The following is a 72,089-nucleotide window of genomic DNA, read 5'->3' as shown; positions in this document are numbered from 1 at the left end:
TCCTGATTTGGGGTTTTTGTTCGAGTTCAGTTTTGTTTTGAACGCCTCCAATAGCTTCTTCCCACATCTTGATCACCCAAGAAGAAAACTATAGTTTTCTTATCATCCAGCTGCCACATTTAGCCACTTTTCAACCCACACTTAAGGCATCAAAAAATTTGTTTGTAGGACGCAGTGGGGAGAAGAAGGTTAAGGGCTCTGGTTGCATCTGGGTTTGATCAGTCCCAATCTTCCAGTGGACACTTGAAAGAAGGAGACTTTTAAGGCTCACAATACTAAGAAGAAATCCTGAAGCTTCAGAAGTGAGGCAGTGGGAACCTTCCCTCAGCATATTTTCTAGTTTCTCTGTGATCTGTCTTCCCAACTAAAGCTCTGAGGAGGAACCTGACATCTACAGATTTCCTGTCTCAAGCTGACCCATGGAACACACAGCCTGGGTTCTTTCCATGGGAGAAGTTGATTCTTTGCTACTTGTTCCAGACTTTTGTCTGGTTACCTTATGTCTTTTTTGAAACTACAAACATCTTTGGGTGAAGAATTTCTACATATTTTCTAAACCAAGTTTTAAGATCACCTATTATCTATGGGGCTTTCTCCATAGCTCAGCGGGTAAAGAATCCATCTGCCATGCAGGAAACATAGGAGACCTGGGTTCAATCCCTGGGTTGGGAAGATCTCCTGGAGGAGAAAATAGCAAACCACTCCTGTATTTGTCCCTGAAAAATCTCATGGGCAAAGGAGCCTGGTGGGTTATAGTCCATGGGGTCACAAAAGAGTGGGACACAACTGAGTGACTAAGCAGGCTTTATCTAAGGGCACATTCTCCAGCTGAGGTTGTCACACAAGACATAGTGTTGCTTTCAAACATTTGTTTTCAAATTCAACAACATAGTTCTCAAACACCATTCTGTCTATTATCTTGTATTATGCATTTCAGCTAAAATCCTGTTTAGTCATTATTCATCATGATAATATTTCTTGTGTAAACTTGTGTCATGAAAAATACTATCAAAATAGTAAAATACTATTGAAAATACTATTGAATACCTTATAAATATTAAATAATATATGTGGAAAGAAAAAATTATTCATCATTTTCTCGGAAAACTTGAATGATTTCAACATGTTTAACCTGAAATGCTTATATCTTATGCAGTTCAGACAAAATAAGGACTAGTGTTGGTTCAAACTTTTATGACCAATTATTTAGAATTGAGTGAATTTTTTCATGGAGACTGTATATATGGTGCTTAAACAATGGTACCAATCTTCACTAGCATATTTGATTTCATTTGACACTAACTGTACCACTTCCATTGCAACAAACCTTCAAGTACTCTAGAATCCAGAATACATTACCTACTTCACCATGCTTCTCCTCACAATACCCCTCCTTATCTTACCTCCTCCATGCATGAATGCTCAGTCACTTTAGCCATGTCTGACTCTTTGCAACTGTGTGGACTGTAGCCCGCCAGCCTTCATCTGTCCATGGAATACTGGAGTGGGTTGCCATGCCCCCCCTCCAGGGGATCTTCCCCACCCAGGGATCAAACCCAAGTCTCTTACATGTCCTGCATTGGCAGGCGGGTTCTTTACCACTAGCACCACCTGGGAAGCCTCCACTTAAGGTCTATTTAGCAACTATTAAGCTCTGAGATAGGACAGTATGTTAAGTCCTACTTAATTTCCTATCAATACATTTGAATATCCAGCCTTTGAAAGTCTGATAGGGCCTATAACTAGGTCACACATATTAAAGTTACAATCTTTCCAATTATCACAGACCTAGAACAGTCCTCTATGTACCAAGGGACACTGTTTGGTGATAGGTGTAAAGATGAGGAAGACAGCATTTCTACTCTCAGTGGAGCTCATAGAAAAGTGGGCAAAGCAAACACCTAAACACATAACACCCTTTGGCTTTATTGCCTCTGACCCCATAACACGTTTGGAGTCAGAACCAGCTGCTCAAGACAGTTTTGCTAAGTATCAACCCTACAACTTTAGCACATTGTGAAACCTAACTTCTACCACTGTCATGCAGTTTCACCACTTCATGACAATGATGGAAGTTAGGTTTCATCGGACAGCACATGAAAACCACAGTTTGCAGTGCCTTATGTGAAATAAGAACATTTAAAAATGTTTCTCTCTTTCCTCCCCCCTGCCCCCCAATATTTCACATCATATGTGAAATTTTAAAACACTTTTTAAAAAGATGAAATTCCACTTTTCTGAACCACAGAGGAAAAGGAAAGCTAGGAACATAATTGCTACTCCATTGGGCAGCCTACAGAGGAACCATTTCTTACTAGTACCTTACTTCTTCCACAGTGAACAGCTTTTCTGATCCAAACAGTGGTGGGAACATGGATCATCTAGACAGGATGGACCTTTCAGTATCACTTAATGCAGACCGCAACTTGCCATAGAGTGGGATCCTACATACAACTACAGAGGTTTCATTGCTGCAAAACAACTACAACAACAGAAAACCAACATATTTCCAAGCTGATTCAATATCATTACTTAGAAATAATCTTCTAAAATTTTAAGAAAGAAAAAGAAGAAATAACTTCCTATTATTATCCTTTATTTTCTTATTTCATAAGAGTCCCTTTGTCCAGAGTGACCTGACAAAGCATAGTTAACAGGAACTTGCAGCAAATTTTAAAAATTCCATTCAGAAGGCTCAATTGAGGGAGGGAAAAGCCAAGAGCCCAAGAACATTTGAGAAAATGCCAGGGGCTTGTTCAGAACTTACTTATTAAAACTCAGAGCCAGTTAGCAACAAGTTCTTCTTTTTTAGGTGAATAACGAATGATCTCTAAGGTGCCTTCTGGCTGGAAATTTCTGTGATTTAAAGTGAGCAGGGTTTCCTTAAGAGAGCACGTTTCTTTTAATGATATGAGCAGTGCATCTGAACCCTTAAGCTCTTTTTCAGAAATTCATTTCAAGGGACTGATTTCTGCTTTCAGTATTCATCAAAGTCCAAGCCTGTACTTACTCCACAGAGACAAGCTTCTTAAGAGGAGTGTGCCTTTATGCATTGTGCATTGCCAAAGTAGCATGCATTCTTAACCTGGGTTCACAGTATTGGAGTAAGTCCACAGGAAATGTTTCAAGCTGATCAAATGTTTTCTAACCCCTTTGACCTAGTCTGTGGTAAGAAATGCAATATAATATTCTCTGAATTTCGGTTGCCTATTTAATTAAAATTCTTATTTCTCCTCAGTCTAAATTCTTAATTTAGGCTCATTCTTAATTCTTTCCAATGCACATCTCTGAGTGATTTGAGACAATTCAATACACAAAAATTACCATTCAAGTCTTCTCCAAGACAGTTTTCTCCAAGAGGCCCCATAAAGAGGAAGAAACTGAGCAAAATTAGACTAAAAAGAGCTAACATGCCTGACATTCATCTAAGGCCTCATATAAACTCCTTTAATCTTTGCAATTACCCTAAGAGGTAGGGACAGTTAATATCACCATGTTATAGTTGGGAAAATGGATGCCTAATGAGTTCCTAAAGTTACACAGATACTAAGGAATAGAGACAGGTTACAGACCCAGGATGCCAAGTACTGCCTTACAAGGGCTCTATGGGAGACAGATTTCCTTGACTTGATCCTCAGAGATTCTGATTCATTTACAGTGGGGAGGGATGGGATGAGGGGAGGGATCGGATGATGGACCCTGGTGCTGGTTCGTGCTGACTTGGGAACTAGCTACTGCCCCCCCCATCCCCACCCCCACAGAGCCAGTTGTTAATCTTGGCAGCACACTACTGGCTGGATACCATGTATCAGAATATTTTCTAAACTCTTCTGATAATTCCCAGGGTAGTTGAAAACTACTCCTGGTAGAATGTTGACTCTAGTTTCTTCAAGAGGCAAAATCAGATGAAAGGAAAGGTGGATTATTCACTACTTTTTGCTACATGATGTGTTTGATATAATCAAACATTTCATAAAAATAATTTGCCGAATTTATAGAAACCAATAAATGAGTATCTTTTTCCAGTTTCCACTGTCTTTTACTTATAGATTCAGAAATAGCAGTTGATGTCACGTATTGGTCACAGCAATGGGGCAGAGATAGCAGGTACTGAGGAAAGGTCCTTATCAACCTTTATAAGGAAAAAGCAAGAGCTGCAAAGAGTTGGTGCTGTGAATAGCCACGGGCAGGTTCTCAACAGATGGAGCACAGTTCTAAGGAGGAGACTTCAGAGGGCTCTGGTACCAGATAGGAGACAAAGATAGAGGAAATTAGGCAGAGAGTTCTTGAATCTCGTCCTGATGCCTGGCCTTCAGAGACAAGAGAAGGGTTCAGACCTGAGAAGATTGGAAGGAACAAGAGAAACTCTGGTCTTGGAAGAACTAGGACCCTAGGCAGGATGCCCAGAAGCAAAAAGAATGTGGAGAAGAAACACCGAGGCCCAGTTACTGAAAGACCAGTTAACTAGGCCAAGGTTCTGAAAGGACCAGCAACAAAGCTGACCTATGAGCCTCTGCCTGGGTGCATTAAACGCCTGGTTCTTGGCCGTATCCCTGCCATGTCCACAGAAACAAAGACAACCAGACTCTTGGCACTTGCAGGGGAGTCTGCGTGTGGGCTCAGTCATGTCTGATTCTTTGCGACCCCATGGACCATAAACCACCAGGCTCCTCTGTCCTTGGGATTTTCCCGGCAAGAACACTGGAGTGGGTTGCCATTTCCTTCTCCAGGGGATCTTCCTGACCCAAGGATTGAACCTGTGTCCCTTGCATCACATGCATTAACAGGCAGATTCTTTATCACTACACCACTTAAGAGGAAGCCCCACTTGCAGGGGCAGTGGACCAAAACTTTGAACATTCATAGTGTCACTTCAGCAACTGTGACACTGTAATTTATAGCTTTTCTTGCTAGGCAACTTCAGTTACATAGACCAAATAAAATAAACTCAGATGCTATTACAAGTAATGAACATATGAGGCCAAAGCATAAGTTTGTTACATAACACAAACTCTTTGTCTTGATCTAGATTCAAGATCTTTAGCGAAAATCGACTAGTGTAGCAAAAGTGAATTAATTAATAAGTAAGAAGAGTAGATATTGACAGAACAGCATGGATGTGGAACATAAAGGATGTGTGGGATATCAAAGCCAAAATTTAGAGCAGAGGATATAGCCCCATTATGTTCATATAATGCTTAAGTTATCCTTAAAATTTTTCAATCAACGTAAGAGAGGAAATTTAGAGAATGAGAAATGGCTCCTAATGCTGACCACTAAGAACTATATGGATTAGCAGAAAACCTACTGTGTTGGCAAAATTTTTTCAGCAGCCTCATTCAGATCCTTTGAAAACAGTCTCATCCTTTCCATCTGACCCATTTACTTAGAAGTGATAATGACAGAGCAAATAAAGTTACTATTCATAAAACTTCAAATTCAAGGAGAAACTTCAGTAGTGCCTAAAAATTGTAGATATTCAATGAATGTATATTGAATTGAAAAGATGGTGTGTGATGATCTCAATATTGTATATGACTTGGGCAGATCTGGTATTGCAAGCATATAAAAGGAATTTAGGTGATCCATTGAATGAATTTTGATGAAGACTTTTTAGTCAGTTACTGGAGTAAAATAAGGGTCTTTGGTGGATTACACTTACTAGAATGATATGTGCTACAGACATTTGCAGTCTTTTAAACATTAGAGTTACTTCATACCACATATAGGAAGTGAAAATGTGGACTAATTTCCTTATGAGTCTCCGGTGGCCTGTTAACCTAAAATCAATTTTTATCAAATTTAATTTGTTTCTACTGTATCAGTAAAACTCTCCCTGGTATTTGAGCTGGGTTTTTTTTTTTTTTCTATCTCTTTAGTTTTCTATTTTAACAAACAAAATATTTCAAAAATGTTTTTAGTCAACTTAGAGATATTTCTGTTTTAATTTCTTATTTCTAAAAAGAGTTCAGTAACAACAGCATTTCATATATGCTCGCATGTTCTCAGCCTCTTTGACAGTTTCATCATCCTTTCAAATGTATCCTTTTTTATTTTGTTTACATTCAGGAATTTTCTTTGCCCAATTTATCTAAGACAACTTCCATTTTATTTACATTTTTGCTGAGTATTTAGTTCTCTGGCTGTGCCAACAGGTTCAAGCTTAGAGACTTCGTAGCTGCATTGTAGAAAATGCGTGAATTACTCCTGTTTGCCTAATAGTCTCTAATTAGTTGGCAGGTGATTCCACTTGAAATAAACGTTCTGGCAAGGAGCTCAAGCTGCTAGACAGTAAAGGAAAGACAGAAGAAGTCTTTCTGCCGCAAGTCTTCCATTCACCAGGGATCCCACCCCAGAGAGAGTTTCCATTCAGGTGTGGGGATGCTCAGTCACTTCAGCCATGTCCGACTCTTTGCAACACTATGGACTGTAGCCTGCCAGACTCCTCTGTCCATGGGATTCTCCAGGCAAGAATACTGGAGTGGGTTGCCATGCCCTCCTCCAGGGGATCTTCCCCACCCAGGGATCAAGCCTGCAACTCCTGCACTACAAATGCATTCTTAACTGACTGAGCCACCAGAGAAGCCCATGGGGCCCTTCAATCCTGAAGGAAGCCAGAGCCAACTAAGACATCTTTTAAAAATTTCACCATGTGAGCTAGTCTGCTATGACTGCTGCCACAAAGTGTCACAAATTTTGTGACCTAACGTTGGTGATGGACAGGGAGGCCTGGCGTGCTGTGATTCATGGGGTTGCAAAGAGTCGTACACGACTGAGTGACTGAATTGAACTGAACTGAACCTCTATTTATTTATTCTCATATTTATTCTGGAAACCAGAAATCCAAAGTGGTTTCACTGGGATGAAATGAACATGTTAGTTTCTAGAGAAAATCCCATTCGCTTGCTTTCCCATTTTCTCGAGATGCATTCCTTGCACTGTGGCTCTTGGCCCCACCTTTCATCTTCAAAATCAGAAGCAAAACTCTTGCTTCGGTGGTCACATTGCCTTCACTTGCAATTGCATTTAGAGGCCACCCAGATAATCCAAAATAATTTTCCCTCTCAAAATCCTTAACTTAATCCATCTCTTTTATCATGTAAAGTAATATTCACAAGTTACAGGGATTAGGATCTACTGTAGATACCTTGTGGCTCAGATGGTAAAGAATCTGCCTGCAATGCATGAGATCTGGGTTTGATCCTTGGGTCAGGAAGATCCCCTGGAGGAAGGCATAGCAACCTACACCAGTATTCTTGCCTAGAGAATCCCATGGACAGAGGAGCCTGGCAGGCTCCTCATGGGGTCAGTTGGACATGACTGAAGTGACTGAGCAGAAGCATACGAGTATTCACTCTATCACCCTGTGTTATCTTTTCATTTATTATTATTTTTTTAACTAAACATTTATCTTTATGTCTTTGTACTTCAATAATAGAAATTTGTTATCTGTATTTATTCTATTTTTCATTTCTTCACTTTTCCGACTTGGAGTTGAAATCCTTGTGCCAGATAAAGCAATAAAAAAGAAGATTTATATATGACTCAGATGTTGAAGTGATTAAACAAAAAAATTAAGGTAACTATGACTAATGCATAAACGGCTCTAATATAAAAAGTAGACCACGTGTCAGGATAAATGGGTAAGGTGGTAATCAGACAGATGGAAACTATAATAATCAAAAGGAAATACTAGAAGTCAAAACACTTGAAGAAATAAAGAATACCTTTGATGGGTACATTCACAGAATAGACAGCTAAGGAAAGAATCAATAAGCTTGAATATAGGACAATAGAAATTTCCCAAAGTAAAATTAAAGAAAAACAAGGACAAAAAAGAGAAAAATAGAGAACATCCAAAAACTATGAGACAATATGAAAAGACACAGGTACACATAATTAGAATGTGTAAGGAAGGAAAGAGAGACAAAATAGAGAAGAAGAAATATTTTAAGTAATAATTATCTAGAACTTTCCAAAATTAATAATAGACACCAAACCACATATGCAGAAACTCAGTGAATACCAAGCAGGATTAAAAAGCAAACAAGCAAAAGCTTAAACCTAGGCATACGTATCATGTTCATACTGTGGAAAATCAAAGACAAGGAAAGAATGTTGAAAGAATCCAAGAAGCCAGAGGGAGAAAAAAACATAGTAACTCTCAAAGAACAAGAATAAGAATGATAATAAAATGTGTAAAGTATTGAACAAAATACAAATGCAATAAGTAGAAAACAGTTACAAATATTCTAGATACTTTTTAAATTATATCATTGGGTGCTATATGCATGAAGCATGGAAGAGATTTAGGGTGATGAATCTATGTCATACAATGTCATACAATCTATGACATTGTAATGGTGGATACATGACACTATACATGTGTCAAAAAACATAGTGTTTTTCAGAGTAAACATCTTGAAAATTTTTAAAAATTTACAAGATCAGGGAATCCCAGGATGGAATGTGGTATGTGACAGAAGAATCTAAGTGTATTACAAATATGTGAAACAGCATCCTTGGAGGGAATGGAAGGAAAAGTAACTTTGAAAATGAGGGGAGACTGTAAGATTGAAAGCAAAAGAAATTGTACATAAGCATTACACTCTAGTTGACAAGATATTTCCTATTCTGAAACCACTATACAAGTATACTGAGAGTTAACAAGTGGATGGTGGATGGTTGGAACCATCTCTCACTAGGAGTGGGAGCTTACAAAGAAGCAAGAGAAGAAGGCTAGAATGGTCTGCATGGGAATGGATTACAGTTGGAGATATCAGTATAAACTGATGTTTAGCTTAATATAGATACAGATGGATATATTATAGAAATATTTACAGATATATGTATACACACAGACTAGTGTACACACATATATTTCCTTGCTCTGTCAACTGAAAGATCCAAGAAGCAATAACATCCCAGTAGCAATTATACCTAGCACCCAAGTTGTGATTTATAATACCCATTCTCCAACAAAAGAAATTAGGATTCCTTGGGGAAAAGACCAATTCTAGAATGGGAGCAGAGAATACACAAAATGAGCCTGGAGCATACTGTAGTTTCAGAAAGTGAGAAAGTGCCTTAACAAAGAAAAAACTTAAAAACACAATGATGTGTATATGTAGAAGGACAATGAAGCCAACTAAAGGTGCTTGAATGGCATCACCAACTCAGTGGACATGAGTTTGAGTAGGCTCTGGGAGTTGGTGACAGACAGGGAAGACGCGAGCTGCAGTCCGTTGAGTTGCAAAGAGTCAGACATGACTGAGTGATTGAACTGAACTGAAAGGAGCTTGGAATAGTCAAAGATGCAATAATTTGAGCAACAAAATAAAGTAGTATTGGACTACAGCCCAGAGTATAAAATGAATACCTGAACCCATACTAGTATAAATACATAATTGAATACCAAATAAATGTGAGATAAAATACACATCTATGCAGAAGAATTCCACATATATGTAGCTCACTTCTCTCAAGGAGGTGGAATATAATTCCTTTTTAAACAATTTTTATGTATTTATTTATTTTTGGCTGTGCTGGGTCTTTGTTGCTGTGTAGGCTTTTCTTTAGTTGCATCAAGTGAGGGGGCTATTCTCCAGGTGTGGTGCGCGAGTGTCTCATTGTGGTGGCTTCTCTTGTTGTGGAGCATGGGCTCTAGACACATGGCGGTCAGTAGCTGCAGTGCACCGGCTTAGTTGCATGTGAGATCTTAGCTCCCCAATCAGAGATCAAACCCACATCCCTGTATTGGCAGGCAGATTCTTAACCACTCGACCACAAGGGAAGCCCCTAGAATAGAACTCCTTAAATGCAGGATACTCATAGCAACTTCCTTCCAGAGAACAGAGTGTGAAAACTCTAAGGAGAAGGGTAATTTACCTTGGAGAAACCTGACAACCTCTACATCATCCAGGTGATCAAGACTAATATTAGTACGGATAAATCACGTTGATAGGATATATCTTTGATATGATATAATGAGAATGATTGTTTCTGTGGTCTTCCTCCCCTTCCTTCCTCTGACCATGAGAAGAAAGATCAGACCTAAATGAGAGATATTCTGCAAAATACACAAACTGTACTCCTCAAAACTTTCAAGGACATCAAAAACAAGAAAAGTGTGAGGATCTGTCATAGCCAAGATGAAAGTAAGGGGACATGACAACTAAAGGTAATGTGGTGACCTGGATGGATCCTGGCATACAAAAGGACATCTAGTAAAAAGCAAGGAAGTCAAAGAGAACAAGAGGGTAGAGGAGTAGATGAAGGTGAAGTATGTCTCTCTCCACGGATACATCAGGAATACACCTTCAGACACAGAGTGCATGCAGAACCCCAGCTGAGAGCGGAGAGGAGTACCTGACCAGTGGAGAAGGATATATAGAACCACACAAAACTGAGTAGTATGAAGGAACTAGGGGGGAAATGGGAGTGTTAGTAGGACGGGACTTGCCCTTGGTGGGTGGGGAATTGAAGTAGGGGTCTGATCTCCACATCAGGGCATTTGTCTGAGTCAGCAGAGAAACATTTAAGGCTGAGAGTGAAACAGCTGATCTGTGGTAGCCTAAATGGAAGGAGAATCAGAGAGTCCTTGCCGCAGCCACACATACCTCAGACAGGGATGCAGGTCCCCTGGAAGGTGCAGTGGCTGAGAGTTGGAGTTTCAGGATTGTGGAGCAATCTCAGGGTGGGGATTACTGCTGAGTGAGGAGAGACAGATCGAAGGGAGGTGAGGGAGGAGACTGTGGTGGGAAATGCCACAAATGTAGAGGAAAGCCAGGCATCCATGAAAGCAAGTCGATACTGCTGAGTCACCCGTAGCGGGTGGAGCATAGCCTCTCTCTCCATCCACATGCCAGCATCCAGCATCAGCAGCTGAACAATATAGAGACTGGCCCATCAAATGCCTGGCACAGAGTAGGACCCAACCCAGGGTGCCCCTTTAAGTGACTCATGCACCTGAACTATAGAGCAGGGCCCCAACCAGGTGCCCCTTAAATGCCTGATGCCCCAGTCTACAGAGTAGGACCCCAGCCAGGGGGGGCCCTCTATGTGCCTGATGCGCCAAACAACAGAGAAGGACCCCAGGCAAGGAAGCCCTCTAGGTGCCTGAATGGGCGGAGCTCTAGAGAAAGACTGGCCAAAGAGGCCTTCTGATTCCCAGCTACAAAAGGCTCAAAAAAGAAAGACTCCGATAGGGCCATAACTGCTGCAGCAGAGGCAGTCCGTGTTCCAGAACACTTGGCGCCACCTGGGTCCCCACAAGCCAAGAAGCTGGGCCACCTTCACACGCAACTCTCACTGGGGCAAAGCTCCCACAGGCAAAAAGTCTTGCACCTATGCACACAGGGTCTCTTTGGTAGTGTCCGACTGTTTATGACCCTGAAGTCTGTGGCCTGTCAGGCTGCTCTATCAGGGAGGGGTGTTCTCCAGGCAAGAATACTGGAGCCTATTGGCCAATACTGGTTGCCATACCCTCCTAGAGCACTATATTTCCTGCTGCCCTAGCCGCCCACCCACTCCCCTGAGTACCTGGTGCTGCCAGAACCCCTGCGACCCAAGCAGCTGCACCACCTCCTCACCGGGCCCTCCCAGGGGCAAATCCAGATCCTCCAGGGCAGCCTCAGGAGCAAACCCTAGTAGACAACCCACATGCAGAGGTGGAAATAAAACCACAGCTGAAACCCAGGGGCAGTGTGGCTAAGGAATAAAATCCAAAACCTTCCTACCAGCTGTATCAGCTGCAGATTAAATCCACACAATCCACTAGGCAGACTCTGTGTCTATGGAATAGATAAACGGACATTGAGAGCTCCCACAAAAGAAAACGCACTAGTTCTGATAGCTGTGAACATTGGAAGCAAGAACACACAGGAGTAGGATCAGAATAGAATCTGAGCTGCTCCCACAGCAGGACCAGAGATCAGCACAGTGTTGGAGGGAATTCTAGGGAGGTGAGGTGGACTGTGACTCCCAGCAAGGGAAAGGACTCTGACAGCAGTGACTCAAGAAAAGCATTTATTATTCTTATATTTTGACGTGCTCTATAGGTTCTTTTGGATTTTTTTTCTTTTTTTTTTTTTGTTTCCTTTTCTCCCCCCTCTGTTGTAGTTGTCAATTTTATTGGCACTATGAAATATAATTAAGCTTTTGAGCTTTTTTTTCTCAGCCACATTTTTTATTGTTGTTATAAACCTCTGCTTTTGCAGTTCTGTGTTTTCCCTTTTTCTCTCTCTTTTTTTAATTTTAATTTTTTTAAACTTATTATATTTTTTCTATATTTATTCCTTTGTTTGCCTTTCATACTTTTCTTTCCGCCTTGCAGTTAATCTTCAATGTATATAAATCTTCTTCATCTACCTCTGTTTAACTTGGCATATCTATTCTTTCTTTCTTTTCTTTCTTTCCTTTCCTCTCAACATTTTGTTAGTCTTATTAAACCTTGCTTTAGTATTGTTTTCCAGTTTGTGCTTTAGTTAGTTTTGTTCTTAGCTGGTAAATATAATTTTTGATTTCCTTTTTTCACCAAGTCAATATATTGTACATTTTTGTTGGATTGTTTTCACTTTGCTCATGGGTATATATGTATATGTGTATATTCCATTATTTTGATTATATTTGCCTGATTTTGTAACTGCCATTTGTCTGGGATTCATCTTTGGTTTCTTGTTTTTGGATATTTGTTTTTATCTCACTTAATGCCATAATAAGCCACATGTGGAATCTTCATTCCTGGCCAGAGATGAAGCCCTGAGCCTTTGGAGGGAGAGCACTGACTCCAAGACCTGAGACCACCAGAGAACTAACACTGGGGGTATCAAGTAGTGAGGCCTCACAGAAAGGAAACCACCTGAATACAAGACCCAGCATCATCCAGTAGCACCCTGTGCAGGATGCCTCATCTAAGCAACAAATAAAACAAAAATACAAACCCAATCATCAGTAGACAGGATTACCACTTCACTCAGCTTGCCCATCAGAGGAAAAACAAACAAACAAACAGAAAGTCAGGACAAATATCACCATATACAAGGCTAACACAAACCACCGGACCAACTTTAGGAGGGCAGAAACCAAAAGGAAGAAAGAATTCAATCAACACTGAAGCCTGGGTAAAGGAGACCTCAAGCACAGTAAGTTAAACAATAAATAATAATGAAAAGGAAGAGAAATACTACACACATGAAGGAACAAACTAGAAACACAGAAGTCCAAATAGGCAAACTACCTGAAAAAGAATTCAGAATAATGACAGTAAAGATTATCAAAAACCTTGAAAACAAAATGGAGAAAATGCAAGAATCAATTAACAGACATAGAAGAACTAAAGAATAAACATACAGAGACAAACAACACAATTACTGAAATTAATACTCTAGAAGGAATCAATAGCAGAATATCTGAAGCAGAAGAATAAATCAGTGAGCTGGAAGATAAAATGGTAGAAATAACTTCTAAAGAGCAGAATAAAGTGAAAAGAATGAAAAGAACTAAGGACAGTCTCAGAGACCTCTGGGACAGTATCAAATGCAACAACATTCAAATTATAGGGGTCCCAGAAGAAGATGAGAAAAAGAAAGGGTATGAGAAATTTTTTGAAGAGATTATAGTTGAAAATTTCCCCAACATGGAGAAGGAAATAGTCAATCAAGTCCAAGAGGCACAAAGAGTCCCATACAGGATAAACCCAAGGAGAAACATGCCAAGACACATACTAATCAAAATAACAAAGACTAAACACAAAGAAAGAATATTAAAGCAGCAAGGGAGAAGCAACAAGTAATATACAAGGAAAATCCCATATGCTTTGCAGCTGATCTTTCAGCAGAAACTCTGCAGGCCAGAAGGGAATGGCAAGATATATTTAAAGTATTGAAAGGGAAAAATCTACAGCCAAGGTTACTGTACCCAGCAAAGGTCTCGTTCAAAATTGATGGAGAAATAAAAAGCTTTTCAGACAAGCAAAAGTTAAGAGAATTCAGTACCACCAAACCAGCTTTACAACAAAAGTTAAACAGACTTATATAGTTAAGAAATAGAAGAGAAGAAAAAAGATCTACAAAATCAACCCCCAAAAATTAAGAAAATGGCAATAGGAAGATGTATATAAACAATTGTTTTAAATGTAAATGGATTAAATGCTTCAACCAAAAGACACAGACTGACTTAATGGATTAAAAAAAAAAAAACCATATATATGCTGTCTACATTCTTTTAGAAGTGTAGACCCACTTCACCTAAAGATACACATAGTCTGAAAGTTAGAGGATGGAAAAATATATTCCATGCTAATTGAAAGCAAAAGAAAACTGGAGTAGCAATTCTCATATCAGACAAAATAGACCTTAAAATAAAATAGATAACAAGAGATAAGGACGGACACTACATAAAGATCAAGGGATCAGCCCAAGAGGAAGGCATAACAATTGTAAATATCTATGCACCCAGCACAGGAGCACCTCAATACACAAGAGAAGCACTAAGACATAAAAGGAGAAATTGACAGTAAGACAATAATAGTAGGAGACTTTAACACCCCACTCTCACCAACGGACAGATCATCAAAACAAAAAATTAATAAGGAAACGTTAAGTCTTAAGTGAAACATTAGATGACATAGATCTCAATATCTTCAGGACATTCCATCCAAATGCAGAAGAATACACCTTCTTCTCAAGTGTGCATGGAACATTCTCCAGGATAGACCACATCTTGGGTCACAAATCAAATTTCAGTAAATTTAAGAAAACTGAAACCACATCAAGCACCTTCTCTGACCACAATGCTATGAGACTAAATATCAATTACAAGAAAAAAACTGTGATAAACACAAACACATGGAGATTAAACAACACATTTCTAAGTAACTAATAAGTTACTGAAGAAATCAAAAGGGAAATCAAAAAATTTCTAGGAACACTTGGCAATCAAAACACGACTACTCAAAACCTATGGGATGCAGCAAAAGCAGTTCTAAGAGTGACATTTATAGCAACACTATCCTACCTCAAGAAACAAGAAAAACATTGAATAGACAACCTAACTTTACACCTAAAACAACTGGAAAAAGAAGAACAAAAAACCTCGAAATTAGTAGAAGGAGAGAAATCATAAAGAACTGAACAGAAATAAATAAAAATGAAATGAAAGAAACAATACTAAAGATTAATAAAACTAAAAGTTGTTTCTTTGAGAAGATAAAGAAAATTTACAAACTGTTAGCAAGATTCATCAAGAAAAAAGAGAGAAGAATCAAATCAACAAAATTACATATGAAAAAAGGAGACATTACAACAGACAATGCAGAAATACAAAGGAATATAAGAGACTACTATGAACAACTATATGGCAATAAAATGGATAACTTAGAAGAAATGGACAGATTCTTAGAAAAATTCAATCTTCCAAGACTGAACCAGGAAGAAATAGAAATTATGAACAATTCAATTACAAGCACTGAAATTGAAGTTGTGATCAAAAATCTCCCAAAAAACAAAAGCCCAGGACCAGATGGCTTCATGGGAGAATTCTATCCAACATGTAGAGAAGAGCTAATGCTTATCCTTCTAAAACTCTTTCAAAAAATTGCAGAGGAAGGAAAACTTCCAAACTCATTCTACAAGGCCACCATCACCCTGATACCAAAACCAGACAAAAACAACACAAAAAAGAAAACTACAGGCCAATATCACGGATGAACATAGATGCAAAAATCCTCAACAAAATTTTGGTAAACAGAATTCAGCAAAACATCAAAAAGCTCATACACCATGACCAAGTTGGGTTTATTCCAAGAATGCAAGGATTCTTCAAATATGAAATTCAATCAATGTGATATACTATAGTAACAAATTGAAAGATAAAACCTTATGATCATCTCAATAGATGCAGAAAAAGCCTTTGAGAAAATTCAGCACCCATTTACAATGAAAACTCTTCAAAAAATGGGCATAGAAAGAACCTACCTCAATACAGTAAAGGCCATATATGATAAGCCTACAGCAAACATTATTCTCAATGGTGAAAAACTGAAAGCATTCCCCCTAAGATCAGGAACAAGACAAGGGTGTCCACTTTCACCACTATTATTCAACATAGTTCTGGAAGTCCTAGCTACAGCAATCAGAGAAGAAAAAGAAATAAAAGGAATCCAGATTGGAAAAGAAGAAGTAAAACTCTCTCTGTTTGTAGATGACATGATACTGTACATAGAAAACCCTAAAGATAGTATCAGAAAATTACTAGAGCTAATCAGTGAATTTAGCAAAGTTTCAGGATACAAAATCAGTACACAGAAATCACTTGTTTTTCTATACACTAACAATTAAAAATCAGAAAGAAAAATTGAGGAATCAATACCATTCACCCTTGCAGAATAAAAAAGTAAATATCTAAGAATAAAGCTACCTAAGGAGACAAAAGAACTTTACATGGAAAATTACAAGACACTAATGAAAGAAATCAAAGATGACATAAACACATGGAGAGATATCCCATGTTCCTGGGTAGGAAGAATCAGTATTGTAAAAATAACTATAATACCAAATGCAATCTACAGATTCAATGAGATCCCTATCAAATTACCAATGGCATTTTTCACAGAACTAGAACAAAAAATTTCACAATTCATATGGAAACACAAAAAACCCCAATAGCCAAAGCAGTCCTGAGAAAGAAGAATGGAGCTGGAGGAATCAATCTTCCTGACTTCAGATTATCCTACAAAGCTACAGTCATCAAGACAGTATGGTCCTGGCACAAAAACAGCAGTATAGACCAATGGAACAATATAGAAAGCCTAGAAATAAACCCATGCGCCTATGGGTACCTTATTTTTGATAAAGGAGGCAAGAATACACAATGGGGCAAAGACAGCCTCTTCAATAAATGGTGCTGGGAAAACTGGACAGCTACATCTAAAAAAGGAATGAACTTAGAACACTTCCTAATACCATACACAATGATAAGCTCAAAATGGATTGAAGACCTAAATGAAGACCAGAAACTGTAAAACTCTTAGAGGAAAACACAGACAGAACACTCGTTGACATAAACCAAAGCAAGCTCCTCTATGACCCACCTTCTAGAGTAATGGAAATAAAAACAAAAGTAAACAAGTGGGACCTGTTAAAAGCTTTTAAAAAACTTAAAAACTTTGGCACAGCAAAGGAAACTATAAGCAAAATGAAAAGATAATCCTCAGAGTGAGAGAAAATAATAGCAAATGAAACAAGTGACAGAGGATTAATTTTCAAAATATACAAGCAGCTCATACAAATCAATGCCAGAGAAACAACCCAATCAAAAAGTGGGGGAAAGACCTAAACAGGCATTTCTCCAAAGAAGACATACAAATGGCTAAAAAACAGAAGAAAAGATCCTCAACATCACTCATTATTAGAGAAATGCAAATCAAAACTACAATGAGATATCACCTCACACCAGTCAGAATGGCCACCATCAAAAAGTCTACAAACAATAAATGCTGGAGAGGGTGTGGAGAAAAGGGAACACTCTTGCACTGTTGGTAGGTATGTAAATTGATCCAGCCACTATCAAAGACGGTATGGAGATTCCTTTAAAAACTAGTAATAAAACCACCTTGTGACCCAGCAATCCCACTCCTAGGCATACACCCCGAGGAAACCAAAATTGAAAAAGACACATGTATCCCATTGTTCATTGCAGCACTACTTACAATAGCTAGAACATGGAAGCAACTTAGATGTCCATCAACAGATGAATGGATAAAGAAGTTGTGGTACATACACACAGTGGAATATTAAGTGAAAGTTGCTTAGTCGTGTCTGATTCTTTGCAACCCTGTGGACTATACAGTCCATGGAATTCTCCAGGCCAGAATAATGGAGTGGAATAATCCCTTCTCTAGGGGATCTTCCCAATCCAGGGATCAAACCCAGATCTCCCGCATTGCAGGCAGTTCTTTACCAGCTGAGCCACAAGGGAAGCCCAAGAATACTGGAGTGGGTAGCCTATCCCTTCTCCAGGGTCTCCTACACTGCAGGTGGATTCTTTACCAGCTGAGCTGTATTACTCAGCCATAAAAAGGAATGCATTTGAGTCAGTTCTAATGAGCTGGATGAACCTAGAACCTATTATACAGAGTGAAGTAAGTCAGAAAGAGAAAGGTAAATATTGTATTCTAACGCATATATAGAGAATCTAGAAAAATGGTACTGAAGAATTTATTTACAGGGGAACAATGGAGAAACAGACATAGAGGACAGACTTATGGACATGGGGAGAGGGGAGGAGAGGGTGAGAGGTATGGAAAGAGTAACATGGAAACTTATATTACCATATGTAAAATGGCCAATGGGAATTTTCTGCATGGCTCAGGAATCTGAAATAGGGGCTCGGTATCAACCTAGAGGTGTGGGATGGAGAGGGAGGTGGGAGGGAGGTTCAAAAGGGAGGGGATATATGTACACCTATGGCTGATTCATGTTGAGGTTTAACAGAAAACAACACAATTTTGTAAAGCAATTATCCTTCAACAAAAATAAATAAATTGAAAAAATAGAAAATAAAAATGTAAGGTTCTGCTGTACAATGCAGGGAGATCAAAATAACAACAACAACAACAACAAAACAAGGAAGTCTAAATAAAGGATGGATCTTAATATTAAATGTATATACATATATATATATATATATATGTGTGTGTGTGTGTATATATATATATGTATATATATATATATATACACACACATATAAAATCTGCCTGCAAAATGCAGGAGACCCAGGTTCAATTTCTGGGTCAGGAAGATCCCCTGGGGAAGGCAATACCCACTCCAGTATCCTTGCCTGGAGAATTCCACGGACAGAGCAGACTGGAGGACTACAGTCCATGGGGTCGCAAAGAGTCGGACATCAACTGAGAATGCATATGTTTTCATACATGTATATAACTGAAATTTTTATTTAAATGTCAACTATGAGTAAAGTTGATCATTTCCTATGTTTAATTCTTTTTTATAGGTTTTATTTGAAAGGAAAGGAGGAAGGGAAAGGGGAGTAAAGGAAGGAAGGACGGAGGAAACAAAGAATGGATTTTCTCATTTAAAAATTTTTTCATTCTTTTTCTTTATATTACTCTTAATTTTGATTTTAAATTTTATACTTTAGTTTTTAAATTTTTTTTCTTTTCTCTTACTTTTATTCTGAATCTTTGTAGTTTTGATTTATATTAATGTTTTCATTGTTAATTTTCAACCACTTCACTTTTTAAATCACCATTTTAACCTTTTACCCTCTTTGCAGAGCTCCATTTCAATTTCCTCCTTTTTTATACAAACTTCTTGAATTGCCTTTGTTTGTGAAGAAGGATGTTCTGGCTACAGTGGGAAAGCCAGCAAGCAGGAGAGGTGGGAAAATTACCTTGCTGCCTGACTGAGATCTGCTGCTGCATAACAATCACTCCAGAGTGGACTGGCTGAAAACCACAAGAGTCACTTATTATTGCCCATGATTCCTGTGGGTCAGAATTCACACAGGGCACCCCAGGGGAACTGGTTTCTTCTCCATTATGTCTGGGGCACAGCTAGAAGTCTGAAGTCTGGCACCTGGAATCATCCAAAGGCTTGTTTACTCACCAAACTGGCATTTGATTCCAGCTGTCAGCTGAGACTTGAACTTGGGCTGCTGGATGGAAACCCACAGGCACAGCCTCACGATGGGGCCTGATCTTCCACACAATACGGTGGCTGTGTTTGAAAAGCGAACAAGCTGAGAGAGAGGGAGACAAAAAAGACAGCAAGTGGAATCATATTACCTAATCATAATGTAGACTTGAAAGTCACACAGCATCACTTCTGCCACATTCTGTTGGTCAAGGCAGTTGCAAACACACATCTAGTTTTAATGGGCAAAACTATTGTCAGTATCATACTCTCTGAAGCGCATATGCGATGGGACACGTGTTAGTGTAACCACACTTAGAAGATGCAATTTGCCAGAGTGCCAGATACATCCGAAACAATCCTTCCAAGTTTTCTGCCTAAATGAACTTCATGGCTTCCAAGTTTGGCTACAAAAATAAATAAATAAGTGCATTAATGAATGACTTCACCTGGTTTGTGCTATGTGCTTAGTCGCTCAGGCATGTCCAACTCTGTGTGACAGCATGGACTGTGGCCTGCCAGGCTCCTCTGTCCTGGGAGATTCTCTAGGCAAGAATACTGCAGTGGGTAGATGTTCCCTTCTCCAGGGGATCTTCCCAGCCCAGGGATCAAACCCATGTCTCCTGCATTGCAGGCCGATTCTTTACCATCTGAACCACCAAGGGCTCACATGGTTTAAGATGATTTAAAATACTTTCTAATACTTTTAAAAATACTTTTTAAATCATCTTAAATACTTAAATCTTACAATACTTTTGTCTCGCCTCCACTGGGTTCATTGAAGATTTTATCTGATAGACAAAATGTCCAACTCTTTGTGACCCCATGGACTGTAGCCCACCAGGCTCCCCTGTCTATGGAATTCTTCAGGCAAGAATACTGGAGTGGGTTGCCATTTACTTCTCCAGGGGATCTTCTTGACCCAGGTCTCCTGCATTGCAGGCAGTCTCCTGCATTGCAGGTGGATTCTTTACTGAGTGAGCCACTAGATTATTATTGAAAATAATGTATAAGATACCCCAATCACTACTACTTAGCTCTGTTTCTATTTCATTCCTGGAATTACAGCATTCCAGAACAGCAGGGAATCTGAAACTTTAGAGTTTTCTTGAGCAGTTTAAGCAAGTGATTCAGTGAAACTAAAAGCAACAATCTCCAACATATTGCCTGGTTAGGTTTTGATAACTTGATTTCTAGTCACTAGAACTAGCAAAGGAGAAAAACCTTGAGAATATATTTATTTTTATGTTTGGAATATGGTCAATCACAGTTGTGTAACTTAAGATTCTGATTTTTACCTGTGTGATTCCTTTCTGGCAGCAATGTAAAATAAAACAATACCACCTTCTCCAAAGTGTGTTGAGTCTTTACCTCCAGTACACATATTCATCATGTAACTCATTTGCTATTAATTCTGGAGAAACTTTTGTGTCTGCAGCAGCACTTATTTCTGCAGATTGGGAGAAGCAAAGCTGTTAACTTCATTCACAGACATCCCTGAAATTGCCAGTCAGCTTCACCCTTGGCCTTCAGAAAGCTGAATAGCCAAATGCATATTTCAACATCACTTACAGCATCAATAAACTTGCAGCTAATTAATTTCCATGAGAATGTTTACTTATCGTCATAACTACTCAGCCTAACAATGCCTAATAATTGCTTGTTCATGTTCTTTAGAGCCTTCATGATATCTGCATCAGAGAGGGGTTTCATGGATGTTGTATGTAATTTTGAAGATTTTCTTGCTTTGAAAATCTTCGGGTGGCACAGTTGATCTACTTTTAATTTTCCTCACAAATGTGAGAAAGACATTTTTTTGTGTGAAAGACCTGAGCCTTAAATGAAAATAAATAATAATTAAATGCAATTTTTAATGTCATTTTATTTACATTTATGAATGCTAATACCCAAATGATTCTACAATGTTTAAAATTGTATTATCTACTCCCTTTTATTTTCTCTTGCATTATTTAAACTTGTGCAACTATATATATATATATATAAAAGTTTTCAAGAATATGTACTATTCTTCCAAAAGTTTACCAAGTTAAGATACTTGTAATATTTTAGTAACTGCCAATCTGTTTCCCTACTCACTATTTAAAAGTTTTTGTCACTACAAGCAATAAATGCTGGAGAGGGTGTGGAGAAAAGGGAACCCTCTTACACTGTTGGTGGGAATGCAAATTAGTACAGCCACTATGGAAAAGAGTGTGGAGATTTCTTAAAAAGCTGGAAATAGAACTGCCATATGACCCAGCAATCCCACTTCTAGGCATACACACCGAGGAAACCAGATCTGAAAGAGACACGTGCACCCCAATGTTCATCGCAGCACTGTTTATAATAGCCAGGACATGGAAGCAATCTAGATGCCCATCAGCAGACGAATGGATAAGGAAGATGTGGTACATATACACCATGGAATATTACTCAGCCATTAAAAAGAATTCATTTGAATCAGTTCTAATGAGATGGATGAAACTGGAGCCCATTATACAGAGTGAAGTAAGCCAGAAAGATAAAGACCATTATAGTATACTAACACATATATATGGAAAGAATTCATTTGAATCAGTTCTAATGAGATGGATGAAACTGGAGCCCATTATACAGAGTGAAGTAAGCCAGAAAGATAAAGACCATTACAGTATACTAACACATATATATGGAATTTAGAAAGATGGTAACGATAACCCTATATGCAAAACAGAAAAGAGACTCAGATGTATAGAACAGACTTGTGGACTCTGCGGGAGAAGGCGAGGGTGGGATGTTTCAAGAGAACAGCAATCGAAACATGTATATTATCAAGGGTGAAACAGATCACCAGCCCAGGTTGGATGCATGAGACAAGTGCTCGGGCCTGGTGCACTGGGAAGACCCAGAGGGATCGGGTGGAGAGGGAGGTGGGAGGGGGGACTGGGATGGGGAATACATGTAAATCCATGGCTAATTCATTTCAATGTATGACAAAAACCACTGCAATGTTGTAAGGTAATTAGCCTCCAACTAATAAAAATAAATGGAAAAAAAAAGTTTTTGTCACTGTTTTTATATAAAACTAACAAGTTTGCTAATCAACTTTTATTCCTGTACATTTGACTCCAGACATCTGATAGAATTTCAACATGTAAAGCACATAAGGATATTATTTCGCTCTATCGATGCATGGCTTATGCACACCTCTATTTGAAAAAGAAATCAAATATTAACAATGACTCCAAAACATGCTTTGCTCATACCACTGATTTGTTATGGTTGATAAGATATGATAGGAATCTAGTTTGCTCAAAGTGTAAATGCTAGGATGCCAGAAATGAAGCAAACTTTCATCTATTTGGCTTTCCAAGGACTAAGAGCACAGTTGAGTCAAACATGGTGGCCCAAGGGGACCTTTGGCTACACTAGGAGTTCTGATGGAAATCCTAGAATTTCCTAAGACCCAGTCAGCAGTGTCACAAGACATATGACTTGAAAACTGCAACTTTGGGGTTAGTTAGATACTTTCTCCCAAAGGTTTCTCCTTGTATTCCAGTTCTCATTTACCCCTGGATTTAGATTTTGACAAATATACAAAATATTATTCATATGGAAGGTAATTCCTCATTGTAGCTACTTTCTGCATTTTCCACATTTATATACATGCTGCCTCTCCCTTCATTTTTTTTCTTTAATATAAAACATATGTGCCAAAACTATAGACAAAGGAAAACGCTTCCTTGATAGTCTCAGGTTTCCAACTGTCAATGTTTTATAAAGTTATTGTCATGAAAACTTGTCTCCACTTCTAGGGGTGGTCTCAGTAAAACAATCCGGTCAGCAAAGTTTATCCCTATATCTGCTCACACCCACTACACACTACCTCCCTCCTCCAGAGGAGTGCCCTTCCAGATATCTGAAGCTCAGCTTTCCACCAAATCTCTCCTTGCCTCTTTGCCACAACTTTTTTATCCTGTTCACTTTCCCAAATCCCTGACCTGCCTCCAGGTAACAAGGAAGAGGAAAAAGGGCAAGGGGGTATATTCTGAATGTGTCACCCCACTCTTTGGACATACTTGTATTTTATTGAGGTACTTTAGAGAAAAGGTTTATCCGAAAGAAGTTATTACAAGGCAATTTTAGGTATTCCAGCAGTGTGATACTGAGAGTAACGATTGATGTAGAGAAAAACATTTTTTGAACAAGAAAATTTTTCTGCATCTAACACATTACACTACAAATTTCAGTATTAGTCTTTCAATTGTAGAGGATCAGGTGTGACCTCTTCAACATTCCCCTAGCCTTGCTGGGGCCCCTTTTCCATTCTCCCACAGCATCCTACTCATGTCCCAGTCACTGTACACGCTATGGAGATTCCATAAAAGCTACTTGGCCATAAGTAACAACCAGTAGATAATAGAGATAAGATTTGAACCTGGGCCTCTCTGTTATCAGAACCTATGTTCTCATAACCCCATGTCCATCCATTGCAGTACTGTTCACAATGATCAAGGCATGGAAACAAATCAAGTGTCTATCAATGGATGATAAAGAAATAGATATATATATGGGCTTTCTAGGTGAAGTGGGCTCCACCTATATATATATATATATATATATATATATATAGGCTCAGTGGAGTGGTAAAGAAACTGCCTGCCAACGCAGAAGGCACAGCTTTGACCTTTGGGTTAGGAAGATCCCCTGGAGCAGGGCACAGCCACCCACTCCAGTATTCTTGCCTGGGAAATCCCATGGACAGAGGAGCCTGGAGAGTTACAGTCCATGAGATCACCGAAGAGTTGGACACAACTTAGCAACTAAAACAATAACGACTTGTAACAACATGGCTGGACCTTGAGGACATGGTGCTAAGCGAAACATGTCAGATAAAAACAAATACTGTATGAAAAAAAAAAATACTGTATGAATGCTTTGTGATTCCATTTATATGTTAAATTTAAAAAAAAAAAAAAAAGCCAAACTCATAGAAACAGAGAGTAAAATAGTGTTTCCAGAGGCTGAGGGTGGGAGGAATGAGAAGATGTTGGTCAAAGGGTACAAATTTCCAATTGTGAGATGAGTAAAGAGGGATCTACTCTTTACCATGTTGACTATAGTTAACAACACTGTTTTTACAAACTTGAAAGTTGCAAAGAGAGTAGATCTTAAATGTTCTTGCCATACACCAAAAAATATTGTAATATATGAGGTGATGGACGTGTTAATTAACCTTAGTGTGGTACCATTTTGCAATATACACCTGTATCAAATCATCATACTGTTGTACACCTTGAATGGACATGATGTTATATGTCAATTATATCTCAATAAGGCTGAAAAAATTCAATTTAACAAAATGTCTCCTATACAGTCTTGGCATGCAGTAGGAGCACAGTGAATGTGGAAAGCTTTCTGGACAAGAGGCATCAGGTTGTGCTGGGAAGAGCACTGAACTTCGCCAGTAACTTAGAGGAGTCACTTTTCTTCTATGAGTCTCAGCTCTTCTTCCCTAACATGAGGAGACTGGTCTCATTATGAGGGAAACTTAGTATTGAATAATTTGCTACTGGGCCTGCAACTCCAAATCAAGCACCTTTACACAATGTTTCTCCTCAGAAAGAAGCATATGTCTTTAAAATAGTTCAATTGCAGAACTATAAGAAGAAATATTCTACTTACTCCACTTATCAGTTTATATAAAAATAGAAGTGCCTCAGAAAACACTAAAACCTAATAAAGTGTTTTAGATGCCTAAGTGAAAATAATATGTATATGTAAAAACCCTGAAAGCAAAGAATAAACTTTCTTTTGATATTTGGCAGCCCCAGAAAGGGATGATAGATTATGCATTTGCTTGTTTGGAATTCTATTTATATTCAATTCAGTGCTGTAGGATTTAGACATCATGAAAATGTTTCAGCTCTTAGGGAAGAAAAAAGAAAGAAGAGATAATAAAGTTAATCCTTGGATTAAATGGAGTAAAATTAAAGGAAATTTAAACACACCTCAGAATACAACATATTCTGTTGTATGGAAGAAAACATATCTTCCAAGGAAAAAAATGGAGTGCATCATGCTGGTAAATGCAAGCTCAATAAAAAGAAAGATATATTTATAGATTTGCCACATTGCTGAAGCATACACCAGAGCTTCACTCTATAGATTTAAATACATAATTGCTTCAGAGTCCTACGAACTGAGTTTAAACCTATAATTGTTTAAGCCCCTATTGTAAGCAAAGCTTTGCAAACTCTCAAATATGTCCAGAAAAAAAAATGCTACCCTCAGCTGTTGCTAGAAAAACAATAAGAAGACATTCAATAGCATTTAAGTTATAAGAAAATATTCAACTATCATTTCTTCTAATTTAGAACAGCAACCAATTAAATCCAAATCTTGCACAGATCTTCATTTAAGTTTTAAAACCTATTTTTATTAAAAACTTTAAAAAGGATTTGTGTTTTCTTAAGTATTCCCAGCTGGATGCATTATCTGTACTGAATTTATAATTCAAAGTAGCAGTGCCAGGTGGTCCCATAGGCTTAATGAGGATTTGATTGTAAGTGCAGAGGAAAAAAATTGAAATAGAAATATGTTTAGGACACCTATATTTCTAACTTGTCTAGATGCTACCTTTTAGCTAAAGGTTCATCTTTGTCCCTAACAGAGACATGGCAGAAATAGTAGGGATGGTCAACAGCCCTGTGCTGGAATTTTCTTTTGGCCTTTTCCCGGACTATAGCCTGTATAACTGGAAACTCTGGAATAAACCAAAGCAGGCTACCTCTAAATGATTCCAGATGCATTGCTATCTATGGAGCGATGTTTTAAAGATAATTTTAAAGGATGAGAGGTTGTAAAAGGAAAGAGGAAGAAATCTTTTGCAGCTGATATTTGAGGAAGGAGAGTTATTGTAATAAAATACAGCATATGTGTAATAAACTGCTGTCTTGCCAAAGTGATCAGTTACCCTAAGAGATAATTCTCTTGGAGTTTAGGTATGTAGGTTTGATGGCAGAAAGGCAAAAATGACTTTGAAAAAGGCAGGAAAGTAATTTTGAACTCTACGGTTGACATGGGATAAAGGAGAGGCAGAAATACAGAGGTTTTTCACTATGTGAGTGAAAATTCTTTTTTTTTTTTTTGAAAATTCTTTAAATTAACAGAAATAATGAGGCAAGCCCTAGACTCTCAAAACGATGATTTTAGCAGGGGTCTTAGAATATAATATTTGGTTCTCAGGAGCTTGAGAGGCTTTATTTCCTATCTGGGTTACATATGAAAATAAACAATGGGGCAGACTTCCCCAGTGGCCCAGTGGTAAAGAATCCACCTGCCAACGGAGGGGACATGGGTTCCAACCCTGGTCCAAGAAGATCCCACATGCTGCGGGGCAGCTAAACCCACGTCCTGCAACTACCGAAGCCGGCAATCCTTAGAGCCCACGCACTGAAACGAGAGAAGCCACTGGAAAAGAAACCTGCACACCACAGCTAGAGAGCAGCCTCCGCTCGCTGCAACTAGAGAAAGTCCAGGTGTAGCCGCAAAACCCCAGCACAGCCAAGTTAAACAGTAATTTTTTTTTAATTTAAAAATGAAGATAAACAATGGGACATACAGGGGTCTACATATAGAGATCGAAATTTCTGAACAGCAAGTGTAGTTAATTATAGGAAATGCTGCTTGGTCTAGAAGAAAGCTCTAAAGTCATTTAGTCCTAGCCCATTCTTCTGATTGCAGCCTGAACACGTTCAAGCCATCACAAACAAACAGCTCGTCACATCCTCCCTCCTGTAAGAGTCCACCCCTCTTTCTGCCTACCCTGGGGACATTTCCAGGTTTTAACAGCTCAGAGCAGTATTTACAGAAGATTTGCATTACTAGGTAACCCCCTAGTCCTTACAGATCTATCCACCATATAAAGTCAAGAGATCTTGTCAGATTTCATGAATTAATCCATTTCCTGAGAAATACTTTAATAATTCAGCAATAAGATTAATAATAGAGAATGTTGCTGAAACTACAGCTAATATGTTTCCCAAAAGGAATCAGCAGTGGTATCAAGACTTTCAAATACCTTTTTTCTTTACCTTAAATATTATTTCAAATTTAGTCAGGCTTCCCAGGTGGTTCAGTGGTAAAGAATCCAAAGAATCCACCTGCCAATGCAGGAGACCCTGGAGACACAGGTTTAATTTCTGGGTTGGGAAGATCCCCTAGAGTAGGAAATGGCAACCCTCTCCAGTATTCCTGCCTGGAAGCCCCATGGATAGAGGAGCCGGGTGGACTATAGTCCATGGGGTCACAGAGTCAGACATGACTGGGCAATAGCACAGCGCAGAGGGAAGAAATATTTTTTGAAAACATTCTGGCTGCAAAGTAACTTGTCAGAGTTGTTTACAATTAATTGGGATAGAACCACTGTCAATTAAAATGGATTTGCCACACCTTACTCACCCAAAACAGCTGAGAGGCTAAAGGAGAAATTCAGCATGTCATTAAAATTTAGTGACAATCAGGATTGAAAGTGGTCATAACAAATGAGGAGACAAGGGCAGAATGGGTGACTAAAATGTATTTCAAGCAATATAATTTCATTTAGCCATCACTGTTAGTTCACTCTTTGTTCATCTTTAATTTATATTTTCCCTGGTGGAGTGACTAAAATGAAGGCAGGTTTAAATAAAGAGAGGAAATAAAGGAACCAGATAATCCATGAATTTGATACCCATCTGTTGAATAATGTAACATTTACCACAATAGCAATAGCCCACTTTGGGTTTTATCTCTAGGCCAAAAACTAAAACATATAACAGAAACAATATTGTAACAAATTCACAAAAGACTTCAAAAATGGTCTACATCCAAAAAAAGAAATCTTCTTAAAAAATGATTTTTTTCATTCAGAAGCAAAGGCACCAATGCAACAGCCAAAATGGTCCCCTTTTTTGGCCCTTAAACTTCTCTCTTTCATTCACCAAAAGATACTCTAATCTTTGCTTGGGTGTACAAATAGCATTCATAAAAGTATATGTTATAATACAAATAATGGTCTATTTTCAGAGTTGAAAAGAAGCATTTTTATTCTTACATTTTTATTACACATTACTTCTAAGTGTCATATTCTGATTAAATGCCAATATATTTTTTATGTCAGTATTTTTCTTCCTGTGAATGTATGCAGGCCATGCACCATGGAATAAAGCTATTTATTACCTATGAAAACCTTTGCAGCAACTGTCCATGTAGATGACCTTGTTGACTTTAGTTATAATTCAGTGCATTGATAAAATCAAAACAATTTGGGAATGAGTTCAAGATGAAAATAGAAAAAAAATAGCATATTTTTCAAATGACTCTAAACAGGTAAATGTTGATCCAATGCCACTTCTTTATCCATCTGGGTTTAGGTTGTAGTTTTTGGGCCTTGGGCCTTTTGTGGATGAATACTGTACAATATAATTCATTTAGAAAATTATCCTTAGATTAAAATAACATAATTTAATGAAAGTCAATTTATTTATGACCAAAAGTGTTTGGTCTCAGATATCTTAAACTACTCAATTAGATTTAGTTGATGCTATTGCTGTTATTTTATTCTGAACTATATAGATTAGGTAATTAATCTATTTCCAATTGGTTGTGCTCATCTCTGCTGGAAAAGCCAGGCTTGGAAGCTGATAATTCCATTTGCTTCTGCTGAACTGGTTTGTTTTTCTTTTTAGCTTCTTTTGGCCAGATTGGATTTTGGCTTTGTTTACTTCTGTACTTGACTTACTTTATGATCTTTAGGTTTTCAGATATGTTAATTACTTCATGTTTTTAAAATACAGTCTAATTTGTGAGACATACTATGGAGGATCACAAAAAAGTCAAGAAGAGGAAGTTAAGTACCAAACTGCCTTTTCCATTTTATAGGAGAATGGGTTTACTTGAATGTAAATAAATGCCCTTGAAGACTGACCCACACAAAGATTGATTGCCTTGTCCAGAGGTACATCACTGTCAAGGAAAGACTCAAACTCAAGATTTTTAATCTTTTCTGTTTCAGCAGAGTATTTATAATCAGTAAACATTTTCTGAACCCTAAAATACTAGGCATTAGAATACATAGAAGATACATCTGTCTACAAAAAATTAATAGTCAGTCTAAGAAAGATATAGAGAATTTTATTTGTGCTCACCTGAGGATTATAATCTGGAAGTTAGTCTCTCAGAAAGCTCTGAGGACTGTTGCAAAGAGGTAAGGGGGAAGTCCAGATTCTATGTGGTTCTGGCAAGGCAGGTATATGCAGTCAAGCACACAGCCTGGCAGAAGTTTACTGATAGTCACAAGTAGCAGATACCTTGGTTTATGATTTTAGTGCTTTTCTAAGTATGGGAAGATGTAAGAATCCAGGTTCATAGAAATTTTTCTCCTGGAAATTTCTAACTCTTTAAGGGCCAGTTCTGTCAGTTTTCCCAGAGTGCAAAGTGCCTCATCATAATCTTTGCCCTGAATTCCTTTCAGGGTGTATTGGAGGTCAGGGACAGCAGTAGCTAATGGCTTTGATTCTTAGAGAACTGAATGATGGGCAGCATTCTTTATTTGACAAACCCCTCACTTTCAGTATTAATTTCAGTGAAGGTTTGGGGGTTATCTCACGATCAATTTGTCCCAAGGTGCTAGGAATGTACATCCCTAGATCAAGCAAGGATTTTGCTGGTGGGCCACTGAATGTGCTCTTCCTGTTAACAGTAACCAAAACTCGCTGGGCCGCTTGTCTTACCTGCCTGCCATGGTCCAAGAAATGGTTCCCCCTTGCTGCTTCTCTCCATATCTACAATTATTGATCTATCACACACAATCACAATCATTGATCTTATAGAACTGAATATTTGGTCAATATTTCAAATCACCTAATTATCTTTTTTTTTTAATCAGAGATTCAGTCACAAATTAGGTAATGCAAGAAACAATAGTCTTGTAAAATAGGTGGAATACAAGTAATCAAGCTAGTAACATTAATGGGGTCAGAAGAGGAGACACAGATGTGGAGAACAGGCTTGTGGATGCAGCAAGGGAAGCAGAGAGTGAGGACAACCTGAGAAAGTAGCCTTGACATATATACACGACCATGCATAAAATAAACAGCCAGAGGGAAGCTGCTGAATAACACAGGGGGCCCAGCCTGGCACCCTGTGATAACTCTGAAGGACAGGATGGGGTGAGGGGTGGGAAGGAGGCTCATTTATACATACATACATATATATACATAATGACACGCATATATGACTGATTCACAATGTTGTGTGGCAGAAATAGACACAACACTGTAAAGCAATTATCCTCCAAATAAAAAAAGTTAAATGTGAAAACTGAGAAAAAAATAATAGGGTCAGAGGTGAATATTTAAGCTAAGGCAATTACTTAGGGAAATTACTTAAGGGAAATTATCGGCTTTGTATATAAAGCTCACCAAAGATATGTGCATGTACAACATGTGTGATGGGTCATCGTAACCCCTTGGAGGACTGAGAAAGGAATGCTATCTTCTAAAATCTAGCATCTTCTGGGGCCAGGAGAAGAAAAATGACCTTTACAGCTAAGCAGGTATTTCTGCCACAGGGTGGTCTGGCTACCACATAAGGCAGCTGGACAGTGCACACTAGCAGGGAGGGAGGAGGCACAAGTGGGCAGAAAAAATTTCTAGGTTTAAATTTTTCTTGTCTTCCCTTAAAATATGAATTTTATTTCACTGTGTCTCTTACCTCAAAAAGCATATCCTCAAGTTAAAGAGATAGGACATCAAGGAAAATGGGAGACACATAGCACATGATATAATGAAAAGCCCGAGGGTCTGTGTCAGGAGGATGTTAGTACCATCACTTTACCTCTCTACCTGTGGTTACATCTGTGAAATAAAGACATTTATATTGGCTCTGCCTTATTACATGGGTACAATAAGGATCAGATCAAAAGAACGTGGAAGGTTCAGGCAAATCATATTGGAATTATGTAATTGAAAAACTGATCATGAAGAAACAGCATTCTAATAATTAACCTGTTTTAAATATGACAAATATCAAAATCCCATATTGAACTTCTTTAGTCTACAAAAATGGGGATTTTGGAAATCATCCTAAGGATTAGTCAGGAAGACGTAATTCTTGCTGCTTTTCCCTTTGTGATGTCAATATGTCACATTTTCCAAGAAGACAGACTACTCCTTAATACTTTTAACACCAATCTCTGAAGAAGTTCTCATGTCACTGAGATTGTTCACACAATCTTGGAAAAGGCACCTCTTCCCCAAAAGAAAACTGACTGCATCTTTAGATCCGAAAGTTGTACTTAATTAGTCTAAGGGAACTCTCATTTCCTTTGTTAGTGACTGGTTCAGTAAGAGGCTTATACTTCAACTGAGATCAAAGGAAAGTCCCCTTGCTTAAAGACAGCTGCTAGATGGAATAGCTTCCCTTGTTCCATGGGATTTTTTTAAGGAGACTACTAAGACCATGCTACTGTCTGTGCCTGAAGCCAACTCTTAAGAGTTGCAGATCACAGGTGGAAAGAATATGAATCACTATAGCGTCACAGAGCTATGGACTCAGCCACCCCTTAAGAGCAGTAATCAGTGTCCTACCAGTGATCTTCCTGTTATATGAGAAAATAAATTTCCTTAATATTTAAGCTCATTTGAGTTAAATCTCTGTTACTTTTAGATGAAAGGTGTCTGGTCTAAAATATATATCATAATAACATTAATGTAGTTCTTATAATGAACAAGACCCTTGATAAATACTCCAAGCATTATCTCACTTTATTGCATCATCCTCCAGATCTTCTAAATGTTGTCATTTGCAGATGAGGAAACTAAGGACAAATTAAGTGACTTGTCCAAGATCCTATAGGCCAAGTTTAAAGCTTAGGCAATCTGCTTCTAGGCCCTTCCTTTTTTAACAAAGCATTCTTCTAGAGTATTTAATAATACCTGATTAAAACTATGGAAAAAGCCATTCTTCTTTTTTAGTGTTTGATAAACTAAACACTAAATTAAATAGGTAGAATTATTATACTGTTTCCAATTTTCTATCCATTTCACAAGTATAATGAGCCAAAAGTTTGTTTAGTGACCCTATTTCTCTTAGACTCTCATGGATTTCCCCCAAAGATGAAAGAAATAATAAAATTAATTTTGTAGAGAAGCCAGTGGAATGTGTAATTTTTAATGAATATGCTGTGCATGCGTTTGTATGAGTCTCTTCAGTTGTGTCTGACTCTTGTGACCCCATGAGCCACAGCCTACCAGGCTCCTCTGTCTGTGGGATTTTCCAGACAAGGATACTGGAGTGGGTTGCCATGCCCTCCTCCAGGGTATCTTCCTGACCTAGGGATTGAACCCAAGTCTCCTTTGTTACCCGCAATGGCAGGTGGTTCTTTACCACTAGCACCACCTGGGAAGCCTGATTAGCTGTAGTTAATATTAATTCACAATTTTAAAATGGAAGTATAAACACTGCTATGATAGCACAGAACATCAGGACCCCCTAAACAAAAAGGAGGGGTCTTATAACTATTTTGCTGTAAAGAACATAGAAACAGTCAAACAGTGTATGATTTTTTTCCTCTTAAACAGACTGCTTATCCAACTCAACCAGGTTTATGATTAAATCTGGTTTTATGATTTGGTTTTGCTCAGGATTGGATTCCCTAGGTTGGAATGGGAAGTGTAGAGTTGTGAATACTCAGAGTCAAGTGGATACCTGATGATGAACCACTGGGAAAAAAAATGAGGCTCAGAAGTCCAAGAGACAGAAGCCTAGTGCCAAAGCCAAGAGTAAAAGACAGCAATCAACACAAGGGACAAAAAGCCTTGATCTTGAAGTTAGAATTCTAGCAGACCAGAACCAGTCCAACAGGACATGAGTTTTCAGAAGAACTGTCTCCACTGCTTCTAGGTATTCATGCTCCCTTGAAGAACTAAAGAACCTCTTGATGAAAGTGAAAGAGGAGAGTAAAAAGTTTACTTAAAACTCAACTTTCAGAAAACTAAGATCATAGCATCTGGTCCATTACTTCATGGCAAATAGATGGGGAAACAGTGACAGACTTTATTTTTGGGGGCTCCAAAATCACTGCAGATGGTGACTGCTGAAAAGTTATGACCAACCTGGACAGCATATTACAGAGAAGGCAATGGCACCCCACTCCAGTACTCTTGCCAGGAAAATCCCATGGATGGAGCCTGGTAGGCTGCAAACCATGGGGTCACTAAGAGTCAGACACGACTGAGCGACTTCACTTTCACTTTTCACTTTCATGCATTGGAGAAGGAAATGGCAACCCCCTCCAGTGTTCTTGCCTGGAGAATCCCAGGGACGGGGGAGCCTGGTGGGCTGCCGTCCACGGGGTCACACAGAGTCGGACATGACTGATGTGACTTAGCAGCAGCAGCAGACAGCATATTAAAAAGCAGAGAAATTACTTTGCCGACAAAGGTCCGTCTAGTCAAAGCTATGGTTTTTCCAGTGGTCATGTATGGATGTGAGAGTTGGACTGTGAAGAAAGCTTGAGTGCTGAAAAATTGATGCTTTTGGACTGTGGTGTTGGAGAAGACTCTTGAGAGTCCCTTGGACTGCAAGGAGATCCAACAAGTCCTTCCTAAAGGAAATCAGTCCTGAATGACCATTAGAAGGACTGATGCTGAAGCTGAAACTCCAATTCTTTGGCCACCTGATGTGAAGAAACTGACTCATTTGGAAAGACCCTGATGGTGGGAGGGATTGGGAGCAGGAGGAGAAGATAAGATGATAAGATAGTTGGATGGCATCACCAACTTAATGGACGTGAATTTGAGTAAACTCTAGGAGTTGGTGATGAACAGGGTTGCAAACAGTCAGACACAACTGAGCGACTGAACTGAACTGAACTGAAGGAGCCAAAAGGTATATGGTGACTGAGAAGATAACAATGGCTTCAAAGACTGAGTCTGGGCAGACCTCCAAGGATCTCAAAATAAAAGCCAAGATTTAAACACTTATATGTGTATGACCTTAGTGACTCATAGCAAAATGTTTCTTGCCATGGTGAAAATCTGAAAGCAGAATCTTCCTCTTGGTGCAGCAAATTATCTTGAGTAAGACACAGCACGAGAAGGCACAGCTATTATGACAATTATAAAGGTCAATAATTCTCAAGTACACTTGAGGATGTTAATGTTTTAATAATATTCAAATAGTGCAAAAGAGTAAAGACCAAGTGTCCTTTACATAATCCTTCCATCAAAAGGCATCAAGATTAACTGAAATTCAAATCTGGACTGCAGGACAGCTATCTGGAAAATAATGTTGCAAAACTACAACATGGCAAGGAAGTCAAGCTACAAAGATGAAATGAACTGCAGCCCACTGGACATGTGTTATGTATCACAGGCCATACCAGACCATGCATGCCTGTGACTGTCAATATTCAAACCTGACATAATTTCAGTGATAAACATTAAATATTTACCAGCTGGTGCACCACTACATCAGTGGGCTCATTCACCTCTCTGGAGTATACACAAAAATAAATGAATAGATCAGGAATGGTTTTCCTGAAAACTGGAAATCAATGATACCACTATGGTTACATCAATAGGTTAAGTGATTAATGGAGGCTACTGTCATTTTTTTTTAACTACTATAGTAACAAGAAAGACAAGGTAAAGAAAAAATAAGATTTTTTTATGTTTGCTTTATGTACCTTGAATGTATAAAATGAATTCTTACAGAAATCTGAGGCTACATGGACTTTTTCAAGGAACATATTATCCCAAACTAACAATGTCTCCTAATACTAAATCCAGTTCCTGTCAATCTGTCCTTAAAAATATTTTAGGTTCAGATTTTCAGTTCCTGTCTATGCTAAGAAAAAGCATGATGACTAAACCTCTTAAGGAGGAATGGGAGATGGAGCTGCAATAAACAGTGTCATAGACACATGTTAAAGAAAGAAAAATATGTATGTTTTTCTTTTAATCTATATTGTATTCTGTTAACTCTCATGCCATTTAACATCGGCTGAAACAAAAAAGCTCCCGTCATGACTTAATCATGGAAAATTCTGGTGTTAATGTTGTCTCTCTGAAATGATCACATTGGGCTCAGAAATATGAAAATCAAAGTGTTAGCCGCTCAATCGTGTCCAACTTTTTGCGACCCCATAGACTGTAGCCTGCCAGTTTCCTCTGTCCATGGGATTTTCCAGCAAGAGTACTGGAATGGGTTGCCATTCCCTTCTCCAGGGGATCTTCCAGACCCAGAGATCGAACCCAGGTCTACTGAATTGCAGGCAGATTCTTTACCATCTGAGCTACCAGGGCTACTGATATTGGGCTCAAAGAGTAGATAACTAGTCTTGGAAACTTATTTAAGGAAATGGTTTATACTAAGACTGTGACTAAAATATTAAGTTGGTGCGTTAATCCATCTCTTCAGTAGCCTAAATGAGGTCTTTTGGTAGTGTGACAATAACACATTTGTGAAGTGGCTATGACAAAACGCAATCTAAGACATGACATAGAATCTTCAGACACACCAGTCAGAGGATTCATCCCTGAATAGCTTATTCCTATTAACCTGAATCAAAGAGTTGGCCCCAGTTAATTTGAAGGAGGTCCAGAAAAGCATTTACTTCTGCTTCATTGACTACGCTAAAGCCTTTGACTGTGTAGATCACAACAAACTGTGGTAAACTCCTAAAGAGATGGGAATACCAGACCACCTTACCTGCCTCCTGAGAAATGTGTGTGCAGGACAAGAAACAACAGTTAGAACTGGACATGGAACAATAGACTGGTTCCAAATAGGGAGAGGAGTGTGTCAAGGCTGTATACTCTCATTCTGCTTATTTAATTTATATGCAGAGTACATCATGTGACATGCTGGGCTAGATCACAAGCTGGAATCAAGATTTCTGGGAGAAATAGCAACAACCTCAGATATGCAGATGATATCACTCTAATGGCAGAAAGTGAAGAGAAACTAAAGGGCTTCTTGATGAGGCTAAAAGAGGAAAGTGAAAAAGCTGGCTTAAAACTCAACATTCAGAAAACTAAGATCATAGCATCCGGTCTCATCACTTCATAGCAAACAGATGGAAACAAAGTAGAAAAAGCGACAGAATTTATTCTCTTAGATTCCAAAATCACTGTGGACAGTGACTACAGCTACAAAATTAAAAGACACTTGCTCCTTGAAAGAAAAGCTATGACAAACCTAGACAGCATATTAAAAAGCAGAGACATCACTCTGTCAACAAAGATCTGTCTAGTCAAAGCTATAGTTTTTCCAGTAGTCGTGTATGGATGTGAGAGTTGGACTGTGAAGAAGGCTGAGCACTGGAAGAATTGATGCTTTCAAATTCTGGTGCTGGAGAAGACTGTTAAGAGTTCTTTGTGATCAAACCAGTCAACCCTAAAGGAAATTAACCCTAAATATCTGGAAAGACAAGTACTGAACTGAAGCTCCAATACTTTGGCCACCTGATGCGAAAAGCTGACTCATTTGAAAAAACCCTGATGCTGGGAAAGACTAGAGGCAGGAGAAAAGAGTGATGGAGGATAAAATGATTGGATGGTATCACCAACTCAATGGACATGAGTTTGAGCAAACTCCAGGAGACAGTGAAGGGCAGAGAAGCCTGGAGTGCTGCAGTTAATGGGGTCACAAAGTCAGACACGACTAAGTGAATGAACAGCAACAACAACTCAAAGGATGAGATGACAAAGATAAAAGATATTAATGAGGCACATTGATGGAACCAGAAAATATGTCTCTTCTTTGAGAACTGGCACTAATTAAAAGGAAAATATAAGTTACAATTTATTTCTAGCCAGAAGTGCTATAACATAGAAAACCATTTCAGGAACCTAAAAATACGTTGTTTCTTCCATTGCTATTTTGAAAAATTGTCTTTTCTTGTATGATAATATTCAATAAGATTCAGAATATTTGAAATGAACAGAGACTTGTTAGCTTTTGTCTGTGCCATAAATCTGTTCTTTATTCTTTTACATTTTCTTTCTCTGTATTTCCTCATGTGCAATATAAAAAAAGATTCTGAAAAGTTAGATTATTTTTCTACAGAATCTATGTGTTTATGAAAATTCCAAAGCTAGAAAATATTGCTTACAAAATAATATGCAAGCAGACATGTCAATAGTAAGAGCTAGCTCAAAATGCCCCTGTCAGTAATCACTTAAATTGTAAATAGATTAATCTGGCTTGGCTTTCTTTTCATTTCTTTGTTCTTCTAATCTATACAGATTCCAGAAACTCCCTGGAGGCAACGGCCCAGTCAGTGTGTATTTCCTGCAGCTTCTGTATCAAGCATACTAAAAAAGCAGATGCCAATAATGCCACCTCTTATTACAGTGATAATCTCATTTAAAAAGCATTCAGCATTTGTTTACTGAGCCTCTACTTAGCTACTACTGCTAAATTAGATGATGAACAGATAAGACAGTAATCTGGCAGCAAACCATCCAATGCCAAGTGTTTTTTTCCCCAATTAAATATAGTTCAAATGTGAAAAGAAAGTGAAAGGGTTAGCCATTCAGTCTTGTGGACTCTTTGCAACTCCATCGACTGTAGCCTGCCAGGCTCCTCTGTCCTTGGAATTCTCCAGGAATTCTGGAGTGGAATACTGGAGTGGGTTGCCATTCCCTTCTCCAGGGGATCTCCCTGACCCAGAGATCGAACCCAGATCTCCTCCATTGCAGGCAGATCTTTTTTTATCTGAGCCATCAGGGAAGCCCCTTCAAACGTGAAAACATGCATGTAAAATTTGCAGGTAAAGAATATTTCAGCTCTCAAAACTCCTCTTGGTGCAAGCATTGCACATTTTAGTGAGATTTGAGACACCAGAGGACACATTCAAGTAAAAGATTTTCATTCAAGTGTTTTCTAAGAATCAGAAATCTGTTAAATGTGGCCTCATGTTCTAGGTCCTGTGATGCGTGAGCAACAAGCCAGGGGTAGGAGTAGTGAAAAAGCTGTATCATTCTGCATAACAGAGGGCAAAGGATTTTGAAGACCTCTGGGGAAATTTAAAAGAAGGAAGAGGACACAGTGAAACAGAGGCAAGAACGAAGAAACAGCAGCTGAGTCTTGGTAGGGGTGAGGTCAAGAAAGAAATCCAGTTAATGTAAGTTATCTAGTATGATTTTTTTTTCACCCTAGTCATTAAGTTTCTTGGTGTGTTTGATAATCTTGATACAACTTCCTGGTCAACTCATAAACTTCAATCTTGATTATTTTCTGATTGAATTGACTAATTCTTCAATGTCATGTTGCTATGTCCTCATACCATTTCAACTATCAGCTCAGTTCAGTCGCTCAGTCATGTCCGACTCTTTGCAACCCCATGGACTGCAGCACGCCAGGCTTCCCTGTCCATCACCAACTCCTGGAGTTGCTCAAACTCATGTCCATCAAGCTGGTGATGCCATAATTTAGTGCATAGTATGATTAAATTAAAATTGGGACTATGAATATGATGACATATCATGCTTGTGATTATTATTTTAGAAGACAAAAGAGATTTTGCAGATATAATTAAGGCTGTTAGTTCTTGGTAAGGTGCTTATTTCCATGAATATATTAGAATGACATTGAACTGTTTCTAGTAGGTAACTGTGTGAACCATTTTTAACAAATAGATAAGTGCATGGACTCTGATTCCATTTTTTTCTCTTTTTTTTTTTCACTGGCAAAGCAAAAGACTTTATTGGGAAGGGGTGCCTGGGCAGAGAGCAGGAGGGTAAAGCAGCCCAGGAGAAGTGCTCTGCCGCATGGCGTGCAGTCTCAGGTTTTATGGTAACAGAGTTAGTTTCTGGGTTGTCCCTGGCCTCTCATCTTGATTGACCCATACTGAGGCTGACTGAGGGTCCTTCCTAGTGGTGCATGCATCTCTCAGCCAAGACAGATTCCAGCATGCTGAGTCCTTTTTTGATGTTTGATGGAAACATCTCTCAAGTCCTACCATGCTCTATGTTACATGATAAGGTTTGTATGTTACTCAATCATGTCTGACTCTTCTCATGGATTGTAGCCTGCCAGGCTCCTCTGTCTATGGGATTCTTCAGGCAAGAATACTGGAGTGGGTTGCCATTTCCTCCTCCAGGGAATCTTCCCAACCCAGGGATGGAACCCAGGTCTCACCCACTGCAGGCAGATTTTTATTGTCAAGGCCACCAGGGGGCTCTATGTTACATAATATAGGACACCTATTCCTACTCAAGCCTCCCACCATGTTCCTCCACTCCATATCTTCAGTAAACATTATCAAAAAAATATACTAACAAAAATTCTTGACGTTTATTGAATTTCTTGACAAAACCATTGACGGTTCAGTGATCCAAATCTGAGTTGATGCAGCCTGAAACAGAATCACGGTGTGGTTGAGGGGGTGGCTAACATTAGACACATAAAATCTTTTTTTTTTTTTTTACGTTTTTAACTAATTTATCAGTTGTTTCTTTTTTTTTTTAATTTTATTTTTTTTCCATTTATTTTTATTAGTTGGAGGCTAATTACTTTACATCATTGCAGTAGTTTTTGTCATACATTGAAATGAATTAGCCATGGATTTACATGTATTCCCCATCCCGGTCCCCCCTCCCACCTCCCTCTCCACCCGATCCCTCTGGGTCTTCCCAGTGCACCAGGCCCGAGCACTTGTCTCATGCACCCAACCTGGGCTGGTGATCTGTTTCACCCTAGATAATATACATGTTTCGATGCTGTTCTCTTGAAACATCCCACCCTCGCCTTCTCCCAGAGTCCACAAGTCTGTTCTATACATCTGAGTCTCTTTTTCTGTTTTGCATATAGGGTTATCGTTACCATCTTTCTAAATTCCATATATATGTGTTAGTATACTGTAATGGTCTTTATCTTTCTGGCTTACTTCGCTCTGTATAATGGGCTCCAGTTTCATCCATCTCATTAGAACTGATTCAAATGAATTCTTTTTAATGGCTGAGTAATATTTCATGGTGTATATGTACCACAGCTTCCTCATCCATTCGTCTGCTGATGGGCATCTAGGTTGTTTCCATGTCCTGGCTATTATAAACAGTGCTGCGATGAACATTGGGGTGCACATGTCTCTTTCAGATCTGGTTTCCTCGGTGTGTATGCCTAGAAGTGGGATTGCTGGGTCATATGGCAGTTCTATTTCCAGCTTTTTAAGAAATCTCCACACTGTTTTCCATAGTGGCTGTACTAATTTGCATTCCCACCAACAGTGTAAGAGGGTTCCCTTTTCTCCACACCCTCTCCAGCATTTATTGCTTGTAGACTTTTGGATAGCAGCCATCCTGACTGGCGTGTAATGGTACCTCATTGAGGTTTTGATTTGCATTTCTCTGATAATGAGTGACGTTGAGCATCTTTTCATGTGTTTTTGTTAGCCATCTGTATGTCTTCCTTGGAGAAATGTCTGTTGAGTTCTTTGGCCCATTTTTTGATTGGGTCATTTATTTTTCTGGAGTTGAGCTGGAGGAGTTGCTTGTATATTTTTGAGATTAATCCTTTGTCTGTTGCTTCGTTTGCTATTATTTTCTCCCAATCTGAGGGCTTAGACACATAAAATCTAAAGCAGGGTAGATCCTGAGTTTCTGGGGCCTAAAGTGATAAAAATTGGAGGAATTATCTTTTAAGGAAAACAATTCCACAAAAACACAAAGTTGAAAACAGGGGCTAGGAAGGAGCCCAGATAAGTGAAGGGTACTGAAGCTAAAGTTTCATTTGCTTCAACGCAAATCCACCTCTGCCTATAAATCAGTGAAATCATGGGGACTTCTAAAAGAAATATAACTATTTTGAAATATTATTCTTTACCTAAGACAAGAACCTCAGAACCCTGGATAGAATAGAGAAAAGATGGGGAATGTATAAAAATAAATTTGTTTGTAATGTCAACGCTTATCATTTATCATCTAAATCATTTCCTGTGTCCCTATCATTGACACACTCTTTTAATTAAATGCATGTCAGATATAGAAGCCATCTCATTATGCTGCTATAATCAGACGGGAGCAGTTTATGTCATTACACTTAAATACATGGTAATTCCCAGTGTCAAGGTAAGTATATATAGAATGTTGATTGCACTGGTTTCCAGTTCCTCTTACTAAGATTCGCAGATAATCTGCATGAATTATAGAGTGCGTTATTATTATAATTATGATGTAAAATAAATAGAAAGTAGATTGGACTCGTTTCTTTTTAAATTCTCCTAACAATGAGGGATGTCCATCTAAGAAAGAAGAGAGAGAGAGATCACAGCAGTCTTTGACCACCCAGCTTTCCTAATCTATGCCTTTCCTTCAGCTCAGTGCCTTTCCTTTTGAAATGTTCTGAGAATCTACACAAAAACATCAAAAAAATATAAAAAGCATGTCAAAGAATCAGATTTTTAATCTGAACATTGTCTTTGTACCTGCAATTATGGTAACATTGTGTTAGGTGATATGGCTTAAGCATGCTTGCTTAGTTCCTTCAGTCATGTCTGACTCTTTGCAACCCTATGGACTGTAGCCCACCAGGCTCCTCTATCCATGGGATTCTTCAGGCAAGAATATTGAAGTGGGTTGCCATGCCCTCCTCTAGGGGATCTTCTTGACCCAGGAATTGAACCCATATCTCCTGTGATTTCTGCATTGCAGGTGGATTCTTTACCACTGAGCCACCGGGGAAGCCCAGCTTAAGGGACAGCAGGATGTAAAACTCTATCCCACGGTCTGCTTTGCCACAGCACTGAGCATTCTGGGCCAGCCTCCCTTCCCCATGTCCTGTCAACAGCCTCTGCTTTCCATTTGAAAAACCAAACCCCTTCCCATTCTTTTGGTCCCATGGACACTGGAAAAAGGGCATGTGATCCAGGCCAGACTATTGGACTGTCTTTCCTGGGAGGCTCCATCTATTTACAACAGCAGGAAAAACACATGGAAGCCATCAGGGCTGGGTTTTTCCAAGGGTACTGTGATATGGTCAGTGGATTCCTGACAATCCCCTGAACTTATTCCAGCTCCTGTCCTTCCAGAGGCTTGGGGAACAGTTTCCTTGGAATGTGTAAGAGCTCCACAATCCTTCCTACAAAGTCCTTATATGCTTAAGTGAGAAAGAATCAGTATCTGTTGCTTGCAATCAATGTGCCCTAATGTGGGAAGTGTCAGTCACTCAACTGTGTCTAACTCTTAGCAACCCCACACACTATAGCCCACCAGGCTCCTCTGTCCATGGCATTCTCCAGGCAAGAATACTGGAGTGGGTTGCCATTCCCTTCTCCAGGGGATCTTCTGAATCCAGGGATCAAACCTGGGTCTCTGGCGTCTGATCCACCAGAGAACATGGGAAGAAAGGTGCTGACCCCTCTGTGGAAGGTAAGGTAGCAGTAAATTAATAGGGCCTCACTATCTGAGTTCCCAGTTATGTTCAATTCTCCCTTTTATCTTGGATCTACTTTTGAGAGAAATCTAAAAGCAGACTTAAAAATTCCCTTCCTCTCCCCCCTCAAAAAACTTTTCATGAAAAGTTTAAAAATATTTAGTTCCTTTCATACTTCACCAAAGCTGCCATACTGTGTCTAAAAATACATGCAAAATGCAATATGAGAATAATAGTGTCTTATATGGAAATCCCCAAAAGAAAAAAATTTTTTTCAAATGCTTATAAAAGCCAGATGAATTTTGGAGTTAAAAAATGTCTCTTGTGGTTTAAGACCTCACTGAGATTTTTTCAAAACCCTCTTTAAGATCTAATTTGCAAATTTGTAGTTACTCCTGGGGGACTTTTAGTTTTAAAACAATTTCAAAAATTATTAGCTAATTTTTAAATTATTTAAAATACTGTTGGCAGGTTTATACTTCTGTGTATGTTTGTATAACATGAAAGAGATTACTTTTGACAAATTGAAATTAGAAAGCCAGTTACCTCTAATAGCAGCTTAATTGCTTTATCTATTTTAACAACAGAAATAAGTTGATATAGAGAATTTTCCAAGCACAGCATTTTCCTAATGGTTTCACTACCAAACTAGTGAATCATACGACTCACAAATATAGACAAAAAGAGTGAGCCTTCAGTGGAATTACTAAGAAGAGATCTCCACTTACCTTTTTCTGTATCAGATCATGCTGGACAGGCCTTTCCTCTCCCCAGATTAAGACAGGACTTAAATTCAACAACTGCCTAGCTATCTGCTCTAAATTCCTCAGTGTCTATTTTTCAGAGTTAAGCCAAATGCATTTCTAGACTTGTGTATGAAAATGTTTTTAAAACAGCAAAGGAAATCTATGTCCAATGTAGTATTATATTAAATATTCATAAATTGCTATTAATTACAAAATAATCTTTGACTTTTTCTGCCTGTACTTCTGAATCACTCAAATTAGGACACCCTTTCTCCAGAAGCAATGCATCTGATCTTTTAGAGATTAATTGCTAACCATAGTTCAAGTCAGGGTAAGAGAATGGAAAGCTACGGTTTCAGCACCACCTATAAACATCTAGATAACATTTGCAGATACTGAGATTATGGAGATAGTGTGTGCTATAATGTCAAAGAGCAATGGAACTGATAAAAGTCTTGATAACACCCATATTTTGGGGAAATGGCAACCCACTCTAGCACTCTTGCCTAGAAAATCCCATGGACGGAAGAGCCTGGTGCAGGTTACTGTCCATGGGGTCACAAAGATTCGGACACGACTGAGTGACTTCACTTTAGAAATCAAAATTGAAGTAGAATATTACTTGGTCCTTTGTTGTTGTTTTTTAATAGCAATGTGAGTTATAGTGTAGGGAGTTTTTCAGTCACTACGTTGTTTTCTACTCTTTGCGACCCCATAGACTGCAGCACACCAGGCTTCCCTGTCCCTCATCACCTCCTGGAGTTCACCCAAGTTCATGCCCATTGCATTGGTGATGCCACCCAACCATCTCATCCTCTGCCGCCCCCCTTCTCCCCTTGCCTTCAATCTTTCCCAGCCATCAGGGTATTTTCCAAGGAGTCAGCTCTTCACATCCGATGGCCAAAGTATTGAAGTTCCAGCGTTAGTCCTTCCAATGAGTATTCAGGGTTGATTTCCCTTAGGATTGACTGGTTTGATCTCCTTGCCATTCAAGGGACTCTCAAGAGTCTTATCCAGCACCACAATTCAAAAGTGTTATGCCCGATGTCCGAATCCCTGAGCGGGAAGAGAGAAGGCTTCCAAGACAATGCAACTCACAAAAAAAGGGAAGTTTATTGCTGACTCGAGTCAGGGCTCCCGCCGCGCATCCAACGCAGTGGTACCGGGTCAGAGAGCGCTGAGCTCAAGCTGTTACCCAATTTATAAGGTGTGCATAAGCAGTTGGTAGCTGGCTTAAGCGGATTGGTTACATGTTTGCAAAGTAATCTTATTGGCCCAAGCCTTTGCGGGCTTTTTTCAAACTTGGGCGTTCGCGGGCTTTTCAGCTTTCCCCTGATAGGTTCCCTTTTTCTTGCTAGGCGCATGTTGATTGGCTGGCTCCAGGTGGCCTGATAATCATGTTACCCTGGAAAACCAGGCCTACTCCTAATCTAGGCTGCCTGTCATGGTGCAGCCTCACAAAAAGCATCAATTCTTCTGTGTTCGGCCTTCTTAGTGATCCAACTGTCACATTCATACATGACTACTGGAAAAACCATAGCTTTGACTATACAGACCTTTGTCAGCAGAGTGATGTCTTTGATTTTTAATACACTGTCTAGGTTTTTCATAGTCTTCCCTTCAAGAAGGAAGTAGGGATAGGGAGATAGCTTTAGAAAGCATGGTTTTTGTTGCTCACATAATAGAGACAGTACACGTGACCATGTTTCCACATGTCCCAGCTCTGGGAAAGAATCTCAAGTTGTTTCTCTTTGGTCACACCCAGTAAAGGCAGGAGGTTTTCCTCGCCCATGTCCCATAGCCCTCTGTCAAGCACCTAAATTTCTGGTTTTGGGTGTATTCTGTAGACGGGATTGGGTGCAACATTAGAACCACTAAGTGTTCTGGGTCACTACAAGGGGGAGATCCATACTGAGGGTTTCAGATGGAGCTGAACAGGCATCAGTTTTTCCCATCACATCAACTCTCAGCAAACATCCACTAGAAATACAGGAGCTGTAGCTCCTCTGCATCAGGTGTGGTGTGGGCCACATGGGTGGGAATGCACGGGTGCTGATGCACTGCCATGCCCTCAATAATGTACATAAGTGGCAGGAGCTGGCACAGTCTCAAGGCTCCACTGCTCTCTGTTGTGGGGTCCTTTCAAATCTTTCCCTTTCATCACATGGCGCACGCGTGTCATGTCATAGTCACGCATAATCCTTCTCACATGTCACAGTTCATGCATGATCCTCTTGCACCACCACTGACCACACTTCTCCCATCTCCTGAGAGCTCTTCATCCATTTCCTTCCCTGGCAATCGTGTACATGTGTGTCATCTTGCTTCATGTCTCTCCTTGGCTAGCTTGACTAGCTTTGCATTCCTAGAAGTGACATTTGCTGGCATCTGAGTGTACCACACTCAACTGCCCTTCCCAGAAGGCGGGATAAAGTTAACAACTGGAATCTGTTTCTTCGGAGCAAGAGGCTACCCAACAGGGTGTTGGTTGGATGCAAATCTGTTGAAGTGCTCACATCTCTCTACTAGAGAATCAATTTGTTTCTCTAGACACTCTCCTTTCTTCCAGCACCACTGACCACACCCACCCCACCGCACCCAGATTGCCCAACCTCAGACACAGGCATGGCTTCCCTTGAGAGCAGACAGGCTTCAGATAGTGTTTACTCAAGGAGAGTGAGCAGCTGCTCTTGTTTAAAGGCAGAGAAAAGTATCAGGGTAAACACCAACACAATCTCCTGCCATTCCTTCCTCCTCCCCAAAGTCATTGAGTCCCTGAGGTGTGGTCACCTCCTCTGTGTAGATTTTATCTCCACTTTCTGGATCCTTTCTCATGCCCCGCCCCCCCACTCCCTCCCTCAAGTCTGCTTTAGTATCCCAATTCCTAGCTTGAAAATTTCTTCCTGGCCTGATAATGGGGTAAGCTCTCTTCTTTCAAAGACCCTCCTAATATGTCCCAGGTCTCCATGCTTTTCATCTAAGATTGGACAGCATTTTCTCTTCAGGAAGTGTCAGTAGTTTCAGCTTCTGTATGTCTATAATTGGGGTCTTTCCATGTCCATCCTTTGCTGTGATATACTTTCAGTCATGGGCTTATGAAAGTCTCTGTTCCAAAATCAGCTGGGACTTCAGAAAACATATTTCTTGGCTGCACACCATTTTTCTCATTGGCTCGCAACTCTGATTTCAAGCTGACTTGTTCCAATGCTCATCTAAGATTATGTTATTAGTTTGTGGAGCAGAGGTGCCTTATATAAGAATTCTTCATCATTCCAGACAAGTGTCCATGTACAAGGGATATGAATTTCAACAATCACTGAAGGCAAGTTGTGTAGAGATAGAGTTTTCCTTATACCTTCATAACTAAACACATCTCATACGCATCTCATACACTCCTTTTTTACCCCTGTTGAAACTAAAAACATAATTATTTCAAGTATGGATATAAAGAATGGTAAAAGAGTTAAGTGGGAGGGAACATGGGTAAATGTTTCAATGACTGATTCATGTTGATGTTTGGTAGAAACCAATGTGATACTCAGAAGCAATTATCCTCCAATTAAAAACAAATAAATTTTAAAAAGAGAATGTTACAATCCAAGTTGTGGCTGAAGCTCCAAAATAATAGATGCCAGTCATCCCCACACTTGACTTCCTACAGTGGAGGTAGTTAAAACAAAAATGAAAACAAAAACAGTTGCACAATCATTGGCCCCTAACCCCCCAGTGAGTGTAAAGCAGGGAGTATACAATCTTTTTGTGACCTCTACCCAAGTGAGAAAAGATACAAAGGGACAAGTTCACAAAGCTTCCAGGCACAGATGGAATGAGAAAGGTTCAAATAAAACTGTGTTCTTCTCTCACAGTTAGGGTAGGCCCCATAGGTTATCCAGGTGGCGCTAGTGGTAAAGAACCCACCTGCCAATGCAGGAGACATAAGAGATGTAGGTTCAATCCCTGGGTGAGGAAGATCCCCTGGAGGAGGGCATGGCCACCCACTCCAGTAGTCTTGCCTGGAGAATCCCCGTGGACAGAGGAGCTTGGCAGGCTACAGTCCATAGGGTCATCTAGAGTTGGACATGACTGAAGTGACTTAGCACTATAGCACCATAGGTTATCTAACTTTCCTCTAATAACATCCTCCAGTTATGTCAGCACTGCCTAAAATAGACTTGTCTTAGAAATTGAGGTGTGTTTTATGTAATAACCAAAAACTTAATCTTCATTCAGAGTTAAAACTTCTACCTTCCATAGCTCTAACCAGTGATAGGTGGGAAACCAGTGGTGGAAAAGGAGACGTAGATTCTTCCTTCTTTATTCCAACAGCATCTCCAGAAACCTGTCCTACTTAATGGCCACAGTTTCTGATCCCTCAGGGCTTAGAGCATGGAAAGGAAGAGGAGATAAGGAAAGAAAAAATTTTGCCCAGTTGGCACCAATATGAAATTGGTTTCCACAGAGATTGGTTGGTGTTTAAAATGGATTCTTTCTCTCATGGGTGTCTCTTCACAGACTCTTCGGCAGGATGCTCTAGGCCAGTCCCAGGTCTGTTTGCTGTCAGATTCATTCTTATTCCACCTGTCCTATATTTCAGCAAGCTGGCTTCTTTGGGTTAGGCCAATTAGGACACTAAATGGGGACCAGAAGGGGGCTAGGGGGGAAAGCCAGGATAATTCTCATGTCACTTGACCTTCAATGTCCTCTTCAGAAATAAATGGCTGTGCTTCCTCAGAGAGTCAGTCCTAGCAAAGAGTCCCACTCTGATTCCACCTTCTTTCTGCTGGTCCCAGCCCATGGACTGCAATAGCACCATTCCTCACTTTTTCTCCACCCTAAGGGTGTAGTGGTTTCCTGCTCTTTCCAATTTCTGGGTCACCTCTCCGGCCCCTGTCTGGTTCTCAGCTCCTCTGTCACCTACATAGACAACTCCCTGCATTAAGTTTCATTCACTGGAAATACATGAGGGTGTTTCTGTTTTCCTAGTTAGACCCTGACGATGCTCTCCAACACACACACACACACACACACACACACACACTGTCTCCCCCGGTACTGGAACCTCATCTTCAGTTCCCAGACATGGACGCGTACTCTGGGTAGGCACTTGCAATTCCTGCCTCCTTCTGACCCTTGAAGATACTTTAGTATCTTTCAGTTGAGACCTCCTTTCCCTCCTTTCCTTTCTTTCCTTGGCCGATGGCCATCTTTGATGGAATTTAAGACAGACCAAGCAAATCGGAAAAGAAAACTGTTGGAACTGTCAGAGAAAGTCAAATTACTTCCTGTTTTAGCCTGGGTTCCCCTAAAAGCAAACTCTGAGGCACAGGTGTCTGTATAAGCAATTAACATGGGAATATGATCTCAAGGAACAGAAGTAAGGGATGAGGGAATGAAACACAGATGCTCTATTAATTTTCTATTACTGCTGTGTCTTAAAACAATGAGAATTTACCATCTCATAGTCCTGAAATCAGATGTCTGAAGTGGGTCTTACAGGCTAAAATCAAGGTCCTGACAATGCTGGTTTATTCTGGAGCTTCTGAAAGCAGAATCCATTCCCTTGGGTTTTTTAGTTTGTTTTGTTTTGTTTTCTTCAGATTCTACTTAGATGCTGCCAGTATTCCTTAGCTCCATGACCCCTTTTCCACAAAACTCCAGCCTCTTGTATTCATCATCCTACCTTCTATTATCTCTACTGCCTCCTTCTTTTTTATTTTTTATTTTTACTTTTGGCTGCACCAGGCAGCATGCAGTATCTTAGTTCCCTGACCAGGGATTGAATCCATGCCCCTGCAGTGGAAGCACAGTCTTAACACTGGACGACCAGGGAAGTTCCCTACTGCCTCCTTCTTACAAAGTCTCTTTTGATTATATTTGGTCCATCCAGATAACTCGAGATAACCTACTCACCTCAAAATCCTCAGTGCATTCATATCTGAAAGTTCCCTTATGCCATAAGATAACATATTTACAGATTCCAGGGTAAGAACATGATTATCTTTGGGGCATCATTTTTCAACCTACGGCAGATGCACTGGCCACTGTTATGTCAGTTTATTCTGGTAGAACTTTCTAAGTAGTCATGAAATCCATCTCAGGCCACCCAGCTAGGGGAAGAAAGGAAGACAAAGTTCTCTGGCAGCACCCATCCCTTACCGATCAAGGTTGTGCCCTGATGTAAACTCCCACGTAAGTCCAGAAGCTAGTGCATTAGTGCGAAGTGGGGTCCTACAACATCCTACAACATTTGCCACAGCCTCAGAGAAACCACAGCACAGGAAGCAAGAGGTTCAAGGTACGATATAGTCAACTTTCACTCCCCAAAATAGACTGAAGCCTAAATGACTAAAGTAAGAGGTGAAACCTAAAGAATGTGAAGAGATTAATAATAGGCATCCAATTCACTTCCTTGCTCTCATCTGAAGACACTGGCAATTTTAGCCAGCTAGCTTCCCTTTCTTGGGCATCAGGCCACTCTTTCTTCCTTAGAACCCTTCTCACAGGGCTTTAGGTAAAAAGAAGCATCCTATGGCCACATCCCATAGCGGAGAAAAGCGATCGAGAGCACAAACTCTTCAAAAGCCTAAAATGAAAGAATCAAAATATATCTCTAGTGACTATCACAAGGAAGTGACACAGAAAGAAACTCCCAAAGACTGAACTAAAGCACAAGAGAGGAAGTCAAAGGAATGTGGTCCCCTCTAGCTAGAGACAATTAGTTGAGTTCAAACTCTTCTCAGAGAGAACTAGGGAGACAGCATTTGTGCCCTGAATGGGCATATTTCTAAAATACTACCAAAGTGGCAGAATCAGGCGGTAAACAAGATACGCCTTTGGGGTCATTCATGTTCTCAGTGACAATTCTCTTTAATGAACCCACATACGGATTTGTTGCAAACCTTAGGGCTGACTTCACTCTTCTACCATCAGAAATGGGAGGAAAGTATTGGCTTGTGTATGGAGACTGGAGGTGAAGTGAATAGCAACATGACCACGCTGATAATCAAGAGCGTGAACTAAGACCATACTGTCTTGCTTATCAGATGGGCAAAGATTTGGAGGAGAAAATAAATATAGTTTTGAAGAAAGGATGAAATAATGAATATTCTAAAAATGAAAAGTATAAATTGATAGTTTTTTGAAAGGCAATCTGGTCTTATCTATCAAAATATAATGGGTGCTGGTCATGTGGCTTGTAATTCTACTCCAGAAAAAATATCTAACAGAAATACATAAACAGATGAGCAAAAACGTATACTAAGACGTGTTTATTACAACATAGTTTTGAATAGCAAACCATTTGAGATGCTATCTTAGAAAAAAAATGAGTTAGTTCTTTATGCACTGATGTGAAGGGATTCATAATCTATAAAGAAAAATAAGCAATTTGCAAAACACAATGTGTTATGATCCAGTTTATATATATATATACATATATATATATTTAAATAATATTTGCACCTGTGAAAACTTAGGTAGGACTTCACTATAATGTCACATCCTTAATATGTTATAAGACAAACACTATTTATATTGTCCCTATCATGGCCAACATCAAGTTCACAGAAAAGAAGCTGTGAGAGCTACTTCCTGTGTTTCAGAAAAACTCTTCTGTTTCTCATAAGAGTGGTAAAATGGGTGATTAAGATAAGACTAATGAATATGAGCTCTGTGTTAATAAGAGTGCTAATGTCAATAAGAAAAGAAAATCCACTCTCTTCAACAAAAACTGTATATAATCAAATGTTAGATGTGCCCAGGAGTGTTTATATTTTGTTGCTATTCTTTTCAGAGTTACTCAAATTCTTAGAGATAAAAAATAATTTTGTTTTAAAATTCTAAACTCTACAGTTTCAACTCCTTTTTCTTTTGAAATAATTTATTAAGTGACTTTTTAAAAAGCCAGACAGACTTCCTAAAGAAGAAAATTACAGCAGAACAAGTTTATAAATGTTCATAAAAATCTAAAAAGTCTGAAGACTTCAGGCTAACATTGCAGATGGAATGTGAACATAACTCCCTTGCAAAAGCCACTAAAATAAGAGAAGATATCAAACCAAGATATAAACCCACCCCTGCAGCATCAAGTTTTATATAAGTTACATCTGAGGGTGTATTTATTTTCACTTTACCTTTAAGAAGATTTATTATATTTATTCAGTATTTCTTCATATTGATATGTCTTTTTATCATCAACTTTACGGATGTGTTAGTAAATAATATGTTAATTGCTTTTATATATTATTAAATAACTTAGGCACAAAGTGCATGAAAATTAATGTCAAGCATTTATGCACTTTTGAAGTTTAATAAAAATTAACAATGCATTCAAAAAGAAGATTCACAAGGACAAAGAGAACGTAAGAGATAGTAGTAAAAAAGTTGGGACTTCCCTGGTGGCCCAGGGGCTAAGACTGTTGTGCTCCCACTGCAGGGGGCAGAGGTTCAATCCCTGGTCAGGGAAGTAGATCCCACAGGCTGCAACTAAGAGTTCAAATACTGCAATTAAAGATCCTACATGCTGCAACTAAGACCTAGCACAGCCAAATACATACATACATACATAAAAACATTTTAATAAATAAATTAATGAGCAGTGTCAAGACACTTTGGAAGATGGAAAAGTATTCAAGTTACCAAAAGCTGAACAAGTGCTCCCAATGAGCACTGGAAAGGGAGGAAGAAGGGAATGAAGCAAGTCACTTCACTTCACAAAAACCCAGAGACTCAGGCATTGGGAGGAGAATAGTTGTCTCAAAAGCTGGGCAGAGAACCACACCCAGAAGGAGTGTCTGAAAGCCAGCTGCCCTCCAGATCCCCTTCCTCATCTGACACCTCCAGACAACAACTGCTGATCAGAGCTCAGAAACACATGGCTGTCTTATTTCTGCATCCACAAGATACTGAAACTCCTACATGGGAGGCAGGGGTTAGACAGTTTCTGGAGGGAGAATGGCAGAAACTTGGGACTACCGCTTGCATCTTTGTAATCCTGGGAAAACTACCACCATTTGAGTAGGAAGGAGGAGGAATCCAGGAAGAAGGAAAAGGCAGAGGAAGAGCTTGAGACCTTATGAAGGAGAAAAGCAGACCCTTCTCCAGGAAAATCAGAGTTGAACTCCAAGACTGAGAAAGTAAAACTGTTTAATGGACATTAAATGAGAGGATAGGCTGCCCCTTTGTAAGTGGTTTTCCCTCAAATCAGTACACCACAGTTTTCAGAGCACTTTTTAAAAGATGACCATTGTCTGCCCTGGAAGAAAGGGGGAAAAAATGTTTAATCTAAGATGGCTGAAGATATCAAATTTAAATTCCAGACTTGTATCCACTAGAGTCAGCAGAAAACCCCGCCAATATAGACAGTTTATTTGGGAAATACTCAAAGCAGCAAAAACCTAGAGCAAGTATGCAGAGATTTCTTGTCCTTGGAATGAAAGAGAAAGAAATCCGGGGATATATTGCGGTGACCCACAACTTCAATCAGTATGTACAAGCCCATGACACCAGCGGTTAGGAAAGCACTCAGAACTACCCAGTGTGACAAGAGAAATATTGTTTCACATGTGCGATTTCTATTCAAATCCACTCAGAGGCAGAGAAGGGGATCCTATAAAGAAATGTTCGTTAACTCAGGTTACAAAGGTCTAAGAGTACTCCCAAGAAGACCCACAATCTGAAAAGTTCAATGAATTTAACTCAACTTATTGGTGACAGTGAACTCTGGGTCACCATCCAGCCCCAACTGTATTAGCTATCTCTTGCTATGACACCTTTACATAAACACAACCACAAATCTTAAGTGACTCACCATCTTAAACATTTATTTTGCTCACAAGTCTCTGGGCCATTTGGATGACCCTTCTGCAATGGGACAGGCTTAGCTGATGTTGGCTGGACTTGCTCATGGATCTGAGTCAGCTGGGGCCTGGCTGTCTCTCGTGGCTTCAGTATGCAGCTGGGATATCTCCTATCCCATTCATGTAGTTCCTCTGTTCAGCAGGTTAGCCCAGCCTTGTTCTCATAAAGGAGGCTGGGGTCCAAGAGAGAGAGCAATAGCACCCAAGGCTTCTTGGGATCCAGGCTTGAAATAAGCAGATATTCATATCTGCTGCATTTTATTGGCCAAAGCAAGTCACAACATCAGCCGGATTCAAGAATGGGGAGGTAGAATACTTCTTTATTAAAGATGCTAAGATTTCACATTGCAAGGCGCATGGATACAGGGAGGGGTCATCAATGAAGGCCATTAGGACAACTAAGCTACCACACTAGCAACTGATATAAAATTAGTTTTGTGAGTAAATCAAAGGAACTTGCTTAAAGACAATGTGATATCCTGGCACAGCAACAGAAAAATCATATGGGTGAGAAAACTACTGAAATCTGAATGAAGTCTGTATTTTAGGAAAGAGTAATATGAATCTCCTAGTTCTGAAAAATTCAACATGATTAAAAGATGTCAGCAAGAGGAGAAGCCAGGCAAAGGACGTATGGGAATTATATCATCTTTGCAACTTTTCTGTAAAACTAAAATTAATTCAAAATAAGGAAGCTTGTTTTGGGGCTTCCCTGGGGGCTCAGTGGTAAAGAGTCCGCCAATGCCGGGCAATGCAGGAGACACGAGTTTGATCCCTGAACTGGGAAGACCCCACGGGCCATGGGTCTAAACTCATGCAGCACGACTATTGACCCTGCGCCTTAGGGCCTGCACTCCACAACGTGAGAAGCCAACGCAATGAGAAGCCTGCACACCGCAACAAGAGAGTAGTCCTCACCCACCACAGCCAGAGAAAACTAGCCCTCGCCCTCGCCCTCGCCCTCGCCCTCGCCCATGGAGCAATGAAGACCCAGCACAGCCAAAAATAAATATATAAAGTTATTAAATAATAATAATAAACGAAGTTCAGTTATAAAAAGGAAGGGAGGGACGGTATAAAAAAGGAATGGAAGGACGTTATAGAAAGAACCTGGAACCTAAACCATGTTGGTGTGCAGCACCCTTAAGTTGGTGCCTCTCTGAGAGTCACGGTGAACGCTCTTAACCCATTTTCAGAAACCTCAGCGCCCTGGCAAAGTTTGGCAGCAGGGCTGGGGGCCACTGAAAAGCCAGAGCAGGTGGCTTGGCCAGGGCCACATCTCTGCAGACCTCCCAGGCTTCAGCAGGGGAGGTTTCAAGCTCAGCGGGGCCAGTGGTCGTGCCAGGATCCTTTCTCAGTGTGATGGATGGGGTGGTGACCCCGCTGGCGCTGGTGGTTACAGCACACGGCACACGGCCATGAGGCTGCAGCGCTTAGGGAGTCTCTTTCCTTCCCTTTTCAAACAAATGAACTCCAGACTGTACCATGGCCTTCTGACTTTGTGGGAGGGACAAATTGCGATCTTCTCTGCCATGCTGGAACTCCGAGTCTAACACAGAGGCTCAGTGAGACACATAAACACACAATTATGGTACAATGGTTGTACCTAGTTGTTCAGATCAACTCATCCATGTGGGCATTGAAATTGGTCAAGGGAGAGGCACATGAGTGAAAGACTGTGATTTCACCATTTTAAAGCAACTTCCAGGAGGATAAATCTCATCTCATTAACCCAGCCTGTTCCAAGAACAGGGAGCAAGAGGGAAACAGATAAAGACATTCCTAAGAAACAGGAACTCTAAGTGGGCTATTCAGGCCTTCTCCATCACATTTGAAACATGGTCTCTGGTAAAAGAAGAATTTTCTTTCGCTGATGCTGCAAAGTGAAAGTGTCAGATGCTCAGTCATGTCTGACTCCTTGCTAGAAGCAGTTATAAAAATATAGACTGAAGCTAAAGACTACCAAAGAGAAGAGCCAAGATATGGAGAGAAAAAAAAAAAAAAAAACTCATCGTAAGGTAGTTTAGGCTCCAGGATGCAGCCAAACCTGAGATCAGAGACACCCCTCGGGTTTCCATACTTCTGACCATAGTCAGAAGTATGAGTTGAGTTGGGTTTCTCTCACTTGCACCCAACAAGAATTCTGCCTAAAACAGAGATCAGTAGTGGGAAGTGGGGTGTTGAAACTGACAGGCATTACAACATGAGTCTGGTTGAAAGCAAGCAGGATGCTGGGCAGTGAGAGTGCCCTTTTTTTTTACTGAGAAGGTGACAGTACTTGGTAGGTGGTAACAAAGCAGCCTGGCAGATTTTTCCTATCTGTGTTCTGGGACTCAATCTAGTTCACTTATGTGTGTCTGGGGAACCAACTATGACAAATTTAAAGTGGGTGGACTGCATTTTAGTCATGCTTCAGTGAGGTCCCAGACGTTTCAGGCCAAGCTCACCCTCTGATAGGAGAAAGGAAGGGTCCACAGTCTCATCATTTCTTCTTCCAGCAATCTTTATGTGGACACAAGAACTTATTTTTCTATTTTGAAAGGAAATCATATGGGAAGGCAGGAAGAGCTAGAACACCAAGGAAACCAAATTTCCCTAGCCCTCACCAAGTACTTCAAGCTATATGCTCCCACCTCAAAAAGACTATGATGTCATCATTTTAAAGCGACTTCTGGGAAGATAAACCCCACCTCATTATCCCAGCCTATTCCAAGAACAGAGACCGAGAGGGAAACAGGTTAAGACATTGCCAAGAAACAGGAACTCCAAGTGGGCTAATCAGGAACTCTGAGAGCAGGCTGGATTCAAGGATCAGGCTGTGGTATAACTGTGTCTTAGTTGCTAGCCTATTGGATTTCCAGACATTGAATAGGCTGACCTCCCTCTGAGATTTTAAGGAAGTGTTATTTCCAGAGACTCAGCGAGCCCTGCAAACAGGCTTGTGATTGATTGCTCAACCCCTAAGGCTGTCTCCAGGCCCCCCGCCCCCCAAACCTCTACCAGAAGTCCTCCAGCAGCTCTTCCTGAACTTTATGGGTAAGTTCAAGGAAAAGATTCCAGGAAGTCATAATTTAGCCCGCCTCTGGCCCAAGCCCCAGTGGAACATGATCAGTAGTAAACCGAACACTGCATTTTCATTTCCATCTGGCTTGTGTGTCGAACACACAATTGAGTCTGAATCTGGAAAGGAAGAATGATAAGTAATTAAGCTTCTGCCTCAAACCCCAACACCAAGGAGCTGGTACTTTATCCCGTACACTTTTGGAAACAGTGGGGACTTATTACCAGTTTCAAGCAGGCTTAAGGCAGATAAAACATGTGGTGTGTTTTGTAAAGGTAACTATGGCAGCATGGTGGATTGGCAAGAAAAGGGTAAGACTGGAAAAATGAACCAAAAATATTAGCAAGCGATAGCAATAGGGAAACTTATAACAGCTTGAAGAGTCACAATGAGTAGAGGAAACACCGAGGGATGACAGAAGATGAAAAGCTAGCTGATGCAGGAAATGCAGCAGAAGGAATACATCCTGTACCATGAAGGGAGTATCGAGGTGAAACTTTGTGGACTGTAAATGGATAAAAGTCACTCACTTTGTCTGAGTTGGAGGGAAGGAAGAAACAGACAGCTGGAATTCTGTCCCCAACAGAAGGAAAGATTTTTAAGCCCCTGTTTATTTTACACTTGAAAAGGATTCATCCTGAAAACTGCCAAGCTGTAAAGATGCTCTTAGGGATTTTGGCAAGATGTACACAAAAGAAAGCCTTGGTTAGCTACTGAACTGTGGCCCCCTGGGACCACAGGAGTCTCCAGGTCCACGGCACAAGGTTTTTGGTTAGATAATAAGGCTGAATGACATTCTTTTTAGAGTCCCTTTACCCTGGATGAGAGCATCGTGCTAAGCGATCCTCAAGGACTCAGCAGACTATAGAAACACACAGACCAGAAAAAACTCACAACACACTTTCGTGATTTCGAAAGGCTAGAGGAGATGATTACCTGCCCAAGGGAGTTTAGCATCAGTCCTGTTCCGTCAACATCCCTTCTGTTAAACACTGCATTTCTCATTGCCGTGCCTTTCCTGCTTTGTCACAGCTTTATTTTAGTCCCTAAGTAATTCTACCAGGGGCACTGAATAAATACTCATCGGTCTCTCAGGAAAATGGAGATTCTGTTTGGCAGTTAGAGTTTGTCCATCTTGCAGGGTTTATGTGAGGTCTCTCATGTGGGCTGAGTGCCTAGCTTAGATCCCGCCATATAAGAAGAAAATATGGCGTCTATCCCCAACTACACAGAAAATTGTGGCTTTAGCTACAAAAGTGTTTATCAAAAAGCCACTTTGCTATTACAAATATCTGGTAAACCCTTCCCTGTTTTCACTCCCCTCTGTACTTCCTTCCCTTCTGATGCTTCTCCAGAACTACATTTATCACAAGAATTCAGAAATTTAGTAGATTACACTAAAAAAGAAAAAATTTAATGGTAATCAAAACACCACTCAAAACATTCTTTGGCTGGCCCCGAGGTTATTATTTACCAGCATACTGCTTCTAATGCTTCACAAAGACTAAAAACTGTTTCTCGTCATCAGTAAGAAGACTTAAGTTCTTTCCCAGAAACAGCTTAAAGTTCTTCCCCAACTTGGCCAGCTGCACTTGGATTCAGGGTTTCCGCCCTACAAAGAATGTAGCTGCGTCCAAGTGGCATGAGTCACTGAATTCTAAGCAGGGGAGTTTTCATCTCTTTAAGAGGGGCAACGGTGAGTTGTTTTTTATGGTGAAATAATGCTTAAAGTGGACCAGGACTCGAGCCGGCCCATCTCATAGCTTTTTTCCATGACTGGGAGCTGTAAAAGGAAAAACTGATGAGAGAGAAAGAGAATATTTGAACTCTGGCTGTGGCCCAATCAACTTTGCAGATTTATCAAGTAATCTTAGCCAAGAACAAAGGTCCTTTGAGCGACAGTATGGACGGTATGGTGGGCCACAGTCCATGGGGTCACAAAGAGTCGGGCATGACTGAGTGTCTGAGCACAGCACGTGGAAAATTAAGCCCCTCTGGGATGCCCGCTAAGGGTTTGCTGGCTGTCTGTAGGGAGTCCCGGAGTCTGCTAAGTCCTTGAGGATTTCTTAGCACAGTGCTCTCAAGTCCTGCCGCCCTATTTGCTGCTGAGAGCTCCATAGATAGACTGCATCCCAGCTCCACCTTCTTTGGACTTTTATCTGGAGAGCTCAGCCATTGTTTCTGAGATTTGCAACAGTTCATCATGAGTCGAACATCATTTACATAAAGATGAGTTTTTATTCATGGAAAGAAAAAGTTTTCAGATGGACTTATGATTATATGACTCATGCAGGCTTTTTTTTTTAATAGCTGAGGATGGATCCATTTAATTTTACCTATAGTCTTCCATACAATATTTCGTGGAATCATCACACCTAATTTGAGAAAGATAAAGTAGATAATATCAGTTCTATTTGATAGAATCATATAACAGGCATGCAGCTAACACCTACTAGGATGTGAGCTGCTCTGCTAGAAGCTTTGGGAAATAAAAAGCTGAGTAATGCATAGTCCCCACTCTCTGATAGCTCATAATCAAGAGGCAAGACAAAGCAAAGGCACGTGTAACCACAACACAAAGTGGGCTGTGAAAAGCTTTTGGTTATTTTCCATAGACTAATGGAAAAGCATCGAAGGACTGCATGCAGGAGAGTGACATGATTGTAACTGCATTTTACAAAGATCACCTGGCCAGGAGGATAGAGAACAGATTTAAAGGGAAGAACTGAAGCAAAAAGCATTAGGAGGTTATGGCAACAATTGAGGTAAAATACAAAGGAGACTCAACTTAGCACATGGAATACAGAGGAAATGCATGAAAAGACTTTAATCAGAAGAAATTAATAGGACGGGGTGGCAAAGGATCAACCAATGAGGGATGCTGAGGGAATGGAAAAAGGAACAGCTAGACTCCTGCCTTCAGCTGCTGGGTGGGAAGGAGCGTGTACACTGCAGGAGGACATGGCCATGAGAAGGGCATTCAGGCCAAGCTGAGACAAAAGATCCAGGGGAGCCCCAGGGAACCGTGCCACCCACGACAGTGTGGGGTACCTGCAGTAGCTTCACAGCAGACCAGGGGAAGGCAGGCTCTGGGCCATGGATGCCAAGCACAGAGTTGGACTTTAATTCAGTGAGCTGGGGAGAGGCTTGAAAGCAGGAGAAAAATAACACTGAAGCAGTTCCCCCTCTAAAACTAGTCTAATCAACAAACAGACAAAGATTCCCAAAGGTGAAGTGGTAGGAAGACACCTAGTTAGTGTCAGAGACAAAATTAAAAGGCAAGACTTTGGACTCCTGGTCCATACTGTGCAAGGACAAGGAACCCTGCATGCTTCTCAGAATTCTGTGTCCTCCTCTATCCAAGAAGTCTTTCTCCCTGAGGGTTGGATGATTTGAGAGAATAGCATTGAAACATGTATATTACCATATGTGAAATAGATGACCAGTCCAAGTTCAATGCATGAAACAAGGCACTCAAAACTGGTGCACTGGGACAACCCAGAGGAATGAAATGGCTCCCCACCACCTCCGGATGTGGGAGGGGGGTTCGGGATGGGGAACACATGTACACCCATGGCTGATTCATGTTGATGTATAGCAAAAACCAGCACAATATTGTAAAGTAATTAGCTTCCAATTATAATAAATAAATAAAGTTTTAAAATATATAAGAAATACCAAGTAAGAAAAAAAAAGAAGTCCTTCTCCTTTAATCAATCCCAGCCATGATATTTAGCTTGGACTAGAACATTTAGCACATTAAGAAAGCAAATGGCTACTTCCACTATTTTTTGGTAACAGCCAAAGAGCCCAGTCCAGTGTTCTAATCAAAAAAAAATCTCAAAAATACTGGTGATTATAAATGCAGATAATGGCAATGCTCTTTAAGACTCTTTCAAAGTGGGAATAAAAAGGGTAGAAAGACACTTCAAAAATAATAAAAAATAGCTTCCAAACACACATTAATATAGTTTCTGTTGTTCAACTATTAAGTTGTGTCTGACTCTTTGCAACCTCAAAGACTGCAGCACACCAGGCTTCCCTGTCCTTCACCATCTCCTGGAGTTTGCTCCAACTTATGTCCATTGAGTCAGTGATGCCATCCAACCATCTCATCCTCTGCTGCCCCCTTCTCCTTTTACCTTCAATCTTTCCCAGCAGCAGGGTCTTTTCCAATGAGTTGGCTCTTCACATCAAATGGCCATAGTATGACAGCAATAATAAGAGATATGTTTTACTGAGGCTTTATTCTGATAGCAGTTATTCAATGCATTATTTTGTGTTGTCTCTGCTGCTGCTAAGTAGTTGTCTCTATTTGATAGATGAAAACACAGACAGAAAGTTTGCATAATTTGCTGGCTGTCATGTAGTAAATGGTGGAGTCAGAATTTAAGCTTAAGGGAACCCTCCTATACTGTTGGTGGTGATGGAAATTGGTGCAGCTGCTATGGAGAACAGTATGGAGTTTCCTTAAAAAACTAAAAAATAGAGTCATATGATCCAGCAATCCCAATCCTGAGCATATATCCAGAAAAGTAAAAATTTTTATTAGAAGAGACGCACCCCAATGTTCATAGCAGCACGATTTACAATAGCCAAGATGGGGAAGCAACCTAAATGTCCAACAACAGATGAATGAATAAAAAATAAGTGCTGCTGCTGCTAAGTCTCTTCAGTCGTGTCCGACTCTGTGCGACCCCATAGACGGCAGCCCACCAGGCTCCCCGTCCCTGGGATTCTCCAGGCAAGAACACTGGAGTGGGTTGCCATTTCCTTCTCCAATGCATGAAAGTGAAAAGTGAAAGTGAAGTTGCTCAGTCATGTCCAACTCTTCGAAACCCCATGGACTACAGCCTACCAGGCTCCTCTGTCCATGGGATTTTCCAGGCAAGAGTACTGGAGTGGGCTGCCATTGCCTTCTCTGAAGAATAAGTGATATATAGATACATACAGATATATAGCTATAGATACTATATATATATATATTATTCAGTCATAAAAAAGATGAAATAATTTCATCTGTAGCACCATGAATGGACCTAGAAACTACCCTGCAAAAGTGAAATAAGTCAGACAGAGAAAGACAAATATTATATAATATCACTTACATGTGAAATCTAAAAATAGTGCAATTGCACTTATTTATAAAACTGAAACAGATTCATAGACATAGAAAATAAAGTATTGTTACCAAAAGGGAAAGGGGGAGGGATAAATTAGGAGTATGAATTAATCAATGCACACTATCATATATAAAATAAACAATAAGCATTCACTATATATAACAGGGAACTGTAGTCAATATTTTGTAATAAACTATAATGGAAAAGAATTTTTTAAAAATAATATAAATGTATAGCTATATAATATATATGTGTAACCATATCACTTTGCTATATACCTGAAACTAACACAATATTGTAAATAAACTACACTTCAATAAGAAAAAAAAAATAATTTAAGCCCAGTTCTAACTCTAAAATCCAGCTTCTAAATAGTCTACTATTCTGCCTTCAAAGTAGTTGGCTAGAGAGAGTTCAAAAAAATCTAGAGAGCAGCAAGTTTTTTGCTTTGCTTCTGTTTTAATCAGGACAACAAACAATGCTTTTCATGGGGCTGTACAGGCCTTTATAGCAGACAGTTGTCTTTTACTCAGAACCACAGTAAGAATCTACCAGCTCAGAAAAAATGGGGAAGAAAAGTTTCCCAATTGCAGCAAAACTGTTCAGGAAGAACAAGTCCTACTACCCAGGAAATAAAGCTTGAGGAGGGCAGAATGAGAGGTGAGTGGACTGTCATTAACTCCATTTGTCTTAAATAAGCACTTTGATGAACCAAAACAATCATGAAACCTCAATACACCAACTTACAGTCAGCAGATGCGTTTCAGGCAGACGTGAGCTTGCGTGCATGCATGCGCTCATAGTTCCTCCAGAAGTTGAGGGGAAGCCCTGGAAATCCAACAGCAAAGGTCAGGCTGAAGCAGTGGATGTTCCGGTGGCCTTCCCAGAGCTATTATTTTCATGACAAAAAGTGCTGGGCATTGGTTCTCCCTTTTTATTAAGGCCCTTGGGTATATTTATTTTTTATGGTTGTATTATTTGCTAAAGTAAATTTAAGAGAGAAATTCTATGAGAGCAAAAGGATGAGTTTTTTAAACAAATATTTTGTAATATAACTTTACCTCAACAGCTCTCTTTACCATGTTTATTCATGAGCAGGCGGTGAATTTTAAATCTGCTCCTTCTGTAATCCATCTCTTGAGAAGAATGAAAGTTAAGCTTGATGAGAGAGAAGGCTCACAGGAGAAAATTTCTTATGCTGTGCTAAGCAGTCATCCTAGTTGAGAAGGGATTATGGGCAAGAGGAGCCATAAAAAATAGCATGAGCAAAGTAGCCTGTGGGAAAGGAAAAAGAAAGAAGCAGAGTGATAGAAGAAGATAAAAGCAAGATGATGAGGACCAGCAAAAACTGATTCTTTTACATGTACTGATCCTTTTTTTCCAACATTGCTTCACCTAATATTATCAGTTTCATAGTACCGTCTGGATTATATCAAAAGTGTTGGCCCACTGCAGCATCAAATTTGGCAGCCATGTGTTCAATCCCATTAGCAGCAAAGCAATTAATTATATACGACTATTTCAAGGGTGGCTCAGGTGGTAGAGAATCTGCCTGCAATGCAAGAGACCTGGGTTTGATCCCTGGGTTGGGAAGATCCCCTGGAGAAGGGAATAGCAACCCACTCTAGTATTCCTGCCTGGAGAATTTCATGGAAACAGAGGAGCCCGATGGGCTACAGTCCATGGGATCGCAAAGAGTCAGGCACAATTGAGCAACTAATGTTTTCACTTTCATACTCCCAAATAAACAAATGCTGATTCAGAGAATGGATGTAGACAGAAGGAAAGGATGCCAATAAAAAGAGGTGGGGAGGAATGGGGGGGAGGGGGATCACTCAGAAGCACAAGACGTGATTCTTTATGAAAGAAAGTGCATGTTTAAATGTAAACATTGATGCAAAGAACAGATAAAGCAATTAAAGTAGTTTAAGAAAAAAGAAATGAACAGTTAATCTCAAAGATGTTATTACTATAGCTATTCAAAACTAAAATTAAATAGATATGATGTACACTGAAACTAAATATTAATATATTCAAAAAAGAGAAAATGGGGAATATAAACTAAAGCCACAGATAATCTCAATAATGTACTGACTAAAATACTGTAAATCTAGATGAATACTTAAAGGCAATTTAGTCAAGAATGAAAAAAAGAAAGTGAAAGTGTTAGTCACTTAGTTGTGTCCAACTCTTTGAGATCCATGGACTGTAGCCCACCAGGCTCCTCTGTCCATGGGACTCTTCAGGCAAGAATATTGGAGTGGGTAGACATTCCCTTCTCAGGGGATCTTCCTGACCTGGGTCTCCTGCATGGCAGGCAGATTCTTTACAGTCTCAAACCTAAATGAAAAGTTATTTATTTGCATGACAGAATTATCTGAGAGCTTATGAATACCACTGATCATGTTTTACAAATGAGACAAATGTCTTTAACAGAAAAACAAAAGATTTTTGCACTTAGTATGTCAAATGAATTGTTAAAAAAATTTTAAAGGACTTGGTCTAGGATCACCAAAAATATTACAAGAAATTATCTACCTATCTCCTTCTTTCCTGGTTTTTTCTATAAATAGTAATTTTACTTTGGAAAACTTGGGGAGGATTTACTATTGAATCATAGATCTGGAAATAATCTCAAGAAGTTGTCTAAAAACCTACATTCTTCCAGACAGTAATGATTTCAAACTAGGCAACGTATTCTTATTTAAACTTTTCTTACAAGGCTCAGAAAAGGAGATGCTACAATCAGCCTTGAAAATGCCCATTGGTCAATTCCCAACAACCTCAAAAGACTGTTTTTAACTCTAACATGGAACAACAAAAATAATCAAGTTCTGGAAAAGACATTTTCCTAAATATGATTACCTTTGGGGTAGTGCGTTGCTTTCCTCTTATGACTAAAGAGTATAAACTAAATTATTTTAGCCTATTTTGCTAAAATAAGAAAAAAAAATAGGTTGAGAGGCCAGGCAGACAAAGGAAGAGCCTGGCAAAGACCCAAACAAGCAACAATCTAGCTCCAAGGAGACCCCATGTCCACTATGGGCAAACTATGACATGGCTGGCCCACTGGGTGAATCACAACAGCTTATCTATCTGGAAGTGACGATGCAGAAGTAATCAACTTCTGTGCACTATTTGCAGTTGGAGTCTTCAGTCCTAACCTTGGAAAAGGCCCTCCACATTCCCACTTCCTTGTAACAAAAATGAAAAGCTAAAAGAAATTTTCCTCCCTTCTTAATCGAGGTCCCTAATTTCAGCTTGTTGTGGAAGTCACCGCCTCAACAACCACAGCGCCCCCTTCTGGATCCTCCCCATCTCCTTTCACTGCTGGGCTGCTAAGTCGCTTCAGTCGTGTCTGACTCTGTGCGACCCCATAGACGGCAGCCCACCAGGCTCCCCCATCCCTGGGATTCTCCAGGTAAGAACACTGGAGTGGGTTGCCATTTCCTTCTCCAATGCATGAAAGTGAAAGCGAAGTCGCTCAATCTTGTCCGACTCCTAGCGACCCCATGGACCGCAGCCTACCTGGCTCCTCCATCCATGGGATTTTCCAGGCAAGAGTACTGGAGTGGGGTGCCATTGCCTTCTGCGACCCACACTCTGCCTCTTTTTAAAGTTCTACTCCAGATCTTCACATCCACGATTAAACAGGAACTACCTTGCATTTCCTGTGCCACTTGTTGCTGAATATAGCACAAAAGCACTTTTGCTCAGCTTGACAACTTAGAGAAACCCACAAAAATATCTAAAAATACAGAGGAAAAACTCCCACTTCTGCAAAACATGAGCAGTATCACAACCACAAACCACACATCCGAGAGCCAACCTGCCAGGCACCGTGCAATCTGGACTGAGTCAGGTAACTGCCTACATGCACAGTTTCTCTGACATTAGGTGGGATTAAGGCATCCCCCACAGTAAGTGAAGGTCACAGCCAGTAATCTCTGAACTGAAAGATTCAAGAACCATGTGTTCTTGACATGAGAGCAGATGATGACAGCGGCAGGGAATGCTCCCTGATAGTCGGAGAGCGATATCCCAAAACTGGAGAAAGGAGAAGGAGCTCAAAGCGAAAACACGCCACCTTACCTTTTCTATGGGATGATCTAGCCTCTGACCCAAGAGAAACAGGCAGAAGTGAAGCAGAGTGGAGGGAGGAGAGGAAACAGTGATGGGCAGAGGACAGTGAGCCCGTGATCCAAATGACTTTGCTGTTCACTATACTATTGTCTATACAGGGGAAAAAACACAGGAAAATTGTGTCCCTAGGCAAAAAGGGAGTGTCAACTTTGGGAAGAGAGAAAGTCTCCAAGACAAGAAACCCTAAGGGGGTCAGTGGGTATCCATGACTTCCTCCACCACTGCTCCCCATTCAGTGTTACCCTCCAACACCCATTCTCTACATACACACAAACACACGCACATACGCACCAGGACCCGGAGTAAGGTGAGGCAAGTAAGGAGCTCAGGGAGCCCCCGAAAGTCTGTTGTTCTTGAATTGTGCACCCCAGGCGCTTTGCTTGTCTCACCTCCACCTCAGTTCTGACATACAAATGCATCAGTGTCTCAGTAAACCGTTGGCGCTATTCAAATATGAGGAATGAGTAGGGGAAAGAGAGAAAATGAAGGTAAGAGACAAACAGCTCTCCTTGGCCTCAGAAAAGACAAAATCATCAGGAGGGGAGGAAGGGAGTGGAGGGAGGGGGTGTAAGCCCAAAGCGGGGGGAAAACAGTACAAAGAAGAGCTTGTCAAATTATAGAAGAATATCATATGCAAGAAAGCAGAGCACAGAAAACAAATGGAAGAGGAAAATAACATTTCAGGGGTAGCTGCTATACCGAAGAAATTAAGAAAATGGAATAAGAACAACTGAAAATATCCGCAGGGACATAATAAATAGTCTTGAGAAAATTAAACAAAATGAGATGGAAAAGAGGAATAATATACATAAAATGTCTAGAAAAAGTGATATGAAGATAGATTTTAAAATGAACATATACATAATTGTTGTGAAGACAGAACAGAAAAATGGAATAGAAGAAAATGTGCAAAGATATCCTAGAAAAATAAATAAATTTTCTTGAACTAGATCCTTTTAGGTACAAATTATCAGAGTAAAACATGCAGTTGTAAAAACATTATCAGTAGGATCAATGGCAGTGTACACCGTGGCAAAGTACCTGACTGCCATTAAAAATTAACAAACATTGTTTAAAACTAGGCATAAAAAGCAAGTAACTAATCAGATAAATCCCAAATTTATTCACAAAATTTATCAATTCCAGAAAATAATTATCATCTTAGGAGTCAGTTTGGGCAAGAACTTGGAAACTCTATAACCCATAAGATCTAAAAGGAAAGAAATATAAAAAACTGGGAATTCCCTGGCAGTCCAATGGTTAGGACTTGCTACATTCACTTCCTTGGGCCCAGGTTTGATCCCTGATCAGGAAACTAAGACCCCACAAGTTGCCCCCACCCAAAAATAATTAATTAATTTAAAGATTTTTCTAAATATTGAAAGGTAAGATCCAGTCAACATAAAAGTGAACCAAAATAAATTACTTTGGAAAGAACAGACAGGTGGTAAACATTGAATCAGTGTGTACATAGAGCTATGCATGAACATATATCTCAAAAATCTTGAAAATAGAATTATAATATGAATAATTTTCAAAACTGCCATCCAGGTAAAAGCTGGAGGGAGGAAGTGTGCTAATTTTCTAATATTCAGAGCAAGGAGTCAATAGATACTATCCAAAATTTAAATCTGTAGTTTTTTAAAAAACGACTACATTCTCTGTATCCTCTTAGATCTGTATCTCAAGATTCCTTGAGAGCCAATTTGCCTTACAGTGAAAATTTATCTGAACTTCAGCAGTACTTCATTTCAATTCTGTTTCTTCTTTTTTTTTTTTGGTTAAATTATTAACAAGATAAAATTTAATGCATATCACTTTCAAGTAGCATATGGAGAATAACTCCATTTTTTTATAAGTATGTATATCTCTATGTATCTATCTTTCTAATATATATAGAAAGGTATCTGAAATAACTATACATTATTTCTGGTAGGAAACTGAAGATATTTATAATCATTGCAGTTTTATACTTTTCAGCATTGTGTGATATTTTATGGTGAGCAAGTATGATTTTTTTTAAGATAATGTCAATATTTTTTATGTGACTGGTGGCTTCATCGGTACAGAATCTATTGGCAATGCAGGAGACCTGGCTTCAACCCCTGGGTGGGGGAGATCCCTTGGAGGAGGGCATGACAACCCACTCTAGTATTCTTGCCTGGAGAATCCCCATGGATAGAGGAGCCTGGCAGGCTACCATCCATGGGGTCCCAAAGAGTCGGACACGACTGAGCGACTAAGCACCCAAAGAGAAAGAAACAGGAGGAGGGCGAGAAAAGAAGGGAGGGAGGTGTGGAAAGCAAGAAAATTTTCACCGCATACACTCAAGCCAAGTGCAGTCTTTGAGGAAAATATGACTAAGCCGCATTAAACAATTAGTGGGAGGAACACTTCACTTGGGATGGAGTCCCAGGCAGAAGAGCAATAGTGATGGGCAGGAAGAGAGTATAGTAAGCAGAGTTCTGCTGTTGCCCTCTCTCTATCAAAGAGCCCAGGAGTGCTTGTCCGCTTATCTCTCTTTCCCAACAAATACAACCAATTGTACATCATTTTGCTCTGATAATAGGTGCCAATGGAAAACAATGCATCCTCATGTTGTTCATCCCTCCCCTTGAAATATGCCCTTGGTTAGCCTGTTGGTGGACATAATGCCTTAATATAAAGCGCAAATTCTAAAGGTGAGAATTTTGTCAAATCAGTGCTAGGCAGTGGCAGAGACTTTGTCAGGAGAATTTCAGTTGAATTAAGCTTCTCAGGCTGCTACTGCTGCTGCTGCTGCTAAGTAGCCTCAGTCGTGTCCGACTCTGTGAGACTCCATGGACTGCAGCCTACCAGGCTCCTCCATCCATGGGATTTTCCAGGCAAGAATACTGGAGTGGGTTGCCATTTCCTTCTCCAGTGCATGAAAGTGAAAAGTGAAAGTGAAGTCGCTCAGTCGTGTCCGACTCTTCGTGACCCCATAGACTGCAGCCCACCAGGCTCCTCTGTCCATGGGATTTTCCAGGCAAGAGGACTGGAGTGGGGTGCCATTGTCACTTCTCAGGCTAGTACTTATCAACTGTTTATCTATACCATCCTACCAGAAACAAAACTCTTTAATTCACAGTGGGACTTTTTGATGGTGAGGTTCTGACATGAGGACATTTGTGACTTTTCCTCCATTCAGAAATATTACTCCACACCTGAGCAGTTCAGGAGAGGATGAGTTGCAGGAATGGGATTAACTCATGACTGGAAAGGATCCAGGATAAGGTACGCAGAGATGGAGTGGGGTATCTACTGCACGCATCGTATAGTGATTTCTTTTTAAGATGGAAATTAACACTCATTTTGAAGGTCACTCTTGGCCTATTCAAAAGATAACTGTTTGACTCTTCATGCTTAAATGGCTTTCTGTGTTCCTCTGCCTGTGCTGGCTGAGAGAGGATCTTGGCAGACTGGAAATTGCTCTGGGGTGAGCGGAGACGCTCAATGACTGGGGGTGAGGAGTAGATGGAGAAATACTGTGCAGTAAGAGGATTCTGAGATGTGTTCCACAATCCTTCGGAAGCTCCCCAGAAGCACTGACAGCCAGTTCCTCATAGCCCCAGTTCACTCATTACCACAGTTTTCACTGGTTTTCCTTCCTTCTTTGTCTCACAACCCCACCATCTCACAGTGCTTTCTGGGACCTCATGCCAAAGAAACTACTGGTACTCAAACCCTTATCTCAGGTTCAGTTTTTAGCAGAAATCATGTATGTTAATCATCTCAGGTTGCCATAACAAAATAGCACGGACTGAGTGGCTTAAACAACAGGTATTTATTTTCTCACAGTTCTGGAAGCTAGAAGTCCAAGATCATGGTGTTGTGAAGGCTGGTTCTAGTGATGCATCTCCTCCTGGTTTGTAGATGGCCATCTTTCTGCCGTGTCCTCACATGGCCTCTCCTCTGTGTACTGGCAGAGAGAGCTGATATCACCACCTCTTCTTACAAGGATACTAGTCCTATTGGATTAATCCCTACCCTTATGATTCACTCAATCTTTATGACCTTCTCAGAGGCTCTGTCTCCAAATACAGTCATGTTGGGAGTTGAAGCTTCAACATATGAATTGGTGGAAGGAGAAGACACAGTTCAGTCCATTAAGACATCCTGAGATGGGACTTTCCAGGAGGGAGACATCAATTCCAAGATGCTTCTGCAGGGACTCTCCATCACAAGCATGAGAGCCGCTTAACCTGAGTCAAGAGAAAGATAGGTAAGTTGTCCCCTTGTCTGGCTACAGGCTTAACCAGGTTTCAACGGGTGTTACCATCAGAAGCTGCAGGTGAAGTTTCAGAATGGCAGGACATCATGACCTTGAGATTTCCAGCTCTTCTTATCATCTTAGTTGAGATGAGTAGCAACCAATAGTGGCAGTAGAGAGTGTAGGATTTCAATATACTCTCACAGAAGGGAGGAGCTGACAATTTCTCAAAAGAAATCTCACAGTCTTGAAAGTCAAGTTATAGAAACCTTACACTTGACTCCAAACCCCAGACACCCAATAAATGAAAGACATAGTTTAAAAAATTATTTACAGTCCTTACATATTTTTTCCTAAGTGACAGAACCACAGTTTCCTCTTCTGCAAAACAGCAATAATAATGCTGAATTGCAGGGATGTGATGAATAAATGAGATCACACATGTAAAGTGTTTAGCCTAGTGCGTGGCACTCCATAAGTATGACTTCCCTTTCCCCTTCCACAAATATGAGCATCCTTCCTCCATCCCAGGAAACTGGGACATATACTTGTCTCTGGCTTCACTCCAGGACATCAGTCACACTTATTTTGCTATTGTCATTACTAGTTTTTAAAAACCACCTCTCGGTTCTTGTGTTTCCAATCAAATCATGTTAAATGAAAACAAAATCTCTTTTTCATGGATTCCTTAAGCCTTCTGGTTTCTACCAATGTAAAATGCTGGATGCAAATCTATCTTTAACTGATTTTTTAAAAACCAAGCTTACTTTAAATATGTTATCACTATGGTTGATCCATCAGCTTCCTAGATTGAAACAAGGAATATCACAAGTGCCTACTTCTAGAGCTTGGAGGTTGGGAGTAGACCAGATAATACATCTTTCACCAAAGGAGAGTTCTATTTCATAGGAAAGAAGAGATAAAGCTATTTCCATTGCTTCTTCTCTTACTTATTCAATATGCTTTGTTTCTGTAAGTCAAGTTCCTTTTCAACTTCTAGTTCTTTGATCTGTAAGCATCCAAAGAACATCTGTTTTTCTTCCTCTCCCATTTCCATGGTTCAAATTCCATCTTACAGTGATTCCTCTCCTTTCCTCTCAGTACATCTATGTATTTCTCATACCACTTCTCTCACTTTCCCAAGCCTACACTTGCCATTTCTTTTCTTCCTATATGCTACAACAAAGCCATCACAGGAAAGGATGTCTATGATGCCTTTTTTGTGACAGAACACTGAAAGCCCCCATGACAGTCAGGTCCTCAGATAGCACACAGGTCCCAACTGATGCTCACACCATGCTCAGGGCTTACTGAGAGGGTCTGTAGCTTTTAGGGGCTTCCCTGGTGGCTCAGTGGTAAAGAATCTGCCTGCAGTGAGGGAGAGATGGGTTTGATCCCTGGGTCAGAAGATCCCCTGGAGTAGGGAATGGCCACCTACTCCAGTATTCTTGCCTGGAGAATTCCATGGACAGAGGAGCCTGGTGGGGTCCATGGGGTCAGAAAGAGTCGGACACGACTGAACAACTAACACTAACTATAGCTTTTTTAAGTGTTCTTTGACAACCTCCACAAAGGATTCCCAGGTGGCGCTAGTGGTAAAGAACCTGCCTGCCAATGCAGGAGACATGAGAGACGTGGGTTTGGTCCCTGGGTAGGGAAGATCCCGTGGAGAAAGAAATGGCAACCCACTCTGGTATTCTTGCCTGGAGAACCCCACAGACAGAGGAGTCTGGTGGGCTAGTCCATAGGGTCACAAAGAGTCAGTCGGACATGACTAAAGCAACTTACCGTGCACAAATGCTTTGACCTTCACCTTCTCAACTTCTCTAAAGTTAACAAGAGGAAAGCTCTTGTGATCCCAGTGGAAAAGCAG

At 39.9% G+C, this 72,089-nt stretch overlaps 1 long non-coding RNA gene across 2 annotated transcripts; it reads right to left on the bottom strand.

Moving 5' to 3' along the window:
* Positions 1-19,631: 19,631 nt before the first annotated feature.
* Positions 19,632-65,473, bottom strand: LOC139036249 (uncharacterized). 2 transcript variants are annotated; one of them, XR_011488954.1, is made up of 3 exons: positions 65,371-65,473; positions 62,590-62,670; positions 19,632-19,758 (listed from the first exon to the last, which is right to left on the bottom strand). It is a non-coding gene; the product is annotated as an uncharacterized lncRNA (long non-coding RNA). The 2 variants fall into 2 exon arrangements; XR_011488955.1 differs by lacking the exon at positions 65,371-65,473 and adding an exon at positions 62,904-63,245.
* Positions 65,474-72,089: the final 6,616 nt, after the last annotated feature.

The sequence above is a fragment of the Odocoileus virginianus genome, chromosome 8 (genome assembly GCF_023699985.2).
Source record: "Odocoileus virginianus isolate 20LAN1187 ecotype Illinois chromosome 8, Ovbor_1.2, whole genome shotgun sequence".
NCBI lineage: Eukaryota > Metazoa > Chordata > Mammalia > Artiodactyla > Cervidae > Odocoileus > Odocoileus virginianus.
This window is presented reverse-complemented; position numbering and strand designations above follow the sequence as displayed.